Consider the following 72,089-nt stretch of genomic DNA (forward strand, 5'->3'; position numbering starts at 1 on the left):
ATTGCATCAGTTATTCAAAGCTGTCCCATTGTGACGATGCACCATAAATCTGATACTGAAAATCTCCAGTAAATTGAGATTTTTACCTTGATATCTGCTTCCAATATTGTATTCCATTGTGAATCAGCTTCATTTCTATCACAAATATTTGCTTACAATTCTCGATCAGTCCGGGACCTGTGCTTTAGTGCCCAATAGCCAAAAGGATAAATTGGACTTTTATTACAGAATCCCTACCTCTATGCACCATTGAGTATCTGAGCATTAGGACCAGCACCTGCCATGAAACAGATCAGGCAATGAGAAAAAAACACAAACAATAGCACAAGCAAATGTACCCTTAAAGCTATAAAATACTGCTGCAAAATAAAGAGACTGGCTCCTGAAATGCCAATTCATGGTATAGCAATCTCATTTTTAGGAAAACTGCAGTGATTACCTAAATATTTTAGATAAATATAGTATCTACCAATTACACAGAGAAATTTTTATTGGTGTAGAAATGCCTGTTACTGTTTTGATATTTCCTAATTGAAGGATTCTGTTGCCAATGAATACTCTTGTTTTAGCAGGGACATTTAATATCCCGGTATTGCTAGACAGAGGAAATATTATTCAGAGCTTCAGTACATAACCTGAGATGGAAACTTCCACATTTTAAGATAACTTTTATAATTTTTCTATACTACTTTATAGTAAAAATAGAAGACTACTTCCTTTGTCAAAAGTCTCTGGGTTTGATCCTAAACCCCTTTACTCAGGCATAACACATAGTAATGAGGAATTCTGCCAGAGTTCAGTTCTGCCTAGTAATTCAGAATTGGGCCCAATGTCAGCCAGCAGACAATACAGTAACTTTTTCTTTATTTAGAAATTTGAGACTTTAAAAAAAATTCTTTAGAATTAGATGAATTGAAATTGCAGTTTTCCTTTCAAGAATCTATGAAAGGCTTTCAGTTTATAGGCACCAAGAGATCCCATAGATGGGCCTTGAAATGAATCATTCTCTGTTGACTGGAGCACTGAGACAGGATGGGAAAGCTGGAATGTTTGCAGTGTGACTTCAAACATGCTTTGGATTCTTAAATGATTTCAAGGAAAGTATTTCTAGTAAAGTATCTTCTAATTAACGGGCTCTTTTTCTAGTATAGATTCCCTCCACTGAGATCAATCTACAGATCCCTCTTGGACAGTTCTGTTGAAGATTTCTTCTTGTGAACCCTGATGGTCAATTCCCTCATAATATGAGTTACCATTGTGAAGAAAAGTCCCCACTGCACGTCCTTGACGAGCATGTCCTACTGCATCACTGAAAACCTTGTTTATTTGTTCTTCAGATGGCATCCACCAATCAGGGTTGGAAGTACAATGCATCCTAATGAACTCTGTAGAAAACAGACAGTGATACGAAACAGCTTATTTTTGTAGCACACAGTGTTACTGCCCAACTAGCAAGAGTTCACTGCAAGTAATAAGTAGAGCATTAGAGTGACTATTTAAACAGGAATAAAATCTTATGGGAAATGTCATGATAATGCCAATTGAACCCATTTTATTTCTAGGCACACTTATTTCACTATAAGTAATGTGTGTGCAGCTACAGAGAAATTTCTCTTTGCTGAACCCTCCCTCCCCCCAATACATTAAGAGAATTTTTTATGATAGTGTGCAATGCATGTAAAGGTTGGTATGAAATCGGAAATGTATTTTATTTGAAGCCTGTAATCCATACACACTTTTAATGTATTTGTGCTTACATTCATGGGTCTTTATGATCTTCCTCTGCTGCCTACTTTAACATCTGCAGATTTCAGCCAGGGAATGCTGTTATCATGAATTGCAAGCTATCTGATATTTTAGAAAATAGGGACATACGATTTTTGGCATAGCTACTCCAGTAACATGCCTTCAAAAGTGGAACATATTTCTGTTTTACATTCTGCTTCCTATAAATCTGTGCAACCAATACTGTCCTTTGCTGTTTAATTATCCTTGCATGCAGCTTCATAAACTGGGATGTTGATCAAGATAATGGTTACTATGTGTAGAAACAGTGCTACAGTTTAGGCATGCTGGGCTTTTTTTAAAAAACTTAAAGATGGTTCTGGAGAACTCTCCAATTCATCAAGCACTCTCCTTAGCACTCACAGGTCCTCCATTGTGCTGGCAGTAAAGCTGGTTAGAAATGGCTCTCTGAAATCAAGTAGTTCTTACTTCCTGCCATTACCCCAGGGTTCAGTCCAACACTGGGCAATGACAAGGATCACTCCTTACACACATACATTACCTTGCTTTTAAATGGGTAGGGGCTAGAGAGGCTCATTTGGATCCCAAGCATTGCTGACTGTTGCATTGCCAGGCCAACTCAAGACATACTAATTTATAAACTGCTCTGGAGAGATCTAACAGGCACAATAGACCCCAGACATTTTGACTTCCTGTGCAAGATTCTAAATTATTTATGGAATTGCCATTTTTCCATAGAGCACTAATGGATACACACATCTATTTTACATGTCTAGTGCCTCAAAACAAATTATGTTCCAGAATTTGGTCTTGCCCATTGGCCTTTAAGTATACATGAGAACCTTTAAAGCCAGCAGATATGAAGGTGGCACCACCAATGCCTTATCTCCCTGGTCCTATCTCTGTTCAAAACCTGACTTAGCAATTAAGGAAGTGTATAGTGATGGTAGAGTTGGTATTACATTTCTGCTCATGTATAATTTACCAATTGAAATTTAAGAAATCTTATTAAAGCCTGATGCACTTCTTTTCAACTTTTAAGTCCTTAGCTTCCAGGGAACTTGACACCCTAAGTGCAGCGCGCTCTTGCACTGAAATGCATTGTCCCCACTTCCTTTAAGCTCTGATAATTCATTTTATGTTGCTTAACATCTGGTGAATCTTTTGTGTAGCAGAAAACACTGTGCCTTAGTCTGAGTTTATGCAAAGTAATGCTTTAAATAAGTTATGCAATTATGTAAGTATATCACAATTAAAAGTCTGCTCTGCCAGGCAATGTTAATTACTTCTCTAAATGGATAGAAGTTCAGTCTCAAATGTAACCATTTCTGCTTCTGGTGTTTCCCTTTTATTTTATTTTTTTCATTGCTTAGTAAGAACTTTATAGGTTTTGTGTTGTCAGTTGCTTCTGAATGATTTTTGCACATGTAGTGCTATGAAAGATGGGTTCTATTAAAAGAATGAAATAGATACTATATTTGTGGAGACACCAAGACTAATTCCAAGGGTTCTTCAAACCAAGCTAGTTAAAATGTTTTATGTGACCCATTATAAAGACTGACAACGAGCCTTAAAATCTCAGAAAATCAAAATAGGAATTGCCAGTTCAGCTTGTTCAGTGTGTTTGCAAGAAACCCTGTAGTGAACAATTATGAAATACCCCTTCACAAGAGGAAGTTTCCAGTCCTGTTTTGAAGGCTAATAAGCTCCTGGCTTAAATGGTATATTGAGGCATTCAGTTCCCTGGTTAATTATGAATTGTGAATGTTTCCCTATTCTTACTGTATAAGAGGATAAATAGGATTATTTGCTTTACCTTCTCTACACCATCTTATGATGAAGCCTCTTATTTGACCCCTCTCTAAATTAAACAATTCCAGTCTCCTCAATTTCCCCTTAAATGGAAGTTTTTCCATATGTCTAACTACTTTTGTCGTCTGTCTTAGAAACCTCTCTATTTATGCTGCAGTAAGCTGAAAGCTTATACTGAGCCAGAGCCAATGTGGTGAAATGAGATCACATATGGTGGACACTGAGCGAAAAGATGCAGTACCTCTGAGACATGTTACTTTTACTGGATCCAGAGGACGTCTTTCAGGACCTGTCTCTCCTGACTGCACTGACCTTTTCCTTTTCCCAAGGCCGCATGAGTACTTAAGCTCATCGGTTGTGAAAACAAATCTGATGAGATATCGAAGTAGCCGCCTTCCATCTTTCTTTGAAGAATTAACAGCCTCATCCCACTGTTTACTAGTGATGTAGACAGGATAGTTGTTCAGCAACTGTTTGCTTCCCTGGAAAAATTAAATATTTCTATTATTTATTTTACAAGGCAGATAAGTAAAGATAATGTTAGTTGCAAAGAAAAATGCTTTCAACTAGCTGAGATGCTGACAATGAACTTCCTACAGAAGTGAATAATTACTCATAATGAAAATGGGGACTTTTAAAATTCCATTTGCATTTTCTATAACAAGACCCAGTGAGGTCTGAGGAATGCTTTTTCAGTGTGTGGTTATTTATATCTTGAACTTTAACAGGTAAGCTAAAAACTGCAGAGATCCAATGATTGGGGATACATTTAAATATAACCTTTCCTTCTTAATCTATTCAAATGTGCAAAAATGTCTTTGAAGAGTGTGATCAAACGGGTCTCTTTAAGGCAGCTGGCAGTTCACTACTTCAGAAGTGACTTTTTACAGTCTATTTTTATAATAAATGTATTACTTTTTGTTGAACACACCTAAAACCTGACAGCAGTTGTGTTACTGTGAAAAAATATAAAGAAAATAAAGCCGAACTGTAAAAAACCTAAAAGCTTCATTATTATTAATGAATGCCACATTAATTCAAATTATAGCTTTATACGAATGCCACTATGTCAAATGGAAACATATCTTACTTTTAGCCTTCATAATTTATATGTACTTTAAAATTCCAATACTAAATAGATGCAGAGGGACTAATTATGTTAATTTCTGTAACCCATACAACATGTATAAGCCAACTTTGGTCAACTGCACCTAAACAAATTTACTTTAATTCTTGTTGCCTGTAAAATTCTACAGCATAGGACAAATTAATTAACCCAAGATCTCAGTTTTAATGGACTCGTTCAGAGGTAATTAAAGTATTTAAAAAACAGTTTCCTAGAGACTCGTTCACTTTTACAGCTGCATACATTTATTGCAACTTATAAATCTAGCACTGTTTCACCAAATTAGGCCTCCTTTGTAAAAGCACTATTACATTAAATACTTTCAATGGGAGTTCAATAAGAAAATGTGTTAAGTGAAATGCTACTCTTTTGAATTAGTGGCATCTGGGGCACTCTACTGTGTTACTTGTGGTCCCTCTCTCCTAATGTAACACTATTTATTCACTAACATGTAGTGCACAATGTGAATTTTTTAAAATACAGTATAAAATTCTTTCCTCTCGCCCCAGCATCACCCACATGTTTATAAAGCCTATTGGGAGATGACTTTGGGATTTGTGCATCAGACACCCATTACTTTTGATTTTTTATAAGCGTAGTAAATCTGTGAAATTCAGCAAAAGCTCAGTGGGGTCATATTATATGGCTAATCTGCAAAAATCAAAGGTTGGATTCAGTGTGCAAAGGTAATTGGAAACTAACCTTGGCACTTTATTCATCCTAATGGTACCTGTGATGGGGTAGACCAGGCCCAGAGACTCCCTGCTGGCAGTAGGGAGGAGGAATGGACTGAGCCCCTGTGCTGGTTCTGTATAACCAGATCACCCTTACTCTGAGGTGATCCTCTATGGGCCAGTTCCACCACTGAGTGACCACGGGAATATGTGACCCTCAGTTTTGATCAGTAACTTGCTCATAATCCTGTATGTATCAAGCTTGTTATCCTCTGTTTCTAGGCTATTGGCATTTAATTGTTAAACTATTAGATATATACAAATTCTGATTAAGCTGGGAGGAAAACAAACCAATACTGGGTGTTTGTACTAGCATAACATACAAACTCCAAGAATGACCTTTGACACCAAGTAGCACCAATTAGGACTATCATCTTGTCATCACTCTCAAGTAAAGAAAAATCTGGCATGGTTAGTATTTGGATGTGATCCTGCCACCTTTAGTATGGATTAAGCACTTTGCTGAATTGGGGACTCATTAGGCACACACAAGTTATCCTAAAAAGTTAGCAGGGAGTGGAAATCATTGTGCTGATGGAAGTGCAGTCTTTAACTGCAGTGTAAAAATCTCTGATTGCATGTGGTCATCTAAGAGCTCATGACACTTTGAGCAACTGAATTGAACTTAATTCCAGCTATACCTACCCATATCCCCCCACTGAAATTTCAGTGTTTTAGTGTATTTTTCTTCAATATCTGTGAAAGGGGGCTGTAATATTGAGGTGCTCTGTTAAACAATGGCTATATTCTAATTCAGACATAGGTACATCAATTCCTATGTATTTAAAACACTTGGGGCAAAAGGCTCTTGATTAGAGCTGTTGATTAACTGTAGTTAATTCAAGTGATTAAGTAAAAAAAATTAATTGTGAATAAAAAAAATTGTGATAAACACTAGGATCCCAACTGAAATATATTAAATATTGGATTTTTTCTACATTTTCAAATATATTGGCTTCAAGTACAGCACAGAATACAAACTGTACAGTGCTCACTTAATATTGTTTTTATTACAAATATTTGCATGGTAAAAAAACAAACAAAAGTGAGTATTTTTCTAGTCATCTCATACAATACCGTAATGCCATCGCTTTATCGTGAAAGTACAACTTAAATTGTAGATTTGTTACATAACTGTACTCTAAAACAAAACTATATAAAACTTTATAGCCTATAAATCCACTCAGTCTTACTTCTTGTTCAATCAATTGCTTAGATGAACAAATTTCTTTATATATATGGGAGATAATGTTCCTGCTTCTTAATTACAATGTCACCTGAACGTGAGAACAAGTATTTCATGGCACTTTTATAGTTGACATTCCAACGTGTTTACTGGCAGATATGCTAAGCATTTGTATGCCTTTTCATTCTTTGGCAACACTCCAGAAGACATGCTTCCTTGCCAAAAACATTAAAAATTAATGCATTAAAAATTAATGTAAGCTCTAAAGTTTTACAGTGTTTTATTACTGAATGATTTTTTACATAATTCTACATTTGTAAAATCAACTTCAATGATAAAGAGATTGAACTAGTGTACTTGTAATGGGGGAAATGACGAATATTTCTTTAGGTATTTTTACATTGCAAATATTTGTAAACAAAAATAAAGTGAGCACTGAACATGTTGTATTCTATATTGTAATAGAAATTAAGATATTTGAAAATGTAAATAATTGCCAAATATTTAAATAAATGGTATTGTATTATGAAGAACATTATTAATCATTATTTTTTTAATTACTGTTGATAAATGTAAGATGCATTTTCTGCATCTGACAGTAGTTAAGAACAACCAATCTAAAAAGAAATCCACTCTCAAGAAATATAACAAGTGTATACTGGAGGAATGACTCAAAGTACAAATGAATTCATGTTTATATCTGTACATGATTAAACTTTTAAACTTTTTGTAAGTTTTAATTCAATCAAAATCCTCTCGCATTATAACAAGCTGTCCACAATAGACAGTTACAAAACATTTAGTTTTTACAATGGCTTCAAAACTTCAGTTAAGCAAAAAAAGGAGAGAAGGAAAAGGAAAGCTTGGAATTTTTACTGTGAACGATTGCCGATAAATGCAGCTTTCAATAAAATGAAACCACTTGGCATAAAATATAGTGAGAAGCAAAGTGGGGGCACACACACTTGGGGGCAGATTCTCAGATGATGCAGACTGACTTCAGAGGAGCTATAGCAGTTTGGACCAGCTGAGCAGTGTGCACTTCTTGCAGTGTATCTTTCATGTATAGAGGAGAAAAAGTCTGGATGGCAGAAGTTCAGAATAACTTCCCTCTAAGTTGTGTGGGTGGTAGACAGTAGGGTGGAAGTATTTGAAAATATTTATAGGAAGAAAGGTGTCAACTTCAGTTCTGGACATTTTAAAAAGGCTTATTACCCCTCTCCAAGCATATTCTTTCTAGTTCTGAGTTGAAACATGTTGATAGGGCAATATCAGGAAAAACTGCTCTAGAGTGGATACATAAGACAAACTTATTCTTTGACTAAGTGGAGGTCTTAGTAGCCAAAGCTTTCAATGCAGTACTTTTCAGTAACAAAACACTTGCTTTGAACTATCCCCCATACCTCAAACTCAGAGACAAGCATTTTTTGATAATGTCCATCACTGTGTTTTGAATCCATTAGAAATGCTAGAGAGCAAAGTCTGTAATGTAGGATTGTTTGAGATCTAAAGGAAGTCTTATAACCACCTTGCAATTTCAAACATCTAAAATCTGACTATAATATCTGTCTCTGCCTGAGGAAAGATCAGAAAAACCAAACCATTACAAGTATAGTGTGTATGGGGAAGAGGAGTGAACATCACTGGATGGAACAATTTTGGATCTTCTCCCGGACTCTCTGTTCTGACAACATCAGACCATGCCTGTTGTTGGACCAGAGGGCACTGGTCAGCAGAGGCAGCAGCAGCCACCCTACCAACCTAGTGCTGTGGAACCCTGGCAGTCCTGGGGCTGTGGAGCCCCGCTGGAGCTTTGTGGTGGGAGAAGGGGAGCCCTCAGCTGATGGACCGTGGGAAAGCCTGGAGTCTGTCAATGGAGGAACAGAACTGACCTCCCTCTTTCAGGACTGGTCAGGTCCTGTGGGCCAGGGAGGTCCAGCCTGTAGTGGCACTACTCCATTATTCTTAGTATTATGTAAATCCAATCACTTGTGGCATATGGGAAATGACAGTTTAATGCTAGATTTTATCTATTTTACTAGTAAATATAATCTTCCCGTATCTACTGATTTATTGACCTATACATTTCTTTTTTAATTAAATTTCAAATGTAAGTATATAAGGCTTATGTTCATCATATACTACCTCTGCTGGATGGTCTGTTGGCTGTGGTACCATAAGTTGGTTGTGATGCTGAAGTACAGTCTTCAAATAATCTAAAACAGTCTGGCAGGGAACTGCATGAAACAAAGTGCAATTACTGTATATTAGACATCTAGCACAAAGTAAAACAGTAAGCTCAAGTCAAGCAAGATCTGTTATGAATGCCTATAAGATTTATTTACAATGGAAAATAACCCTCCTTTTGGCTTATGCAGTCATTTCATTCAATATATAGCAGTTGATATATTTTTTTTTGTGTTGACCTATCTGAGGATTATTTTGTTTTCTGCTTACTACATCTCAACGAGTTTTTCCATTTAAAGAATATAATGCTTATAAGTCTGAATTAGGTCAGCATCGATGACAGTGAAAGAGATCTCTGCACTCTGTAAATAGCCTAAAGCACATGCAGGACAAAACATTTCTTAGACTTATATCATACATTGAGTATTAACATGTAAACAGTCTGGAATGTTTCTGGAACTGCAGACTGATCATAGTGCACACATTTAAGAATATGTAAACATTGTATTATCTCTTCTCTTTTGTTCATTCCTTTCCTCCTCCATCAAAACATTCATCCATTTCAGTAGTGTTACCACCATCCTATTCTTTTTTCCTGAGGTGATGAGTTAATTAGATCTGATTCAATTATTGGTTTCTCTTAAGCAGATTCTGCCATATCCTTGATTAAGTCTGGAGCATTTTTTTTTAAATACAGTGCTTTATTCCTGAGTCCGAATCATCGTGGGAGAATTAAACTGATAGCATTATGCTTGACTTTCGTAATAATAAATAACATTTTTATGTATCAGTTTTGTAGGAGTTGTTCTTATATGTGGCAAAATACTTAGAGGTCTTGGTAGCTTTATCTAACAGTCCAGGACAAGATTTTTAAAAGTTGCTAGTGTTTTAGTACTCTATTTTTGGTTGTCCAAGCTGAGATACCTAGAAGAGACCTGATTTTTCAGAGTGCGTGCTCAGCATATTATGAAAATTAGATGCTTTCAAAGCATTGTAAGCCAGAAACCCCAGAACTGAAGCTCTCATGTCATTGTTCATTCCTGAAAATCTTGGCCCCAATTTATGATGTCCCTATGGGCTCTGACCTTCTGAAAAAAAGACACACTTACTTTGCGCTGGGTTTTAGACCTCAGCACACTTATTCAAGCTTCAGTTTCTTAGCATCCTCATATCATCTTATAAAGTCATATGAGATAAGTAGGTTTTTAAGTGAGCTGCTTTCAGCTCAGTTTCTCTGGTGATCTCCCTGCTCACTGGTAGCACACCAGGGTATTACCCCAGAAGAGAGTGTAGTGACTACAGATCAATATTGTAGAAGAAACTGAACAAGAAAAGGTGGATAACTTTATATATGAAGACATTTCTATTTGTCCATTCTTGCTAGTTACCAAGATGTTTGTAAGAAATTAGAGTAACTATGGACACCTAGCTGACATGGAAATAATTTTATGAAGTGTCTTCAACTTTGGTAATATGCTGAATGCTCCCACCATAGCTAGCCTCCAAAGGGCTGATGAGAATACTAATGTAACAAATGTTCCAAATGCCCTTCCCAGTCTGGCTATCAGACTGTAGCATATTGATAAGCTGAGAGAAAACTGTTACAAAAATTGTAGTTGATCTTTAAATGCGCTGTAAATATTCCACTCATCATCTCAGACCTGAACATAGAAGTCTGGTGGTAAGCTGAGAGAATTATGAGGCACTGGATATCTGGAAGAGAAAGTGGCAGAGAAAGTTTATTTTTGTGTATAGGAAGGTTAATTGCAGGGAAGAGAAAAGGATATATAGAGTGACTATTTTTAAAAAGGTAACTGGGATGCTTTAAAGGATAAGATTATGTTTCTGGGAATCTCTCTTCACATTGTTTGTCAATTCCCAACATGACCTATTCTACTTGACAAAGGAAAATGAGATTCAGATTCACTATCTGACTGGGATGAGACACTTAGGGTACGTCACACAGTAGTGCATACCTCAAAATAAGCTACACAATTTAAGCTATGCAAATTGTGTAGCTTATTTTGAAATAGCTTATTTCAAAATTTGTCACTGTCTACACATCACTTATTTCAAAATAAACCAATATTCTGCTGACTTTCTTAATCCTTGTACAACGAAGTTGACAGGAAGTTGGAGTAAGAAGCCTGTTATTTTGAATGTATTTCTAAATAACGGGCTTCTTGTGTAGACAGCACATAATGTTATTTTGGAATAACGTCCATTATTCCAAAATAACGCTGCTGTGTAGGCATACCCCTACGCTACAGAAATTGGAGATGTGTGTGTTAGGGATATTGTTTGGGTTTGATGTGCACTGTGGTATTTTATTTGATCTACTTGAGGCTTCCAAGTTCAATGTGGGGATCTTTTGGAACATATTTGTTGTCTGATGTTTATTTTAGGAGAGTAAAGAGGGGAAGAAGAGAGATGGTATGACGCATTTGCATTCTTCCCATTGAGTTCCCACACATGTTTAATGGCTGCTAAAGTAGCTGAAAGGATTCTGAATTGATGCCATAACTTTGGTAAGGAAAAAGGGAGGACTCATGTTCTTTAATCCCTATAGGAGGGCAAGACAAGAGAGAACCTTTTTAGACAATGGCAAAAATGGATTACATTTATCATCCCACTGGTCTTAGTATATATGTAAGGCTTACGGACAGCCAATAAACCTGTTTGGACTGTGGTGTTATCAGTAGGCTGATAACATGCAGCTCTAAATCTATTTAATCAAATTCAGATAATGATATGCTGGTGCTTTCCCATTACCTGCCAGAAATCTGAAGGAAAACTGGCTGAAGCTCATGTTTATAAATAAACAAACTCTTCATTTTTCATAAAGGTAGAAATGCTTTCAGTCCCAAATTGGATGTTAACATTATTAAAAGAACTGTATCTTTTGCTGCTATTGTGGGACAAACATCCTTTTATCTCTCCAATATCTGAACTGCCAAATGGGGTTCACAAAGTCAAACTTCCCTGATTAAACTTAAAAAAACAAATAATAGTCTAGTAGCACTTTAAACATTAACAAAACATGTAGATGATATAATGAGCTTTTGTGGGCACAGTCCACTTCTTCAGTTATGCTGGTTCAGAAAGTACATGTTAAGCTTTCAAAAGCACAAATAGGGCAGTGGAAACACCAATGCTCAAAGCTTTCATTTGGCATCCATAGTTCAATTTTAAGTTATCTGGGCATTCTTTTATTACTCAAAGAGTATGACTTTAAGAATGAACACTCTCTTTGCTAAAACAGTGAACGTAAAGAATCACTTAAATTAGACTAATTAGTTTCTGGGAGTTAAAGTCATAACCTAGAGCTCTGACCTCCCTTAAAAACAATCCACTATGAATAATAGCCAATGGAAGAGAAGCCCCCATAGAAGCAACAGTTGGTTGCCATGATTTAATATCTGCAGTAAACTTGTGGGCTGGGATGAATTTATGTCACCATCTTGATTTAATGAACAATGTCAATGTTTTGGAGAAAGTCATATAAAGGTGGCAGGAGAACCCGAAGGAAAAAGCTCTCAGGTAAATACCAAACTTTTTCCTGGCTATGGCCCAGAGCTAGTAAAAGAGCAGAAGGATTTCTGAAGAAACTAAATGTAAATTGAGAAAACTGGGTGTTAACATGTATTTTAGAATATTCAGCAAAATTCACAGAATGACTGAGAAGCAGACAAGCTTTGTGGAAACAGGACATGCATATGGTGATGTTGGAACATCACTGTTCATTGATCAAAGTAATAAGATTTTGCAGTTATTCTAAGGAACTAGCTGTATTAAAGTCTGCCTTTTGGCAAAGACTTGTTCAGTAGTGTAATACTCATTGCCAATTAAATGTTTTTGTTACTTTCTACTTCTCATTTTCCTCTGCCATTTTCACAAGATATATGGCACTATTGTAATTTTATGACTCAGATCTTATGATACTCTCTTTAAATACCACAAACACAATATCTACAATATCTTCATTGGGTCTTACTCCTAAAAGAGATGAAGAGACTTCTATATTCCATCTTTGGAAGAGAATGTATTTTGCAAGTGTCTGGTATCCTGTTTGCTGGACCTTGAATCATAGAATCATAGAATACTAGGACTGGAAGGGACCTCGAGAGGTCATCGAGTCCAGTCTCCTACCCTCATGGCAGGACCAAATACTGTCTAGACCATCCCTGGTAGACATTTATCCAACCTACTCTTAAATATCTCCAGAGACAGGGATTCCACAACCTCCCTGGGCAATTTATTCCAGTGTTTGACTACCCTGACAGTTAGGAACTTTTTCCTAATGTCCAACCTAAACCTCCCTTGCTGCAGTTTAAGCCCATTAGCTTCTGCTTCTATCCTCAGAGTCCAAGATGAACAAATGAGAGAGCCTTCATTTTAGGGAATGTCTGAATTGAGAATTGAATGTCAAAAAAACCAATGTCGAATGAACAATGTCTATAAAACCCCTACTTAGAAAGTACACAGTAGTACAGATTTTTGGTGATGTAAGCGGAGTTGCTTCTCAGCCTGATATAGTTGTACAGGTATCCTCAATAACTTGCATTGTATTATTTTTGTCAAACTTTTATTTCAGTAACAACTTGCACTCTCAGAATAATGTTCATCTTGGAGCCTAGTTTCAAAGAGGCATAGTGTAGGTAGGAAAGAACTGATGCAGTGAGGAGAAGCTGAAAGATGGCTGGAGTTGCATGTATCAGCTTATGAAGAAAAGTGATGGAGTGCAGTAAAGCTGGAGAAGAGGTGATGAGAGAAGTCAGAGGTTAAAGCAGTATTGGGGAAATAAGGCTGTATATCTGCCAGGAATTCATGGTTTGCATGTTTGTTTTAAAAACTACTGACAATTTGGTATTTTTGCAATTTGATGGATGAATGAATAAGAAAACAGTACACATTTCACTGAGAAAAGCACTTAGAAAGTTAACACAGAGCAGGAGAATCCACATGAGCAGAAGTGGGGCATAGATGATCAGACTAGTTGCCCTATATTGACAGTCAAAATCTCTACACTATCAGAGACACACAGGAAAACAACTGGCAAAGCATCCCCTCACTTGAAACCTCCATATCCTACTGTTACTTTCTAGGTGGCTCCTGTCACCTGAAACCCCCTTGCTCATGTTGTCATTCTTGTCCTTCCTTATTTTTTCTCCCTACTGACTGGTTTTCTCCTCCTCTCAACCTTTACATCTCAGGTTAGATGCTGTGGGAGAGGCTTTTCAGGGCAGGGACAGTCTCAGTAAGCCCCTTTACACATATTTATCGCTAATGAATGATAATAAACCTTGAGCTGCAAAAGATGACTAGGTAGAGAGGAGCAGTAACTACTATAAGTTTAACTACAAGATTAGGAGTTGCCCCCACAGAAACTAAATTTGAGGTACAGTTCTCCAAAGGGACTTCATTCTAGCAAGACTGATCCAGAATATTTTACAAATTTTGCTCTAATTTCCATGGTTTGCAATAAAAATTCTCCCACATCAACTTTCCATAAATTTACCACGCAATGTGAAGCATGGAAAAAGTAAGGATAATAAGGTCCAGAGCAGCAGAAGTGACTGTAGCATGTAAAAGAACAGGTGTGTATGGTGTAAAAATTTGTGTATTTGGGATAGAATGTTTTGGTACAATAAACTAGCACTATGAAGTCGCAAAGCAAAGATATGAGAGCAGCTATTGCATGCAAATTCAAAGGTTATTCTGGTACACTGTTCCTTGCAAAACACTCATTAATTTAATTCAAGTTTTGCTTTGTAAGATGACTTCACACTTTGAAGCTGAAAAGCTGATCAGATGAGGAGACATCAGATTAAAATGTCCAAAGCACCAACATAAACTCAGACAGTGGTTCAAAGGGAATATCAAGGCTTTAAAAAAAAAATCAATTGGTTTTTTTTTCATATTTTCTGTGGCTGACCAATCTACCCTGCTCACCATCTGGGTACTGCACGCATCATCTTATCTTTTTAGCCCCCACCTCTGTCAATTTCTTCTTCCACTCCCCCCACGAAGAAATAACTGAAGTACTTTCTGTGGCTGGGCAAAGGAGATGGCTATCCCTGTGTTACCTCCTGACAACTCTCTTCCCATTCATTGCCCGGTAACACTCTTTCACACAGGTATGTGCATGTATGCACACTGAGGCTGTGTCTAGACTACATGCCTCTGTCGTCAGAGGCATGTAGATTAGACATACAGGCAAAGTCAAATGAAGCCACGATTTAAATGATCACGGCTTCATTTAAATTTACATGGCTGCCGCGCTGAGCCGACAAACAGCTGATCAGCTGTTTGTCCGCTCAGCGCGCTAGTCTGGACGCTCCCCTGCCGACATCAAAGCCCTTTGTCGGCAGCCCCGGTAAACCTCGTGGGATGAGGTTTACCGGGGCTGCCGACAAAGGGCTTTGATGTCGACAGGGGAGCGTCCAGACTAGCGCGCTGAGCGGACAAACAGCTGATCAGCTGTTTGTCGGCTCAGCGCGGCAGCCATGTAAATTTAAATGAAGCCACGATCATTTAAATCGCGGCTTCATTTGACTTTGCCAAAACAACAAATCTACATGGCTCTGTCGACGGAGCCATGTAGTTTAGACGTACCCTGAATGATTTGCCTAAGCTCATGCAGCAAGATAGGAAGAGAACCCTGATGTCCTGACTCCCAGACCTCTTCTTTAATCACTTAGCAGTGCCATCTCCCTTTTGGTCATACTGATAATGGAAGCAGCATGTTGATTATTATTAAAGCAGTGAGGCATTCACAATTTGTGAAGCTCTATGTAAGAACTGAATCTGGAGCACTTAATATATATTGTGCCCCAGATCCAGGTTGTACATGAATTCCAAGGACAGAAGGGACCATTGTGATAATTTAGTCTGACCTCCTGCATAACATAATTTTCTCCCTGAAGGGAGAAAATCATTCTGATACAGTTGTAAAAGATAAGGAACAGACTGTTGAATTTGTGGAGAGTCACATTTCACTTTGAGGGCAGACCATATATTTCCCATTTAACCTCCTTTAAAATTTTTGTATTTATTGTATTGATCTTTCTTTGGAGCTAAAAGCAGCAGTCAAGTTCCATACATCAATGAAGGTGAAAAGTACTAAGTTAATAAACCACTCTTTCAGTAATCTGATAGGACATATTGTTTCCTAACAGCAGCTCTTCGCTTGTATTACTCCTAACAAGTGCCCATGGTACACAGACTACCTACAACAGATGAAATACCAAAGAAAAAGTTTGGAGCACTGCTGGGAGCAAAGGGCTTTTATGGTATGACACTGTCACAAAGAACTACTGAATCTTGTGATGAAGTTTCTTTGGTTCTCTCATAAAACCTGCAAAGTCTTGGTGAGCAGAAGTGTTTTGGATAATGAATCAAGAGTGGTCTGATCAGATACAGAGGAGAATATCTCAAGCTGTGAGTGTGCTAATTAGTCTGTGGATAATATCACACTGATTCTCTGACTAGATAGTTAACCCCCATGCTGGCAGGACCTCATTGGAGTGAGTCAGAATGTGGGACAACAGATAAGAGATCCTTTTCTAGTTGATTTTTAAAACAGATTTACTCCTTGGCAATTTGGAGAGCTTTGGGCAACAATGTGGACTCAAGTAGTCCTTGGCAGCAAAGCAACTGTGGCAGTACCTCGAGTCCATAGATTTCCCTGACTCCTATCATTTTGATTTTAGGCCTTTGTAAGATGTTATGCAGACAGTGCTGGTTTCATTGTTGATCTCCTGCTGATTATATGGTAATGATCTATCCATGCACATTTATTCTAGATTTTTTGTATTCTTTAATAGAGCATAGATAAGGTGTTTCTGATGTGCCTACTATCCCTGGTAGGGCTATAAAAGAACTGCACTTGAATGACCCTTACTTTTTAAAATAAAAAGGCCAAGCCAGATGATTCTGGCAACTTGGCCTGATATCAATATAGGACAAAATAATGGAAAATTAAAAGGGATTTAATTAATTAAGAACTAAGGATAGGAATTATAATTAAAGCCAGTTAACATGGTTTTATGGAAAACAGGTCTTGTCAAAACAAACCTGATTTCAATCATTGATAAAATTACAAGTTTGGTTGTTAAAAGGTAACATTGTCAATGTAGTATACTTGAGCATTTGTAGAGAATTTGACTTAGTACCATACAATACTCCAGTTAAAAATAGGCTTTATAAAATATCAGTGCACAAAAGAAATGGATTAAGAACTGGTAAGTGAAAGATCTCAAAAAGTAGCTGTCAATGGTGAATATCATTGAAGAGCATTTTCTAGTGACTTCTGCAGGACTCAATACGAGACCTGACATTATTCAACATTTTCTTCAATGATTTGGAAGTACATATAAAACAATGGTTGATGTGAGCCACAAATGTTTTTGTGATTTGCCAAATATTTGTGTGAATGGGGCTGTCACACACTCATCTGGATCACAGAATAAATTGGTCCCATTCAAACAAAAATGTGCTTTAATACAGTCAAATTCAAAGTTATAGATCTAGGTACAAGGAATGCAGGTCACAACTGCAGAATGGGGGGCTACATCTTGGAAAGCAACGACTCTCTAGAACTTAGGGGTCATAGAAGATGAGCAACTCAACATGAGCTTCCAGTGTAATACTGTGGCAAAAAGGGTGAATGCAATTCTTGGCTATATAGACAAGAATGTAGGGAGCTTATTTTATCTATGTATACACCTGGTGTGACTGATACTGGAGTAGTACATCCAGTCCTGGTGTCCACATTTTATAAAGGATGTTGAAAAAGCGGAAGGATGCAGATGAGAACCACAGAAATACTTTGAGGGCTGAAGAAACTGCCTTTCAGTGAAAGATTTAAAGTATCCACCTGGTTATCTTATCAAAAAGAAGACTGAGTGATTATAGGATATAAATACCTTCAGGGGGAGAAAATACTGGGTACTAAAGGGCTCTTTAATGAAGAAGGGCATAGCAAGAGCTAATTTCTGGCTACTGAAGCCACACACATTCAAATAAATTAGGCACACATTTTTAACAGTGAAGGTGATTAAGCACTGGAACAAACTATCAAGGGAAGTGATAGATTCTGTCTCTTGACATCATCAGATCAGGACTAGATGCCTTCCTGTAAGATATGCTTTATCAAAACCAAGAAATGATTAGGCTCAACATAGGGGTAGCTGGATGAAATGTAATAGCCTCTGTAATATACAGGTCAAACTAGATGAACTGATGGTCTTCTTGTCTTATGCTCTATGAATCTATGATCTGAGAGGTGGCATTGTGAGCTCTGCAGTGAGGATTCTTTCATTTTGGTTACCCCAGGGTTAAATTTTGTCACCCCTCCTGTCCCGAAATGCATACAAAGCTGTTAGTGTGAGTTGCAGTGCCTTTGGAATGTACTACATTTTTGTTTCATTCAACCTGGACAGTGTGGCTGATCAGATTTGCTAGTAACTAGTTGTAATGCTAAACCAGTGAGGATTAAGCAACCAGTAGGCTGAGTGACCTCTAAAGCAAACCTGAAATGATAAATGGCCATTCCTTGAAGATAGTTATCAGTCATGTTAAGTAAACTTTAATATGTATGCATGTATTGATAAGAGAATCAAAGGGTAGACACTAAGTATATTTTGTCTGTGATTACGTATATATAATTCGAAGTTTAACAGTGTGATCTAATTAGCTTATGCATGCAAAAATTCTGTTCCTGTCTCTCAATACTTCATTACTGTATTATGTTGATTCAGAGATCAAATGCGGATATTATCATTTAGGCAAAACTTGCGATGTTATAATATTATTGTCCTCATTTCTCTTTGTACCTTATAATTCTACACAGTAAACCTCTAGTGAACCGTCTGAATGGTTAATTGCCTTATGCTAAAGAATACAAATAGTTACCAGTGTATGCTCAGGAAAGAGATTAGCTTCAAAGCAACAATATGTATTATCTAAAGGAAGCTCTACTACAACCATCACTTTGTGAAGAGGCCTATATGCTCACCTTCAAGTATAAAAGACACTTTGGGCCTAATCTTCCCCTCCTCCCCCCAAATTCTCAGATCTGCTTAAATGTTGATAGGGGAAGTCTACATTTCAAAATGAAGGTCTCCAGGTTAGTCTGGATCCATCCTGGAATTATTATGGAAGAATTTGAACATGTTCTACACATGGACTGCCTATTGAAATATAACCTTTTAAACTGACTCTCAAAGGACTTTTTACAAATCAGCAACCTCACCATCTCTGCTATGAAACTGACCCAAGAACTTTACTCATACTGGTATGTATATTGCCTTTTTAACTCCCTTCTCTTTTTGTATTAATAAATCTTAGATTAGGTTAATAAGGATTGGCTGTAAACATGTATTTGGGTGAGATCTAAAATATTCATTGACGTGGCAGGCAATGTGTCTGGTCCTTTACGATTAGCACAATTTTAAGAATGGTGAATACAGTTTTTAGTAATCTCTCATTATATTAGACAAGGCTGTCTTGATAGAAGCCAAAGGTTGGACTGCTTAAAGGGGACAATATTTGACATTTTGGTAACCAGTGTGGTATTATAGAAAATATTTTATTACTGGCTTGGTGAATCTAATTACAGAATAGCCCACCAGTTTTTGTAATTGTTTGCCCTATTCCTTGCAGTTTGCATTGAGTACGCATTCTCAGTATAGCCTTTCTAGGTCAAATGGTCAAACTAGCTGAGAGCTCACTGATGGAGGATCAGGACAGATAAGAAAGACACAATGCTGGCAACTGAACGAAGAACTAGAGAAACAGTGAAAGCTATGTAAGCTGCTTTGATCACGTTTGTTCAGATTTGTAACTTGGGGTCTTCCAAATCATCATCTGGATGGTCAAACAACAGCTGTGGCCAAGTTTTTTTCCATTTGTAGTTAGCTAGCAAGTTGTGATTTTTTTTCCCTTCTCATATGCAGCCATCCATGCCTTTCTCATGTATATGGTGGATTACTGTTACATACTGCTCTAGATGGGAATACACCTGAAGAACTTTCAAAACCTTCAGCAAACACAGAACATTGCATTCCACTAGTTTGTGTGTGTCCAAAAAAGTGCATGTTGCATGTGTGCTTTAGTCTTCACTAGCTTCCAGTTTGTTTCTGGTATTACTCAAGGTGTTTTTATCTTTATTTAAGGTCTAAAGGATTTGGATTCAAGATACTTTAGAAACATCCTTTGTTCTTATGAAATACCACAACTCAAACACCTCAGCTGATCTCAAGTGCCAATAGCCTCCAGGTTTAAAAAAGAGTGGAGAGTGTTTTCAGTGAAGAATTTTCTATTGTGGAACATACATTGGCCTCCTTCTCCTTGTTGTATTCTGATAAAGTTCAACTTTCAGGACATATTACAGAGAGACTCTTTTTTTCCAAGCTCTTCCTGGAGATGGGTGTGAAGAGTGGGAGGAATGTTTTAGTTTTGATGGTTTGGGTATGTTTTAAGAGGATAAAGTTCAATTTAAATTTTCCATCCACTTTGTTAAAAATATTGGCACATGTGAACTTTGAATAGATGCTTTTTAAAAAAAGAGGAAATAAATAGGTTTGCATATTATAACTGCCATTTAAATAACAGCAGAGGCAAGCAATATGAAAGCATGTATTTTAAAGTACCATGACAACCTACTTGAAATGACTTAGATGCCCCCAAACTAAGCAAATTCTGAATTATAATTGCATTTTATCCTGAATGCATGTGTGACTATATTGCAGTTCATATGGAAATTTATCAACAAATAATGCAGTATATAGTGTACAATACCAAATTAAGCGTAATAGTTGACATAACCGTAGGAGTTAGGGTTGGAGCCTTAACACTGGGTTCCTCTGTTTTGACAAGTGATAATTAAACTCCTAACATACCATTTAAAAGCTTATTTTAATATTATAATCTTTGCTACAGTATATTACATAAAGTAAATTTGATATTAATAAATAAAATATTACATGGCCTGGGAATATTTACCTGGAATGCTTTCCAGTTTTCTCCGGAGTTCCTCATTTTCTTGTTGTAGTGAAATTACCTCCTGCTCTAGCTCTTGACATCGGGGACAGTATCCCTCCTCTTCCTCTTCCTCCTCGGGAAGTGTAGATGATGATGGATGACCATGGGACTCAGAGGTTGCTGGGGATGTCCATCCACCTAAAGTGTGCACTGGAGAGGTTGACAGTGGATCCACATCTGCCAAATGGCCAAAATCATTTACTGATGAAGTGTTCTGAGATGCAAAGCTCCCAGAAAGCAAATAGTTTTGAAGGGAATCAGTAAAAACCCTCAGAAAGGCTGAGGTTTGCTGTTTCTTTTGCATATACTGCATCTCTATATCTAAATTGTCTGATGACTGACTATGGACCATTTTCCCCAGCTGACACTGCTCTTGTCTTTCATTATAACTTGTATTTTCCTGCTTTACACAGGAAATCATGGACTGAGAGTGATTGTTGTCCAGTAGTTTTCCACCACAATTTAAAAGACTAAGAACCCGGCTGCATTGTTGGGCAAAGGCATCCAGAATCATACGACTCTCTGAAACAGAAAAAAAAGAAAAGAAAAAAAAGAGAAGATGAATCACAACAAACTAAAGCAGAAAGGATATGTCAGATGGTACTAGCTAGTCTAACCCCTTCTCCCCCCCCCCCACACACACAACTAGTCTAATGATTTAGAGCATCTTACAATGTTTTTCTGAACATATTAAAATTACATTTTCTGCTCTAATACTTAGGTAATATTGAGATTAAACCCATCATTACTTTGCTTCTATTTTGGGAGTACCTCTATGACCTTGCTATTTAATCAGGACTGCACTAGGATGATAATCCCTATGAACTAAGCAGTGAATAAGACCTGAAAATGGGGAAGAAAACACAAATTTGATATAATTTGTTACAAATATATAGTCAGATAAATGCTTGTCATGTAGCTAAACAGAAACTGTTAAATACAGTTACTTGTTTTCAAGATTTCATGTTATGTTTTTATTTTTGTTCCCTATGCTCCCTTCTTCCCACCAAACCTTCTAAGCATGAGTTTTTCCTTGCTGTGCTTGGTCTTCTCTTAGACATTGCATCTCCTTCGTCCATGCTGGACTCTGAATATTCAGATACCACTGACTCAAGTGTAAGCACATGAATCACGCCTGAATTTAGAGGAAGATATGTTAGCTTCCCTTAAGTTCTGCTCTCTCTCTGTATGTATATGTGGATGGGGCCCAACACCACACAGATGGCATGAAGAAAACAGCAGACAGCCCCCTCCACACACTCATGCGTTCAAAAAATGGTGCTTCTCTTGGCTACATAAGACTGTGTCTATTGGTGGAAAAATCTACTTGCTCCTAGTGAGATTAAAACAACTCTCCCCGAAGAGCATTTGAATCAACATGAGTTAAGTTGCTCTCCACCATTCTTGCCCCTTTACACCAAGTGAAAGGGCCAAACCAGCATAAAGGTCTCTAAAATTCCTGGATCCAGCTCGGGGAGAAATCTCTCAGCAGAGGAATTGAGAATGACAGTCACATGCTGTCTTCTGAGACCCACAAACTCCTGTATAGGCCAGAGGCAGGGTTAGACTAAAACATATAGTAACTTTTTCCTACCACCCTTTCTTTGTTTAAAAATGCAGGAAAACCTCCAATCCCCAGTAGTTAATAAAACTAACACTTAGTAGTTGCCCTCTTTTCAAATAATAGAAGGTGCCACGCATTCAGCCTCGTATAGGGTTGGCAGATGGTTTAACCAAAAATACGGACCCCCCAAAAAAAGAACACTGGGGAAAAAATTCTGTTGGGGGGAGGGAGAGGAGTCAAAAGTTGTTGAGGAAAAAAAAGGACCCCGAGAGTTAAGCCAAAAAAAACAAAAAACAAAACAAAACAAAACAAAACAAAACAAAAAAAAACCCAGCATAAAACAGCATGGCCCCTTTAAGAAAAGTCTTTAGGCTTTTTGCTGGTGGCCATCTTGTTTTCTTGATCAGAGCCAGAAGGCAACTTTCCTGCAGAACCAGCTAAGTGTGTGTGGGGGGGAAGGTTAGAGGGGCTGTGGGCTGGGCCTGGTTGCTGAGTGTGTATAGGGTTGCCAGGTGTCCGGTATTTTCACCTCCTGGCAGGGGAAAAAGTCTGAAAATATCAGACATTTTAGGTGTCTGGTATTTTCTGAATTTTTTTTTTTTACCAGACAGGAGGCAAAAATACTGGATTGTCTGGGTCAATACCGGACACCTGGCAACCCTTGTCTCGTACCCAGTAGCAAAATACATTGAAGTATATAGGTATTGTATGTAATCACATTCCATTTTATTTACTCTCTCTACTAAACTCTCACTTATGTAAGTACTGCTATCTTTAACCTTTAGAATGATGAACTAGAAACAATATGGTATAGCCTACCAGCTACAATGTAAACATAAATACTTAGAGCAAATCCAGAGATGGAAACAGTGATACTGGAGCTTTCTAAATGGAACATTCTGATTGACATACAAATCAAAATATTTAAGCACTAACAGTCTCAAGATGTGGTATCTTTCCCTCATTTCTTCGCCTTCTACACTTCCGTTAGTTTAAAAAAAATCAAAGGATAATATTGATTGGAATTTTGCAGTCCTAATACACAGCAGTTTTAATCCCATAATCCAATTCCAGACCTGAAGTTGCATTTACTGTTTGCATTTTAATCACCGTGATCCCAATTGGCAAAGCAGTTACTCATTCTTTATATATCCTTGTTGCAAAAGGACAAAAAATGAATGAAACAACTGAAATGGGATTAAGCACTGTACAAATACTTTTCTTATGATAGGAAATATATATATTTGATATTTTACATTTAAATATTGGAGAATACTGTATTGAACATTAAATCAGTAAAGATCAAATCTATAGGATACTAAAAACTAAATATTTACCATACTCAATATGACAATCACTCAAAATGTAAAGGAAATAAGAATATAGGCTTCATCTTGTATTTAGTATCAGATCTAATACAAACCTCAGTAACAGCAAATATGGAAAATATTTAAATTTTTCATCCATTTTAATGATAAACATCAAAGTTAACAAAAAAGAATTAAAATACTATAATGAAAAGTATTGTTATTACTTATGATGGAAAAACAAACAGAAGTCTGCCCATTTAGCACATACTACAGAAAAACCACCGACTCATATAGTTACCTACATGCCTCCAGCTTCCATCCAGAACACACCATTCGATCCATCATCTATAGCCAAGCCCTTTGATACAACCGCATCTGCTCTAATCCCACTGACAGAGACCAGAAACTTCAGGATCTCTACCAAGCATTTATAAACCTCAACTACCCACCCGAAGAAATAAAAAAACAAATTGAAAGAGCCAGACCAATACCCAGAAACCATCTACTTCAAGACAGACCCAAGAAAACCAACAATAGAACACCACTTGTCATCACCTATAGCCTCCAACTTAAAACTGTCCAACACATTATCAATAAATTACAACCTATACTGGAACAGAATACTAAACTCCGAGAGGCTCTGGGAGACAGACATATAGTCTCCTATAGACAACCACCTAACCTCAAGATGATTCTTACCAACAACCACAGGACAAACCACACTAATACCAACACCCCGGTACTTTCCCTTGCAACAAACCCCGTTGCCAGCTTTGTCCACATATTCACCCTATTGATACCATTATTGGACCTAACCAATTGAGTTATAAGATCAAGAACACATATTCCTGCTCATCCAGAAATATAATTTGTTATCATGTACTGAAAGTTTCCATCTGCTATGTACATTGGACAAAGGTCTCAGACACTTCGCCAAAGAATCAATGCCCACAAAACAGATATTAGACAGGATCACAAAGAAAAAACAGTTTCTTGCCATTTCAACCAGAAAGGGCATTGTCTCAACAACTTGATGACCTGCATCCTGCTTCAAAGACCTTTTTACACCAGACTTTCATGCTTAAATTCGACACTTTACATCTCGGTCTAAACAAAGACATTAATTATCTTATCCGTTACAAAGATAGCTTCCCCAATTATAACCTCTAATAATATTAGCTCACAGACATTTACCTCCTCCTCCCCTCATCCCCCTTCTGTTCTGAAATTTGATTTGTCCTTTTTATATGTGTTCATTTTTTTGATTGTATCCTTTGGTATATATGGTTGTGCCAATTTTCTTCCACATATTGATCTGAGGAAGTGGGTCTGGCCCACGAAAGCTCATCATCTAATAAACCATCCTGTTAGTCTTTAAAGTGATACATAGTCCTGTTTTTCAATCAGTATTGTAGCTTTTGCAGACTGCAGTTAGAAATAAAAGCACTGCGCAAAGTTTATCATCACTTAGGGTGAAAAGTTTTGTTTTTATATGAATATTGAAGTGATACATTATTCTTAATTGATTTTAATGTTATATATTACCCAAGAAAAGTGTTCTGTTGAAATGACTGCATTGAATTAAAATTGGATAATTAGTTTATAAAGATGGTGTTCAAGTGTTATTTTAGCTCCACCATAAGATTCACTAATCATGTAATTCTATTAGGCCAAATCCCCCAGTCTTTACTTTGAAAAAGTTACCTTCAACTACAGTCAGAGTTTGCCTGAGTATGGACTGAGCTATTGATCGTCAGAGCTCATCTTCTATGATGCCGTTTGTCATGATTATGAGGGTTAGCCAGCAGCCTGGGGATTAAGGGTTAACTACACCTAGCCAGGTGGAGTGACCAGTAGGAATGTAGGTGGGACTTTCAAACTGAGACAAAGGAATTTGTTTTTTTCCTTTCTTTTTCCCCAAATAAACTTTCACTCTGGCCAGCCACTCCAGACTGCTCCAAAGGGTCACTTTCCCGAAATAGGGCAAGGAGAACCCAAAAATCTGCCCAAAAATCTGACTCCAGCCTCTCCTCTGAGGCTCCAGGCAGATATTTAGAGGCCTCACTCACAGACACACAACTATCTCCCTCAGGTAAACACTCAGAGAAACTTTTATCTTGCTCCCAGGACAGACTAGTCATGGACAATTTCCCAGAGCTACCCTCACCCCATTCACAAACCTCATACATGTCCTGAGACTGGATTAAGGTATCAGCCTGATTATACATATTAGCCATGCTATAATCACGCCACTTCCCCCCATGATTGTACACTGAACTCCTGGGAGGATACAGTCTCTGTGGTTCTTCCATTCATCTGGTCTCTGCCTTTATTTCTGCTAGTCTGGCCTGGTGTTCTTGTTCCTTGAGCTCCTTCTCAGCTTCTGTTGCTGCTAGGTTGGCCTGGTGTTCTTGCTCCTCACGCTCAGTTTGTGCTCGCCTCTCCTCTATCCGTAGGATAAGCTCAACCTCTTTCTGAGTTAGAGGTCTACCAACTGCCTTACAGGCAGCTTCCCATAGAGAAGGCAGAGGTGAGGGAGGAGCAGCACTGCTGTACATTGCTCCTGCCCTCTCCTTGGGGTATGAATCTGTCCTAGAGCTGGACATTCTGCCTTAACTACCCTAGTTAACTATCCAGTTGTCCCGAAATCTATAAAAAAACAAAATTATTTGGGATGGTCTGTGTCTGGCTTAAGCTTCTGTCTGCCTCTCTCCGAGGCCCCACAGAAACAAAAGAAAGAAAAAAAAAAAAAGGAAAAACTGCAAAGCTTGTAACTCAAAGAAAAACCTGTGTCCTTTTAAAAATCCTGGGTTCTCAAAATAATCCCACCACTATGCCACCATGTCATGGCTCCTTCCCCACTCTGGCATGATAAATGCAGAAGTGGGGGCCAGCAAGTGTACCCCAAAGCCTTATCTACCAGGCTTTGGTATAAAACTTCCCCCAAAATCTTAAAAACCTAGATTTTGGGAATAAAACTTCTGCTGCCACCACCCAAATATTAATAACGAGAGTAGGGGAAAGATCATTTGGGAAATCTCACCCCTATTATAAAAATCAGGCACACAGTTAACCGATGCCAGGTTAATAAAAAGAAAAGAGAAAACTTTTATTATTACAACAATATTCCTGTTGCAAGCATAAGGATCAGATGGAAACGTAACAAAATATACTCATGGAGGAATTACTCCATAGGCTAGAACTTAGTTAAAAAGAAAAGCCAAACATCTCTTAAGCAGTGCCAAATATCAGATCCCATACCCAACCCTTAAAACAATAAAGCCTAACGAAACTACCTAACCTTTACCCTACTTACAGAAAATGAAGAATGGTGTCTTGGGGAGAGAGAGAGACATGCTTGTCCCTCTCTGTAACTGCAGAGAACTCTCTGAGAGACACAAAAAAAGAAAGGAAAAAACCCAAATTCCTTTGTCTCAGTTTGAAAGTCCCACTTACATTCCTACTGGTCACTCCACCTGGCTAGGTGTAGTTAACCCTTAATCCCCAGGCTGCTGGCTAACCCTCATAATCATGACACTGTTGATAAGCAACTAAGGCAATCCTGATTACAGATGTCACAGCAAAAATCTGCCATCTGTAGGTGTAGTACACTCTTTTCAGGTCCTATGCTTTTCTTGTAATGTCCTCATTACAATGTTTCATTGACTTTCAAAATGTTTGAAAGTCTGTACAATAGTTTGCCATCAAAACAGTCTGTCCTGAGCTATGATTTCCAGGTCACTGGGAGATAAGATTCATGACTTCACATTGGCTTTTAGGATATCTTTATAATGTTTATATGGACAATCAATAGAGCATTTTCAGTGAACAAGCTAACCATAGAAGACCATCTTTGGTATCTGTGTATCAGCCATCCTCATGACATAACCAATCCAGTAATACTGTTCATAAGCATTGCTTCCACACCCATGACACCACACACCTTAAGGACCTCTGTGTTAGGAATTTTGTCCCCACAAGTCACCTTGGCAATTTTCCCAAGGCAGCACATATAGTTTCAAAACATGATGATGATATAAAGTCCATGACTCCGAGCCATATGGTTGGATATTCAGGACAACTGTGTGATAAAATTCATACGGAGGTAACAGTTTAACACCATGATCATTACATAAGTGCTTGGTCAATCTTCTGAAGGTAGCACTGGCCTTGGCTAGTCTAGCAAATATATCGTAATCAGTGTTTATGCTGGAGGGGAGTATGCTTCCAAGGTAGTAAAACTTATTGACAGCCTTAAGGAGGTATATCAGCAGCAGTTATCACTGGAGTGCTGGGATCTTTCCACACAGACTGAGACATAACCTCTGTCTTCTTGAGGCTCTCAGTGAGTCCAAAACAGTGAGCAGAAATAGTAAAATGATCAAAAAGCTTCTGTGTGTCCTCGACTGAGTGAACCAACAATGCACAGTCATCAGCAAACAGGATGTCATAAAAGTTGTAGTGAACATTTTGGTGTGAGCTTGAAGTCTTCAGAAGTTGAAAATGCTACCATCAGTTTGGAACTGAATAGGTATGCCCAAACTGCAATCCTTAAAAACAAACAACAGCAAAATAGAAAAGTAGATACTGAATAGGAGAGGAGTAAGGACACATCCTTGTTTTGTACCATTTGATACTTCAAAAGGTGCTGATGTCACCCAACATACAACCCAACATTCCATCATGAAAAGACCAAACTATACTGATAAATTTTTCAGGACAGCCAATTCTCCCAAGTACCTTCCAAAGCCTGTTTCTGATAACCATGTCAAACACCTTGTTCCAGTCAATGAAAATCATGTAGATATCCTGATGTTGTTCTCTACATTTTTCTTCGATCTGCCTGGCTGTGAACATCATGTTGGCAGTGTCTCAGCCGGCATGCAATCCACACTGTCTTTTAGGAATGATGCCATGTGACATGTAATGACAGCCTGTGGTAGAGGATGAGGGCCTGATTTCACCAGCTATAGATAGGAGTGTAATGGCCTGGTGGTCATCATAGCATGCACAGTCACCTTTTCTCCTGTATATGTGTACAATAAGGACATCTCTGAAGTCCTGGGGGACTTTCTCTTTCTCCCAAATGGTGATAGATAAATAGGTGAGACGGTGCATTAGCTGGTCACCAGCAGCTTTAAAAACCTCTGATGGGATCACATCACTGCCAGGTGCCTTTCCAGATTTCATCTTATTGACATCTTTTTGTATCTCATCAAGAATTGGCAGTATAACCAGCTGTGAATCATTACCTTACTGAGGAATCTCCTCAAGAATGCTGCTGTCAAAGTTGATGTCTGATTTAATACATTGTGAAAATGTTCAACCCAGAGGTGAAAGATTTTAGCATTATCTGTAATCAGAGTGCTGCCATCAGCAGAGCACACTGGCAAAAAGCCAGAAACACCCAGTCCATAGACTGCCTTCAGCCCATCATAGCATGCTTTAAAATTATGTCCATCAGCTGCACCTTGAAGTTTGACTGCTTTACATTTCCACCAGTCCTCTTTCATTTGACACAATTTGACTTAGGCAGAAAGTATATCTCAAATGTTTACTGATTTACTGGAGACTTTCTCTTTATCGTTGATTCAGGCCAGGTGCGTCACGTGCATCTTATCAAGAAGAGCCTGGGCATTTTTGTCCTTGTCATTTAACTAGTCCTTTTGTTTGCATTTTCGGAAACCTAGTATTTTGACAGCAGTTTTACAGTGGTTTCCTTGATGTTAATCTAGTCCTCCTCAACAGTGGATGGCTGCTCTGGACCTTTATTGTTGATAAATATGGAAGCATCAAGACTAAGTTGAAACAATGCTATTGTCTCGGACATTTCAAGTTTACCTACAACCAACTTTTTCCAGCATACAGCAGAATGGCAGATAAAGGCTCAAGGAGACAACACTACATATTGTGTAATGGTCAGACCAGGAGCCCATGTCATTCATTGCATGAGTCAACTTAACATCAGAAAGATCTGTTTTGTAATGAAATAGTCAATCATTTGCCAGTGCTTAGACTGAGGGTACATCCAAGTTGCTTTATATTTGTTTGCCTATTGGAAGAATACGCTTGCAATAGCAAGCTCATGCTGCACACAATTTTGAAGAAGGGTACCATTTGAGTTCTTGCTTCCCATGCCATGTGGTGCAGTCCTGACCTACCCTAGGATTAAAATCACATAATGTGTATAGCTTGGATATTTAACTTTCCTGAGTAAGAATTTGTGAGATCAGGCACATAAAATACTTATAGATCATCATCAGACCAATAAAAGAATGACTGTTCCAAGCTGAACTGTTTAATCTATGCATACAGACCAACAGTGGATAATACCATTTTAGGACAGCTACATTTCCCATGTGTGTATCTCATCTCTACATCTTGTTTTTAGTGGACCCAAGCTATGTGGTTTCTCAACTTGCCCAGTGCATGACCAGTATAAGGGCTTCAGTAAGAATGAGGTGTCTGAAAAATCAACAAGACCAGATAGTAGTTATGCTTAGGTGTCGGAGGAACTAAGATTGATGAGAATTCTTGATGAAAATGGTGGGTGTAATATCTGCTAACTCTACACCAGAAGTTCCCAAACTTAATTGGTTCACATCTGATCTTAAATATTCTTGTGAAGTGTTTACTACTGGGCTGCGTCTAGACTGGCAAGTTTTTCCACAAAAGCAGCTGCTTTTGTGGAAAAACTTGCCAGCTGTCTACACTGGTCAGTGTTCTTGTGGAAATGCTATGCTGCTTCCGTTCGGGCAAAAGCCCTCTTGTGCAAATGCTTTTGCGCAAGAGGGCCAGTGTAGACAACGCGTTATTGTTTTGCGGAAAAAAGCCTCAATCGTGAAAATGGCGATCAGGGCTTTCTTGCACAAAACCGCGTCTAGATTGGCACGGATGCTTTTCCGCAAACAGTGCTTTTGTGGAAAAGCGTCCGTGCCAATCTTGACGCTCTTTTCCGCAAATGCTTTTAACGGAAAAACTTTTCCGTTAAAAGCCTTTGCAGAAAATCATGCCAGTCTAGACGTAGCCCTGGTGGAAACATACCACAATTTAGGAAACTATAGGGCTTTTTTTCAGTGTAGAGTACGGATATTCTTAGGATCAAAATATTGGATTGGGACTCAGATGCAATTTTAGCTCTGACACAGACCTCCTATGGGACCTGAGAAAAGTTGCTTAGGATAAGATTTTCAAACCCACTTGGAATTTGGATGTCCAATTCTCATTAGGTTCCCATTAGTTTCTAATGGTTTGGGGGCTTAATCCCATATTGATTTTGAAATTCCTAGACTCATAGACTTTAAGGTCAGAAGGGACCATTATGATCATCTAGTCTGACCCCCTGCACAGTGCAGGCCACAGAATCTCACCCACCCCTCCCAGAATAATCCTCTCACCTATATCTCAGCTATTGAAGCCTTCAAATACTTTGAAGACCCCAAGATGCAGAGAATCCTCTAGCTGTGATCTGTACCCCATGCTACAGAGGAAGGCGAAAAACCTCCAGGGCCTCTGCCAATCTACTCTGGAGGAAAATTCCTTCCCGACCCCAAATATGGCGATCAGCTAAACCCTGAGCATGTGGGCAAGACTCATCAGCCAGACACCCAAAAAGTTCTCTAGTAATTCCTATCATCCCTCCATTGACCTATTTCTCACTGATAATGAATGGTCAATTAGTTACCAAGATCATGTTATCTCTTCAAACCATCCCCTTCCTAGTCTTAGTGTCTCTGTCCTTCAGTTCTTTTCATAAACAAAATGGGGATAATGCTAAATATTTTTGTCTTTGTTGAGTACTTAGATTGTGAGATTCCTGGGACAGGGATGGTCACTTGCAATGTAAGGACCTAATGGAGTTTGAGGTTTCTAGTAAATACTAAACTATTCTTAGATTCTCAGGTAAGAGCAATGTTACTTTTTCTACCAATATCTCTAGGAGTTAACTGTCTTCTCAGATAGGGACCTTGCCACAGAGCTTTTGTTACCTTTCAGCTGGATTTGAGCAAAATGACCTACAAAGCATCTTTAAAAAATACAGCTAGTAAAAAGTGCAGTAATCTGCTTGCATAATAGTGATGCATAGCTGCATCATCCTGGCTTTTGACTAGCCAGGATGTTCTAGAATCCTAAATTTTGAACACTAGGTTACTGGCAGTACAGTATTTAATGACAACCCTTGACTCTGCAATTCACTTCCTCAATTGGTCCAACAAAATCCTTGTAGTCAATTTCAGGTCGCACTCCAAGGTCTTCCTATTCACTCAGGTCTTTCCGGACTAAGTGGGATTATTATTATATGGTTCTTGTTAGAGTAAGTGTGCCCAAGTATTATTAATATACAGTTTCCCAGCTCAGAAAAAAATAATATGAATGAATTATAACACAAGAGTAATATTTTAAATGGGGAAACAGAGGTATTGCCAGTTTTTTGTGTTTGTTAATGCGTGCATCTTAATCCTGCTCTGAATTTGATTCCCAGCTCCCATAGACATACCTGCAGAAGTTCTGCTCCAACTAGTAAGCTAAAAATAACTGTGTAGACATGGTAGCTTGGGTGGTGTCTTATGCCCAAGTATGTACCTACTTGAATCAGCTAGGTACAAACTTAGACGGCCTGCCTGAGCTGCAGTTTGTGTTACCCTGACTACATGGATCTATTTAGTACACTAACTCAAGTGGAGATAGCATGTATGTATTTACTTGAACTAGGACCCTCATCTCTCGGCTCAAATGAAGACATACCACTTATATGAGGAACTAGTCAGTAATTGAGAGAATGAGTGTTTTTAGTATAACTCCCTACTTCTGATTCTTCATAGCTCTGTGACACTTTCACTTTGCAGGATAGAATTTACCTGACATTTCTCCCCATAGGTAATTATTTTTTGGAAGCATCATGAATCAATTAGAATAAAATTGTTTTCTGAATAGCTATATAGCTGAAAGATTTGGGGGTAAGAAAACTGATATACAGTGAGGAAATAGATCTAGTCAAAGGATTTGAGCGTTTCAGTACTATTGTCTTGAATTTGACTGAGTTGTGCCTAAGACTGGATAAAGGCAATCCAAGGTCCTAGATATATTACAATACAGTGCCCTACCCCTGTGCAGTGGTCTGGTGACTGGGGGTGGAAGGGATCCTCTACTCCCTAGCAGCAAGTCCCTTAGGAGCAGAAGTGGGGCTTTCCCTTCCCTTGGGATCGGAACAGTAGAGGTGACATTGGAGCCCTGTCCTCCCTTTGGAAGCTGTGGGTGAGCCTTCCCACTACACATCCAGCAGCCAACTTACTTTGTGTATAAGCCAGACCAGACCCACTGCTCTATTCTCCTGATGCACAGGTCAAGTCTAACAGGAAAAAAGTGTGTATTTACATGTCAGCTATCTCATTGTACATACACACTTTTTTTCTACCCTAGGCTTAGCTACGCACAGACCTCTGCTGGGAGTGTCTTGGCAGTAGGTCTTGGACTTAACACTACATTGAGATGTGTGGACCAGCTTGCATCTCTCAAAATGATTGTTTCAGGCTATCTGCAACAGGCAGACATCATCACTACATCAGTTCATGTTTTCAAAATTTTCTTCAGAGTGATGAGAAAGTGATGAGACTTTTTTAAAAAATGAAAGTTGAAATTTTGATATAATTAATCATCATTTCAGGAGGCAGAGTTCTACATATGGGCCTATAATGCATGTGTCTTAATTTGGCTCCGCCTGTGACCTATTCTTGCTTTGCATTGGGTTTTCTTTGATTAGCTCATAAACTATAGAGGCAGTGTTGTGCGTGCTAGTGTAGGTAAGGCTTAAGAAAAGTGGGACATGGGTGAGCCGGCAATAAGCTCAGTTCAATAGCGCTTAACTCTGCAAACAATGTTCTTAAGGTATAAGGGTGGGGTGGGTGGAATTGAAGTGAATGGCAAAATTTAGGAGCAGGCCCTATATACTTGCATGATTCAATAATATAGCAGAAAGTTCACACTTCTGCTTGTCAAAGCATAGGACTTCTGCACAGAATGTTTTGTTGTAAATAAGGCCTTGTACATTTATTTACCAGTATACATATCTTCTAAAGAGTATTCCATGTCTGTAGAGAAATCATAAGTATCATGTTTATTAGTAGTTGTTTGACTGTGTTCCATAAGGCAGTGAAATAATACTGTTAAATTATTTAACATCAATAGTTTTGCATAGGAAAAGGTATGATCTAATGACATGGGTTATGGGGTTTGTTCATCAAAGTAGTCAATTGTCAAACTAATTATATATAAAGGATAAAACTTATTTTGCGGTATGCTAAAATTATTTGTAGAGATTTGATGGAAGAAGCAATGTGTTAAATTGGAGAAAAAACATGCATTAAAACAGCTGTATATTCTAACAACTAATCTATCATGCTGTTTAGTAAAGAAATGTCATCACATTTGTTACAAAGGCAAACATCAACATACCAAAACAGGATCCAATTTTTCTAAATAATTTTTGATACATCATTGATTTATTTAACAGATGAGTTAATATAACCAATGTTATCAAAACCAGATGGTGCTTCCTAATATTCATCCTGTTCAGTCAGACCCTGAATATTTTCTGGACCATCAGTATATAAAATAGGATGCTGCAATTTGTGATGCCAAACAAAAGCAATCATGCCTGCCAAGCACATACTATAACAGGCAGCATTTCAGCTCTGCTAGACAGAAAGTAATTAGAATGCTTTTAATGTCCAAAAGAATGATGCTGATAGGCTGCCACAGATGTGTAGATTTATGAATATTTATATGGTGGTTTATAGCTGACACTTTTATCAGTTGAAGAAGATAAAATATCTGCCTGACTCAGAAGCCTGACAGTCAGGTTAATAAAATCTCATTAAAGAGAATGACCTATGCAATTATATAGGATTTATTGTAATTCATTTTTGATTGTACTCTGCTTAAAGATGCAATTTCCCATTTCCTGATGCCAAATTTAGGTTGCATATCAAGATCTATGTGGGTTTTAACTCCAAACCAGCACTAGAAGAAAGATATGCTTTTAACATCTTAGTATGTTACACCTTTAGAGAAAAATTATTTTGATCTCCTGTTCCTTTGTTCATTCTGTGAAGATAAGGCAAGGAAGCTAGAAGTCTACTTTTCTTTTTCTTAATTACAACTTCTTAATAATCAGTCCATTATCATCTGCTTTCTATGACAAATGGCCTAAGACCATTTTCCTTCCCTGATTTGCAAATTTCACTGAATCAAGCCACTGAGGTCCTAGGCACCTGGAAGATTTCTGCCCTGTCACTTCTCTGTACATTGTTATGTGCAGTCCAGAAGTAGAAATCGGAGGCTGTACTTTTCTGAGGCATCAAGATTAGCTTTCAAGAAAGCCCTAACAGAAAAAGCATCAGCAATCTGCGATGCAGCTTTTTATGAAAGGGCTTCCTTCTGAAAACTAACCCCTGCATGGCAAAAGGTTGAGGCGGGGTGTGAAAGGTTTGCTGCGACGTCTGAACTCAACCAGGGCAATAGGGAACCGCCCTTGCTTTATAGCAGAGAGCTCTCCTTTCGGGCAGGTTTCATAGGTGCGAGATACCAAGATTAACTTGCCAAGGGCGGGGTCGCGTGCAGGAACTTTAGTTGTGCAGCGTGAGATCATTTTGCCTGTAAAAGTCACTGAGGGGGGCGGAGAGAGAGCGCTCCTCGCACCGCGTCTCCCCTCACCCAGTGCTGAGCGCACGTTCCCCCCTGCCCGCTGGGGAGCAGCCTGCGAAAGGGGGGGAGGCGCTGGGGTTGGAGAAGACGAGCAGGGGAGCAGCATCCCCCAGGTGTAGGAGGCTAAAGCCTCCTTCTGCAGCGTCTCTCCTCCCCCTCCCCCGCGCCCTCTTAGCAAGTGCTGGAAAGGGGCGCCCGCCCCCGGTCTCGGGTGACTGTCCGCGTTGGGGGGAGCCCCTTCCGCTCAGGCGCCCGCCCCGCCTGCCCCTCGCGAAGTGCGGCGCGAAGTTGCCGGGAAGAGTTGGTACCTGCGCTCAGCTCCAGGCTGCTGCTGATGCCGCCCTCGCCGCTGCCGCCGCCGCCCCCCGGCTGGCCCTGGCCGTAGCGGGCCGAGGAGGAGGAGGCTGCCTGGGGCCCCAGCGGCGGGGCGGGAGTCCGCGGGTGGCTCTGCGCGGCGGCGGCGGCGGCGGCTCTGGCGGGCCCGCTGGGGTAGTGGTGCGGCTCGCTGCTGCTGGAGGCGGCGGGCGGGAAGGGCTGCCCCGCCGGCCGCAGGTGGGGCAGCTCCACCATGGTGGGTCTCTCGTAGCGCTTGGGCAGGGCTGGCCGCCTGCTGGGGAAGGTCTTGAGGACGCTGTAGGGGCTGCGCTGCCGATAGAGCCGGGGGAGGCTGGGCCCCTCCTCCGCCGCCTGCATCTCCTCCTCCATCATCATCAGCATCCCGCCGCTGCGGCGGCGGCTCCCGGCCCCTTCCCGCCGGGCTGCGTCTGCCGCCGCCGCCGCCGCCGCCGCCCGTCTCTGTGGCACGGCGGAGCCCGGTGCGCTGGGGGGCCGGGGTGATTGACAGGCGGCCGCGCCAATGCCTGGAGGGAGACGGGAGGCAAAGAGCAAGGCTTTCGGGGAGCCGCCGCTAATGATAACGGGGCAGGGGGGCGGGACTTGGCGCGGCCGCCCCTTGCCCCTGTCCCTGCCCAGCCGCGGGGCCCCAGCTGCGCCCAGGCAGGTGGGCGAGGGCCGCGCTCGCCAGGCGCCTCCGCTGCGCCGGACCCCGGCCCTGCGCGGGGGGCTGCAGCGCCTCTGGCTGCGCGGCGAGCTGCAGGGCGGGAAGGAGAAGCGCCCTGGGTCGCCCCCCCGGGAAGGGGCGGGGGTGTCAGCGCTGCCGCTCGCCCCGCCACGGGCGCCCCTGCCGTGTAAACGGAACTTTGAGGCGAGCCGAGGGGGGCCCGCCAAGTTTGGCGGGGCGCGACAGCGGTTGCGCCTGTGGCTGCCGCTCGCCGCCCCTCCGCTCCCTTCCCCTCTCGGCGCGCTACTGGCGGCGTGTGGCTCAGGTTTGCACGCACAGGCACCTCGCAGGCTACCTCAGTGTCTAATTGCCATTCACCCCCCATCCCCGGGTGCCTCGCGCAGCCCGCGATGGCAGCAGCCTCTGTGCCCATGTATTAGAGATGAAATAAATAATGCCATAAATAAAAGTATTTGCGAGTTCAGGGACTGTCAGAGCTGATTAGGGCACAGAGGACATTTTCTTTCTTATTATGCAAAAGCATCGCATGGCGAAAGGAAAGCGGTTTCACTGTAACTCATGCATGTCAGATTTCTGGGAACCCGAGAGATTAATCACATTTAACATTATTTGCAGTATCTCTCTGGCTCTGCTTTTTGGCGAACTGCTCACAGGAGCTGGACAGGTGGATCACTGCCATCTCCACTCTGCCCCAAACCGTTAGAGGGACAGTTAAGAAAGAATGAAATACTGGTGAAAGACAGGAAGAGAATGAGATGCCGTAGACAGACACTTCTGAGAAATGGTGGGGATCTGGGTGAGAAGAGAGACAGCTGAAATCGAATGATATGTTAGCGAAAAATGAACGATAACAAACCGCTCGTTCCTTCTTGCGGGGCAATTTCATTGTTTGCATTAACAGTTCCTTTCAGCCTTCAGTCCCAGTCCTCTCCCGCTTCTGCTGTTATAATTTATCAGCATTACAAAAAAATCTCTGGTTTTTCAGAGTAAATACAAAACACCTTACTTAGATTTAAGGGAGGGATCCGTATCCTGTCATCACATGAAGTTTGTTGCTGTTTATTGTGGTCATGGCTCTCCCATTTCAGTCTTATTTATTTAAATCGTACTCAATGAAATGGAAAAGTAATCCTCCTTACTGAAGTACTTAAAGTCGAAAATCTTCAGCCAATCTCATCTTTAAAAGTAGAAAAAACTTCTTAAAACTGGACTTTGACTAGAGATGATAGATTTTTGGACTAGCAGAATCACTCCACTCTTTGTGGCAGCCTGAAATGTCTAAATAAGGCTGCAGTTAACAGTTGTTTCTGTTTTATTGCATTAAAGTCGATCCTATTTTGTTATTGTCTGATAGACTGGGATGTTTGACCAAGTGTTTTTCTTAAACATTTTTATATTTTTAATCTTTTTCCTATAATAGAAATGAAGCAACAGATACTGATACTGATCTTCCACAGGAAAATGAAATGTTTTGATATCAAATGTCACCATTTCAGTGCTGAAGCACTTTGAAGGAGGGCATGAATGTGATTATTTGATAGAAAATGTATAAACTCCATAGTTAGTATCCTCTCTTCTTCCCTTTGCCTTGTTGTTCTGCCTAGTATAAAATACAGCCATGTTTTAAACACACTTCTTGGAAGTTGACAGTTGACATTTAGGGCCTGATCCAACTGTAATTGATGTAAGTGAGCCTTCTATTGGCTGTAATGGGTGATAGCTCCAGCCCCCTTGATATGCTGAGCCACCGACTCTCAAGAAAAATGTTGATTCATTGGAGAGGCTTCAAAGAGGAGCTGGATGTTTTTCTAGAAGATGTTCTCTAGGGATTTTTTGGGGAAGTTCTATGGCCTGGATTATACATTAGGTCAGATCATATTATCACAATAGCTCCTTCTGACTTGAGAATGTAGGAATCCTGCCAACCTCCCTTCCAACACCACCAGAAGGGTTTCTGAGTCACCATTGTCTTCTTGGAAGCCCAGCCATGGTCTTTTCTCTTTATACAGCTCCCTTTCCATCTCTGGAGTGTCTAACATTAAAGGAATTTATCAATATTGAATGGGCATTTTCATGTTCCTCTTCCCACCCTCATGGTTTTCCTGCATAGAGCCAAAAGCCATAGTGGGTCCCTAGCAGGCTGTGGGGGAGGGCAGCTCCATGCTCCTGGAAGAGCTGGGACCGGGGGAGAGGCAGCCATCACCATAGCTTGGAGTGTGCCATGTCACCCCTCCACCCAGCCCTTAGAGCTGTCCAGAGTGCACCATGTAGGGTGTGTCTAGACTACATTCCTCTTTCAACAGAGGAAATTAGACAGTTCGACATTGCAAATGAAGCCGGGATTTGAATTTCCCATGCTTCATTTGCATATTCATGTCATGGTGCTCTTTCGAAAAAGCGCTATTTCAAAAGTGAAACCACAGTCTAGACCCGGTTCTTTCGAAAACAGAAGCCTTTTTCAAAAGATCCTGTAAACTAGCTCTGGCTAGTGGTGATTTAAAGGACCTGAGGCTCTGGGCACTGCTACAGAGGCAGTGGCCAGGATCCCCAGGCTCTGTAGAATTGCTGGGCCCTGGAGCAGTTGCACCATTTCCTGTCCCCCGTCTGCAGGCCTGGCTGTGTGAAATTATGGATGTCACGAGTGGGCTAGTGTTGCCTACTGGCACATATCAGTCAATGACTCTCAAGTCTGAGTTTTTTAATTCAGTTTTTCTCCCAAAGAAGAGCTTGTTTAGTTTACAGGTTTATTATTAATTATTATTATGTTTACAGACATTTTTTCTAGTTGATTAGTGTTGGTTTAAATGTGCTAGACTGAGAGCCTTCGGGAATGAAGTGTTTGGTTTCTTTAGGTCAGAACAGATATAGCACTAGTAACTGCAGTTCAAGTTTCTCCACACTTATGAACATGCCTCAGCTCTGATCTGGAAAGAGCACCTCTGGATGGAAGAATTTTCATTCATCTTCATTGCCCATTCCAGTCTCAGTTTTACTGTTAAAATTAAAAAAGAGGGGTGACAATTAGTGCCAGTTGTGATTCTATTTATATCATTTTATAAATTAATACTAATTTTCACCCACGTAAGACCATTACAATAGTTAAAATATACAATAAATGAACTCAAAAGCTAGGTTTAAATAAATAAAGGTAGCCAAGAGAGATAAAGGAATAGTAGTGTTATGTGCTATATTAATCCATCTTTGGGTTTTCTATTGTGCCCATCATGGTCAGATCAAAATGCTTCCTTTGTATATTAGAAATGCATACTAAGGTCCTTCATTGTCTTCACGGAGCCTTCTGTTTTCTCTCTTCCCACATAGGATATTCTTCTTAGGGTATACATCTGTATGTTTTGTCATTATTTTATCCCTTTCCCTCTGGCTATGGTGCAAAAGAGAAGAGAAGGATGAATGCAGGACCTTACGTGTGGTTTATTAGTATAACCTCACAAAGCTCCTTCCACAGCCAAAGCCAGTGGAGTGACCTTCAGCTGTCATGATCTTTGCCCAGAACTTTATGACTTGCCTGGGTCCAGAGGAACATAGTTAGTACGTCATATAGAAGATATAATCACTGATATAGCTGCACTGATCCTTCTTTGAAGTTCAGGATCAAAGATTTGAATTGACAATAGAAGCAGACTCGGAATCACTGGTGGGATCAAAGTACAATGGTGATTTGCTTGTACCAATCTATTGATGATGTGGGTTGCTACATTTTGTGTAGGCTACTGCTGGAGCTCACTATTGCTCCATCAGCTTTAATTTGAGTGGTCTCATGTTAAGCATCATGGACTCCTACACTTTAAGGTCAGAAGGGACCATCATGGCCATTTACTGTGACCTCCTACATACCACAGGCCTCAAAACCTCACCCCTCCACTCCCTAGCCTCTGGTTGGGTTACTGAAGTCTTCAAATCATGATTTAAGATTTTAAATTACATAGAATTTACAATTTACACTAGTTTAAACCTGCAAGTAACCCATGCCGCATTCTGCAGAGAAAGGTGAAAATCTGCAGAGTCTATGCCATTCTGACCTGGGGGAAAATTCCTTCCCAATCCCAAATAATTAGATCCCGAGCCAGACCCAGCTTCCAGGCATCTGGGAAAGAAGTCTCTGCAGTAACTCAGAGCCCTCCCCATCTAGTGTTCCATCACCAGCCATTGGAGATAATGGCATCTGATGATCATATAGTCTTTGGACTATTAGTTGATATTTATGTTAGCTATCTGCATCACAGCCCCCTTTTCCAAGACAAGACACAATATGGCTACATTTGAGGACGCGCTTCTTGCTCTGATGCTCTTACAACATAAGGAATGACGAGTGCTCTTCAAAAGGAACAAAACTGATGCAACAAACTCATTTTACATAAGCTTCCAAGCAGCCTTAACACTATAATAACTTTCCATCATTGTCATTTGGAGCAGACCCAGAAGTGAAAGGTTATGTATTCTATTACCAAACCACTGAAACATGTTTTCCACTGTTTGCTAACTATAAGGATTCAGAATACTGTAGGTTACAAGAGTGGTATTTTGAATGCAGGTATGTGGAGGCCCTCATTACAGCAGCTTTTAATTAAGAAAAAGAGAAAAGATGGAAAGAAAGAGACACCAGGAAAAATATGACAACACTGCAGTATATACTTTCCTCCTCAAAAATACTGCAAGGAGCATATTTGTTAGTAGAAAGAAAAATATCCACATTAGATACAGACTATCAATGATCAACTACGCCTCTTTTAAAGGTGTTTAAAGGCACAACACTCAAAAAGGCAAGTGAGATTCATCTCCATCTTCTGAAGCCAGGGATAAATCTTTCTCCTTTACTCATGGGTGTCATTTTAATGCTAAGCAAGATTTGGCTCCCAAATGCCAATGCTACTTCAGACATTTGGAGCCCCCGATGAACACTGAGATTGGCAACTCTCCCTTTTAATATAAACCATTCTGCAAGCAGAGTAGCCACAATTCGCTTCCCTAAATATTTAATCACAGTTAGTTAATATAAGTTCAACTCAGCTGCTCCTGTTTTTGCATAGAGAAACAAAATAGTATAGATAAAAAGGAAAAGGTGATTGGGGGATTGATAGGTAAATGTTATTTGAAGTGTGGGCATTCAAAACAAAAGGCCTGTGTTTATGAAAATGAGCCTAACAAGGAAATGAGATTGACATAACAATTCTCTGTTTTTGTTGTTCCCTGAGGTTAGAGATTATGCAGTGCATGGTTCTGTTTTTAGCCTCTTTGGTTATTCAAACTGTGAGAGACTATACTGTGCATATTTGTCAAGGTTACACTCTGATCAGATGACTCAGGAGCTTTTTGAGGGAGAACATGAACCACAGTTCTCATTTAAACCTTGTTCCATGTTCTGTGTCAGAGACCCATCAGCCAAACTGAGGCCTTGTGTACACTGAAAGATAACGTCCAATTTCAGGTCAATTTTCTAGCACCTGATTTTGTAAAGTCAATGGTGTATGTCCCCAGTGTGCACAATAGTTCAACATAGTGCATTCCCAGTGGCTACCATTGACTTTGACAGCAATGGGTAGCTATCCCATAGTTCCTGCCACCTCTTTGCATCCTGGGTTATGCTCCCAGTGTCCAATGGGATGAAAATAGTTTAGTGGGTAGTTGTGGGTACATGTCATCAATATCCTATAATGCGCTCAACTCCCCTCCTACCCTCTTGAAAGCAATGGCAAACAATCTTTTTGTGCCCTTTTCCCCCTGGTTTTCCATGCACATGTCATAGTAGGCTAAGCATGGAACCCCATTCAGAAACAAAGTACTATGGCAACTATATTAGCCATCTTGTACCATATGCTTGAGTATGTCTAGAGTGTATCCAGGGTCTTCTGGAATGAGGAAGAATCTCAGGGGGCTGTGAACATACTCTTCTGTGAAGCACTTGAGGTAAGTGATTGGCAGATGCTAGTAGTATTCAATACGCTTGTTACAGTGAAACGCTGGTTCTGGTACCATGAGACAAGCACAGACTGATGGGACTGTATAGTGATGCAGCTTTGGGAAGATCAGCAATGGCTGCAAAACTTTTGCATGCATAAGGCAACTTCCATGGCAGTTTGCGAATTGCTTTTCTCCACCCTGAAGTGCAACAATATCAAAATGAGACCTACTTTGACTGTTGAGAAGTGAGTGAGAATAGCCCTGAAGAAGCTTACAATGCCAGACACTTACCAGTCAAAAACAACAAATGGTCTGGTAGCACTTAATAGACTAACAAAACATGTAGATGGGATCATGAGCTTTCGTGGGCACAGCCCACTTCGTTTTGGGAGTGGGGGAATCTACAATTGTGGCTGCTATGATCCAAGTAGACAAACAATCAATACTATCCTTTTAGAACTCTAGTCTCTTCAGAAAGTTGTAAGATGGAACTTTCCTCCCAGACCAGAAAATTAACTTTGGAGGTATTGACATGCCAATAGTGATTCTTGGAGACCCAGCCTACCCCTTGCTCCTGTGGCTCATGAAGCTGTACACACGCAGCCTGGACTGCTGTTTGGTGTAGTTCAATGACAAGCTGAGTAAGTGCAGATGGTGGGAGAATGTGCTTTTGGACATTTAAAGGAAAGGTTGTGAAGTTTACTGACTAGGTTAGACCTCAACAAAAGCAACATTCCCATTGTTGAGGCTTCCTGCTGTATGCTCCATAATACCTGTGAGAGTAAAGGGGAAAGTTTTAAATCAGTCTGCTTAGACATTAATTATGAGCAGTGCTTGACGAACGAGCAGTGCTTGAAAACCGCTCACCAGCCCCACACTGCACATGTGCAAGACCTACATTGCACATGTGTGCGCCGCAAATGAACAGGGCGCCTGGCTGAAAACTACTCACCACGGGCGAGTAGATTAAATACTTGGTCGAGCCCTGATTATGAGCAAGCAGACACCATGGCGATAAGGGGAGCACAGAGAGGGGCACTTCAAATCAGAAAGGCTTTGAAAAACAGTGTTGTGAATGGACAGTCAGTGATATGACCATCTTGTGCATTGCCCCTTCATTAAGTGTGCTTGTCTATAAACCCTGTTAACTCTCTGATCGACATAAGTAATTCATCGATTGTTGTTGAGAAATCATGCATTTTTTAATTTAGGGAAAACAGGGACAGAAAAGGATTCAGGCAGAAGCTTTGAGTGGGTGGCGGGAGAGAAGGGAAAGTTGTATATTACAATCCCCCCGTGCAGCAATCAATCAGGTGTGAGGACAGTCTTTTGTCCCAGGACATATCCCTAGTAGGCTTGACCAGTAGTAGTAGTTATATAGCAGAGGTGAACAAAAGAGCCTCCATGGGCCACATTCAGCCAGCCAAGTGGGTTGATTCAGCCTGCAGAGGCCCTGCTGTTCCCCCACCCCCAGACCAATTAGGGCCTGGTGCAGGAGAAGCGCACAAAGTTTCCCCCATCCTGCCAGGAGTCCATGGCACTTAGAATCATCATGCACTCCTGGCAGGGTGGTAGAAGACTTCATGCGCTGCCCTGTCCCCAAGTCCTGATTGGCTGGGGGTGGAGGGAGCATGTGAAGATTCCTCTGCCCAGCTCCCACCCTGCAAGGAGCACGTGGTGCTTAGAAGCACCAGGTGCTCCTGGCAGGACAGGAGGATACTTCATGCACTCCCCTGCCCCCAAGCCCTGATTGGCCTGGAGGCAGAAGGGGGAGTGCACAGTCTCCTTCCACTGCCTGGGCACCTAGAAGGAACCTTAGGGGTGGGGAGCAGACTTCACGTGCTACCCTATCCCCAGTCCAATCATGGTCTGTGGGTGGGGAAACAGGGAAGTATTCTGGCCCTGCCCCTTCTGCTTGAGGCCCTGCCATTTCTGGTGTGGCCTGGGGCTGTTTCAAAAATTTCTGAAGTGGCCTGTAGCAAAAAATTATTGTCCACCCCTGTTATATAGGCTTTATTGTATAGCTTTGTTTTATATAGTTATATAGATTTTGTTACATAAGCTTTGTTTTATACCAGCTGCTAGGTATTAAAATATATTCTAGGCATTATAAGTTAGTAAGAAATTTTTTATAGGCATGGGCAGTCAGTGACTACACCTGCAGTGCTTCCCTTCTTCTGGGGCCCTGCCCCTTATGGGAAGCCAAGCCACCTCCCTGATCCCCCACCACCTTGGGGCAGTGCCCTGCATGTGTGTTTCCCACCACCATGAGAAATTCTGTGAATGAGATACACCAGCTGCAGTCACTCATAGGACATTGATCAAAGTCACCGATGACGCATGGCAATGGAAGCAGCCTTGAGATAAAACAATTAGATGACTCTAGCATGACACTGCAAAAACAATCTTTTAAAGTTGGAACTTACAACTTTAAAGTGCGGTGTGTAGTCAGGACGCTTTGGGTTAGCTCTCAGAAGACAACTTCAGAGCACTGGACCTCGGTCGACAGAACCCATTTCCTTCCTTGTGCCCAGTCTAATTGGCCACTAGGCTGACAGTACCAATAAGACTTGGTAACTTTGTATGTGTGTATGTGTGCGTGAATGAACGTTTCTATTCTGTATTTGCAATAATTGGTGTTTTGCCTCGACCCCCCAGAAAAAGGTCCCGTGTGCTTCTTATAAGCATAACACTTGGGGGTTGAGTGTGAGGCTGCCCTTCACTGTCCCTCTCCCTGCATTCTAGGATGCCTGGGAGAGGAAGCAATGGAATTTGGTGAAGAGGGAATGTGGTTCCGTAGGGGCCGGAGTGCTGCCTGTGCATCTGGATGTCTTGTGAGTCCACCTTGCACATCATAGTTTCTGCCATGACCTTCAAGACGTTCTCCTGTATCTTCACATTCTCTGCATGCTCTTCTGTCCTCACGCTCTGCTTGCACCTTCTGCAGCAACATTTTTCTTCAGTCACTTAATCGCACGCTGTCCAAGTGGGCAAATTGCAGGGCTTGCTACTGTTCCTGCTGTAACAAAAAGTGAAGGGCAGACTTCACAGGAGATAAACTGTGGTGCATAAAACCTAATCTCTTAGCATAAAGGAAGGTCTGTCCAAAGACAATAGGCATATGTTATGTAAAAGGCTACAATTATGCTTTAAAGTGATGTCTATGTGGCAGATATACTACAGAGATCTTAAGGAGACAGCTGACTCAGTTTGGTGGAAGATATGGTAAGGGATAGGTTGGAGTTAGCTGTTTTGCTTTTGCAAATACTGCTGGCTTGGCATGGTAAGGTGTCCTACTATGGAGGATGGAATAAAGCAAGCCCCCAAGAAACCTTGTGAGAAAGATTAAAGAGTTCCTATGTGACAGCTTCATGGAGATGTGCAGGGAGCCATCTCCAGAGATGTTAACAAGCTGTTCCGGAGCCAGCACAAATCACACCCAATTGCCTTAACCCACCTGTAGCATGTCAAAAATGCCCTCCCCACTTTCAGAGCCTACCAGTGAGATAAACTAGGAGGGGGTTGTCTCCAAAGTTGGTTCTGGCAATTGGTGATATTAGATACTCCACTAACCTGCTGACCATTCTCCTCCTTTACACTGTCCTTCATACTGCTGCCCAAGGCTGCCAGAGGAGTCTTTTGGGAGGAATCCACATCCTGACTTAGGAAATTGGTTGGGTCCCCCACTAGAATCCCATGCAGCTACTCATTCAAGTGATGTCACATTTGTGGCCAGACCATCTGTTTGCCTCCTTTGTCTTCTGGTACGCTTGCCTGAACTTCTTAATTTCATGTGTAACTGGTGGACAACCCTAGTGTATTCTTTCTCCGCCATGTCTTTCCGGAACTTGGCATAGAGATCAGCATTATTTTTGCTGCTTCATAGTTCTGCCTGAACAGATTCTTCTCCCCACACAGCAATGAGGTCCAGGATCTCCTGTACATTTCATGATGGTCCTCATTTGTAACCCTGGGCATTTATGGTCAGGTGTGCTGCCTGCCTGCTCTGAGGTCTCTCACCATGCTAGCTACACAGGAAATGAAATTCAAATTTTCCCAAGGCTTTTCCTGTGCACCTGGAGAACAGCAGAGTTGAATGTCCAGTGTAGGACACCTCTCAGTAGCTAAGAACATTGACTTTCCCAACGCTGCACCTGTACTACCCTAAAATCAACTATGCAAGGTTGAATTTAATGTTACTCCTTGAGAAAAGCAGGAATACCAGAATTGAGTTTAACAACCCTTAAAATTGACAGATCAGTTTGGTGGTATGAACTCATTGTTTAGAAAATCAGCCTAATACAGTTAAATTCGACCTAACTCCCAGTTAAGTTGAGTTTTTGCGGCAGAAAATATGCTTATGAGGGACTCATTAGCATAAGTCATGACATCATTAGCATATTTTCTGCTGTTTCTTTTTGTGCAAGGGGATTTTGCACAAGCTTAATTCGACTTTATCCCTGCTGTGTAGATGTACTCTTTGAGACCTCAGTCTTGAGTCTTTCTTTCCTTGTAAACGTTTAAGCAGATGAGAGAGAAAAAGGATCAGGGGCAGGGCTTCCTTTATAGGTAAAGCAAGGGAGGTGTTGATCCACCATGAGGGCTTTGATGAAAGCAAGTGGACAGTTTGATCTATATTCAATGGCATCTTTCTCAGACAATACATTCAAGCCATCAAAATTACTAAAACAATTCACAATAGTTTACTATGCAGAATTACAAGGTTGAAAGAGAAATGAGGACAATAATAACACCACAAGTTCCAGCTAAATGATAATATCCTCTTTTGATCTCTGAATCAACATAATATGGTAATGAAGAATTATGAGACAGGAACAGAATTTTAGCATGTACAAGCTAATTAGATCACATTGTTAAACTGCTTACAAGATATAGGTAAACACAGACAAATACTTAGTACATACCCTTTGATTCTCTATCTGAACATGCATACATATTAAGGATTCTAGTCTATTACCAAGACAGTTTCCCCAATTATCACCTGTAATACCATTAACTCACAAACATCCCACTCTCCCTACCTTTAATATCAGCAATTCACAGACACTTACCTTCCTTCCTCCCCCTTCCCACCCCCCCGCATCCCCCTTCTGTTCTGCAATGTGATTTGTCCTTTTCATATTTGTTCATTTTTTTAATTGTATCCTTTGGTATATATGGTTGTGACTACTTTCTTCCACTATTTGATCTGAGGAAGTGGGTCTGGCCCACGAAAGCTCATCATCTAATAAACCATCTTGTTAGTCTTTAAAGTGCTACATTGTCCTGCATTTTGCTTCAACTACCCCAGACTAACATGGCTACATTTCTATCACTAGTCTACTTAAATGACTGATAACTATCTGGGAATAATGGCCCTGTTTACCATTTCAATACTCTTCTAATATGTCCTTAAGAGTCGCTTCTGGGTCACTCTGCTGGCTGGTTGCTTAACTCTTATTGGCTCAATATTACAGAGACCTATTGGAATAATTTTTAATGACTGATTGGCTTCAGCATATTATATTTGTTTCTAATTAGTCTAAGATTGCTGAGCGGATGGAAGACATGATAAACATGTGTGTGCTTTAACATAACTGTAACTAACTGACTTCTTAGGTTGAATAAATAAAAAGTGATAGTTGAGGAGAAGTATATAGATTTAAAAAGATCATAGTGTCTAAAAAGAAAAGCACAGTGTTCTCTAAGGCCTGGAAAATGGATAAATGAATTATTTAAAAATAGTCAAAAGGAGATATAGGAAAAAGTAATGATTTTGACATCAGATGAGAGGAAAATATTAATATTTTACAGAATCAAAATGTGAACACCTGGAAAAGCTCATTTTAATTAAAGACAGCTAACATAACATAGGTTGAAACATGAGAAAATGTCATCTCATGCTCAACCCTTGGAATTTTGATGGTTTGTATAAGGAAAAATAACAGAGATAGAAGTAGGAATCTATACTCAGATGTTCAGCAAACATTTAAAAAGTATCACCATCGGTTTAAGTGGCTCTGTGAGTTAATACTCTAGCTTTATCTGCAGAAGCTTAGGTTTGCCTGTTGATTAAGCCACAGGTTTGGTCATGACAATCAAAGTTATTACTTTCATTAACACAGATGAATAAAAGGGGTTCAGTTCTGGAACATGGAAAAATGGTCATGTGAATTAAAACCTGCTAAAGAGTAGAGTACAAAAAGTCTAGGACATATAGCTGTTTTGATATTTTTCAGTGACATGTTACATTACAACTTAGACCCTCTACATAACAGTACACATGCAGAAATGGTCAGGTTTTTGTCAAGTAGTTGCAACTAGTTTGCAGAGTTTAAAGGCCAGGAAGAAGGGAGAGAAAAATTTGCTTCCTTCAACTCATTTAGTTAGATGAGGAATATGAATTGTTCTTCTAATTCTGAAGATAGATGATAATCTACTCTGAAATAAGAAAATGAAACCTCAATAATAATTAACAATGAAAGGAAAGAACTAGGTCTGATACATATCCAGGGAAGCACCAACACTGAAAGCATAGGAATTATGCCTGCTTCTTTATTGTATCCACATTTTAATCCAAAAAGATCTCTCTTTCAGCCTTAAAGACCAGCTAGAAATTCAAGAATATAAAATCTTGCCTTTGTTTCCCATAGATCACTGTCCCATTTTCCTATCATTGCAATCAACCCTTGAACCATACATTAAATCATGACAATGCCTTATTCTTAGATGTATATTTCACAGAGATGAAATAAAGGACTTCTTATAATCCTTCAAAGTAATATGGGTAATCCTGTGGAGAACAACTCTCATGAGCATAGTAATTACCTTCACATTAGAAAAGAAAAAGCACTAGACAAAAAAACGGTTAAATATCTGTAGACCTTAGTTGTACACTTGGAAGTACAGCACAGAATGAACCAGTCAGGAGAGGTGCTAAAAATCTGTTGCACACATGAGAACTGAACAACATAAATGAAAAACATAAACTGACAATACAAAAATGTGAACCTGCATAGGAATCGGACATGAAGACTACTCTGGTTCCAAATGCAGAACAAATGCTGTTAACCTGAAAAAATTGACACCTTGCAAAGAGAGGCCTATAAATATGTCCATCACAAGTTTCACAAGTTTAAAAAAAGTTGTAAATGATATTTGTTCATTGATGAGTACATAGTCTTGCAAAAGAGACTGGGCCCTCTGTACAGGGGAAAGAAAATGTATCTGGGGAAATGCACTATTATGCTGAAACAACACTATTATAATTATGCACTATGACATTTATTAGAATTTTACTGATTAATAAAATAAAAAGCAGACTCAGAACATTATGTAATAAGTCTTTTTGGATGCCTCAGCATTCTAACACTATCAAACATTTAGGGTTCATTCTTGTGGTTACTATACTATCATTAAAATCTCTTGATATCTCTGGAATTATCTTGATTACTTTGCTAATATCACCTGTTTCTTTGCTAGAAGGCAGTTGGTTTAAGCTTTAAAATGGAGGGACTGTTCATCAAAGTCAATGAAGCTATGACAATTTCTTTGCTCTAGAGCAGCGGTTCTCAAACTTTTTGGGCTCTGGAGCCCTTTACATGCGTAAAAATTTATGCAGAGCCCCAGCAGTCCACTGATTGTATGTGTTGTACCTATTGATGTTTCCAGTTCGTCAACCTTGCAAGAGCCCCCAGAGATGTCTCGTGGAGCCCTGGGGCTCCGCGAAGCACAGTTTGAGAAACACTGCTCTAGAGTATCTTTAATTTTAAAAGAAAACTATGTATTATTTTTCACCATTAAGATGACACAAGGAATCTGCTATCCACGGTCCACTATCTGCAACCCTTACTCAAAGCAAAAGATATCAGAATCTGGATGACTTGTATTGGTGTAAGTTAGGTGTAACATTTAAAGCTGATCAAAATTTTTCTAGCAAAACATTTTTTGAACAAATGTTTTTTCAAGTAACCCTAACCCTCCCCATAACATTAATTTTCATAAAAAAAGTGTTTAAGACTAATTTTCTTTTTTTAAATTAAAACTTCAAAATTCTGACAAAAAATTGGGTTTTCATCACATTTTTGTGGGATAAAAAAGTCATTTTTAATTGTATCCTTTGGTATATATGTTTGTGACTATTTTCTTCCACTACTTGATCTGAGGAAGTGGGTCTGGCCCATGAAAGCTCATCATCTAATAAACCATCTTGTTAGTCTTTAAAGTGCTACATAGTCCTGTATTTTGCTTCAGCTACACCAGACTAACACGGCTACATTTCTATTACTATTTTTGAACAGATCTACTAATAATGATTTCATTAGAATTATTCCTAATTTATACTCATATAACAAAGATCAGAATTTTCTCTAGGATCTTTCAGATGGTGATGCGGAGTTATGAGGAGATATTTTATGTTAAAAGTCACTTAGGAAAGTTAGATGTCAGCAAGTCACCAGGTCCTGATGAAATGCATCCCAGGATACTCAAGGAGCTGATAGAGGAGGTATCTGAGCCTTTAGCTATGATCTTTGAAAAATCATGGCAGACAGGGGAGATTCCAGAAGACTGGAAAAGGGCAAATATTGTGCCCATCTATAAAAAGGGGAATAAGAACAACCCAGGAAACTACAGACCGGTCAGTTTAACGTCTGTCCCAGGGAAGATAATGGAGCAGGTAATTAAGGAAATCCTATGCAAACACTTGGAAGGTAATAAAGTGATAGGGAATAGCCAGCATGGGTTTGTGAAGAACAAGTCATGCCAAACTAATCTGATAGCTTTCTTTGATAAGATAACGAGCCTTGTGGATAAGGGAGAAGCGGTGGATGTCATATACCTAGACTTTAGTAAGGCATTTGATACGGTCTCGCATGATATTCTTATTGATAAACTAGGCAAATATAACTTAGATAGGGCCACGATAAGGTGGGTGCATAATTGGCTGGATAACCGTAGTCAGAGAGTTGTTGTTAACGGTTCTAAATCCTGCTGGAAAGGGATAACAAGTGGAGTTCCTCAAGGGTCTGTTTTGGGACCCGTACCTTTCAATATCTTCATCAATGATGTAGATATTGGGATAGAGAGTACGCTTATTAAGTTTGCGGATGATACCAAACTGGGTGGGGTTGCGACTTCTTTGGAGGATAGGGACATAATTCAAAATGACCTTAGCAAGTTAGAGAAATGGTCAGAGGTAAACAGGATGAGGTTTAATAAAGAGAAATGCAAAGTGCTCCACTTAGGAAGGAACAATCAGTTCCATACATACAAGATGGGAAGCGACTGTCTAGGAAGGAGCATGGCAGAAAGGGATCTAGGGGTCATAGTGGACCACAAGTTGAATATGAGTCAACAGTGTGATGCTGTTGCCAAAAAAGCAAATATGATTCTAGGTTGTATCAACAGGTGTGTTGTAAGCAAAACTCGTGAAGTCATTCTGCCGCTCTACTCTGCACTAGTTAGGCCTCAGCTGGAGTACTGTGTCCAGTTCTGGGCTCCACATTTCAAGAAAGATGTGGAGAAATTGGAAAGGGTACAGAGAAGAGCGACAAGAATGATTAAAGGTTTAGAGAACATGACCTATGAAGCCAGGCTTCATGAACTGGGCTTGTTTAGTTTGGAAAAAAGAAGATTAAGGGGGGACATGATAGCGGTTTTCAAATATCTAAAAGGGTGTCACAAGGAGGAAGGAGAAAATTTGTTCCTCTTGGTTTCTGAGGACAGGACAAGGAGTAATGGGCTTAAAGTGCAGCAGGGGAGGTTTAGATTGGACATTAGGAAAAAATTCCTAACTGTCAGGGTGGTCAAATATTGGAATAAATTGCCAAGGGAGGTGGTGGAATCTCCCTCTCTGGAGATATTTAAGAACAGGTTAGATAGACATCTGTCAGGGATGGTGTAGATGGAGCTTGGTCCTGCCTTGAGGGTGGGGGGCTGGACTCGATGACCTCTTGAGGTCCCTTCCAGTTCTATTATTCTATGATTCTATGATTCTATGATTATTGTTTGAATCCCTTCCCCCAGTTTGAGAACCTCTAATAGACAAGATGGTAAAAGTCAGTAAAACTGTAAGAAGAACAAGTAGATATATATGGCTAATATGTGCTTATATATATTAAACCAGGCGTGGGGAACCTAAACTCTAGGGATTGGATGTGGCTCCCGAGACTCAGGGCTTTCCCCTAACATTGGGGAGCCTCTGCTGGTGCTCCACCTCGCCTTTCTTCCATCTCGCCACTCCACTGCGGGGCTGGAGCTACTAGCCTGGGCCCCCGTAGGTTCCGGTGTGCAAGGGGAATACAGGGAGTGTCTTTCTCTTTCCACATCAGTGAGGGTTTGTTTGGTGTGGTTTTGTTTTTGTTTTTTTGCTTTTTAATTGTGTGAGGCCCCCATCTGATTTTTCTGTGGGTCAGCGCCCCCCCCCCGACCTAAAAAGGTTTCCTCCACCCCTGTATTAAACAGTTCAAATACTATTTCACAAATTTATTTGCTTAATTTTGCCATTTTGCATTGAATAGTTTATTCATTAGATCAATTTTTCTAGTAGTCAGACGGGCTACGTCTAGACGATATGGCTCCGTCGATGGAGCCATGTAAAATGGTTTATTCAGCATAGTCAAAGAAGCGGGGATTTAAATAATCCCCGCTTCATTAAAATAAAAATGGCCACTGTGCTGTGCTGACGATCAGCTGATCCAGCATAGCACGGCAGTCTAGACGCGGCATGGTCAACAAAGGAAGCCTTTGTCGATCGCTCCGGTATGCCTCATTATTTAAATCCCCGCTTCTTTGACAATGCCGAATAAACTATTTTATATGGCTCCGTCGACGGAGCCATGTAGTCTAGATGTAGCCACAGATCTCTAGCAGGTGTAATACTTTTAGCTAGCTAGACTGTTTGATTCTTTTTTCCATTTTATTGTCAAATACTTTGTTAGAGGAATACATTTTTGGACGATTGTATCAGCTATTGTGTATTGGATAGACAGTGGTGCCAATTGTTGCCATCTACAACCGTAGCCAGCTACTGACATGAGTGGATGCTGACTTCTGTTCTGAGTCAGGTATTTTATAATCCTGAAGCATGTCAGGTGTCTTTGACCAGGAAATAAAGACCAGTTTCTTACCAGCAGTCTGTTGTGTCTCACCTTAACAACAGTACCCATATGATATATTTGCATTCACTCTTTAATTATTTATTGATTTACTTAGAATAATAAAGAGAAGCACTTACCTGATATGCTAGCACTTCTGAATCTCTTTGCAACACTCAGCCCTTCTCTGTCAGGAGCACAACTAACACTTCAAACCTCTAAGCAACTGCAAAACAATCCCTACTTTACACTAGGCTGCAGTGCAAAGCGAGGAATAGTCACTTTGACACAAGACAGTGCTAAGGTAAATGATCTAATAGCTCCTCATAGCTAGAAAAGGGATTTGAGAATATATCCCTGGAAAATGGAGATTCCAGCTGTTCTATTTGCTAATTGTCAATGATGATTATCGCTGTTTATTTATTGTTAGTCATATTATCATAGTTCCTAGGAGTCCTACTTATGGACCAGGACCTCATTGTGCCAGGTACTGTACTAATACAGAGCAAAAAGACAGTCCCCTCCCTAATGAACCTACAATTTAATCATAAGACAAGAGACAACAGATGGATACAGACAGACAGATGGGGCTGAGGCACAAGGAATCAATGAGACAATATTGGTCAGTATAACAGTGGCGGTTTCAGCACATCAGTCATGTAACTGTTGTCAAACGTTTTTGTAGGGATCATGACAAATGAGCATTTTGAGGAGGCTTTTGCACGAGGTTAAGAATTTAGAGGTTTTTAAAAAATATTTTGGGGGAGTGCCTCCAAATGTGAGGAGCAGCATGAAAAAAAATATGATGATGCTTGTTTGAAATGTAACAAGAGGTACTTTCTTTACCTGGTATATGGTCCTGAGCTATCAGACCTTTTAAAACTGACATTGTTATGTTTGGAAAAGTTATTTAAGCCATTTTTAGAAATAATGTCTCAGCTGTTGAGGGCCTGAAAGCTTGAATTTGCAGTAATCAAGTCTGCCTGGATTTATAAGCAGAGGATTGCAAAATCAGTTTTAAAATGTTTAAATATATTTCTTTATAGCTTCTCTGAAAAATATAGAACATACAGAGAATATACAATGAGGAGATGTTGTATAAAAGTTTTACTGGATCTCCTATGGGATGACTTGTGTAACCTCTCTTGTGCCTTCACCATTAAAGAGTAAGGCAGTTCATGCTATACTAAAACCTTTGTACCAATTTATTCCATATTTAAATATAAATCTTATCTATCTATCTAAATAGACTATATGACATTGTATATACAAATTATATTAAGAAAACATTAAAATTAGATAGTTAAGAATTTAAAAGTCAGGAAATTACAAAATTAAGCCTATAAATGCAACATTAACTCTTCCCCCTCATGCATATACCTAATGATAAAGCCTATAATTACATTATCAAATATAATTTCTCAGATTACACAGTCTAATATATAGTGTTTTTATATAGTTTGGTAAGATTCATCTTGCAAGGTGTACAATGAATAGCAGGATTAATATAACTATATATGCACATTGTTTATACAAACAACTTTCATGGACTCTGTCCTATGTACCCTGTAGAAGAAAATCATGAACATTACTAATAGCCAATATTTTCTGTACACTGATTCCACACTATAATAATAAAACATTTCAGGATTCTTCCCACTTCTACCCTACCTTCCTCCACTCCATGTAGCCATAGAAAAATAAATGTGTTTATGTCCCCTTGGAATCTGCTTCTACCCACCAAATTGAGATCTCATACAGAAAACATTTACTTACAAAAGTAATCTTTATGCACATAAATAATTCCAGTGATACTGAACTCAAAATAATTTGCAGGATTACTCCCGTCATCTCTGAAAATTGCTCCACATAGAGAAATGTTTGTGCCTTGACAGAATCCTAGTGCAGGATTGGGACCTAAATTTATAAACAAAATTTAGAAAGATGGTGTATTATTTGGGAAACAGCATGTGATTAAGTAGTTAGGGTTGTATCATACAACATACATGCAAGGGAGCAAAGTTAAAGGACATGTAACCTTAATGCCATGAGAAAAATTAATGTTCTTTTGGTATAGCTTTTGCAGGGAATTTTTCACATAGATATTTTGTGTACAGTGGATATATAAAATATGTGGTGGTGATAACCATGAAAGGAATTTCAATTCTAATACATTTCATCTGCTTGCACATATTTTACTGTGTCACTTGTACTCTGCCAGCTAATTCATTTTAGGTGGGATAATTTTATCTTAACTTCAAAGAATTTCCACAAAATAAACTAAAATTGTCAAAGAAATGTTGTTTCTTTCCCCAAAATCTGGAATATGCTTTTCAGATTACAGTAACCCAAAGTCTAGGACAGACAGTGTCCAGTACTGTTTCAGAGACAGTTTTAAGGTCTGATATTTTATTATTCATCATGGCTAGAAACCAGTATTTTAAACTAAGTGGTCCTTTGGCACCTTAGAGACTAAAAAAAAATATATAGAACATGAGTATTCATGGGTAAAACACATTTCATCAGATGAATTGGAGTGGAAATAACACGGTTATCCTACAGAGTGTTTTTTACTGTTAGACATCCAAAAATCTCCTCCTAATGACATAAAGATTTGTTGAAAGCTTTGACCGACAGCAGGGTTATGGACTTTTATAATTTAGATGTTATATACAAAAAGATACTTTAGCTAAACTAGTATAGTATAAAATGTCATATAGTATAAAATGTCATACTGATCATTTTGTCTGGCTTTGAGGCCTGTACAGTGGGACTCTTGGTAGCAATGAGGTTTAGTGTTATAGATAGCAGGATACAAAAATAGCACTAATATTTTATTTTAATTTTTTTAAAAATATGTAATGCATGCAGAATATGTGAAGGGCTGAATAAATGGATTTTATAAATGTTTCATTGGCGCTCCTTTGGATGTCCTACGTAACACTCTTGTGACTTCACCACCAGGAGAACTGTGGCCAAATCAAACTCACAAAATCTTTACATCTGTCCAATATCTAAAGATCACAATTGAATGAAGCACTTTGTCAAAGTCTATCTGATTTTTATCACCTGAAGATTAATGCTACATTATTTTTGCACATTTGGGAAGAAGAGTCTCTTTCCAGTACCTGATGTTTGCAACCTCCAAATGTTACTTGTCCATATGTGAGGTTTCCAGTGATGTTTAATAAAGGAAGAGAAGGGAAAATGAAAGAGGAGGGATAACTTTGTGATTAGGAGACATTACTTGGAATTACGAGACCAGGGCTCAGTTTTTACACAGACATATGGTGCCACATTGTGAAAATTTAAAACACTTGCTCTCTGATGTGACAGTGTTTGACACCCACTTTACACTGGTGTAAAGGACTAGACAATGTGTAAATTAGGCTCAATGAGTCCGAGTTCCCCACCAGTGAAGTGAGGATAATAATTCCTTTCTCCCACTCTGTGCCTGTCTAGTTTGTTTAGATTGTGCAAGCTCTCTTGGACAAGGGTTATAGATTACTAAGTGCAATAAGGACATAAACTTGATGATCTCCTGAGGTCTCTTCCAACCCTATGATTCTATGTTTATAAAAGACTATCATGTGGGCGGGGAGAGGTTCCTTCAAATACTCTCTCCAGCTAAAAGAAAAGGGAACAAAGCATGTTGTGAATATGAAAGCTGTATTTAGTACTTTACATTTCAAATTCTTTATCCATTTTCCTTTTTTTCTTTATCTTTAAAAAGTTTTAAAAGATGCTTGATGGTGTGTTTGCCATGGTGCTAAGCAGGCTGAGGTCTCTGTATACCAATTTCCATATCTTGGTTTAACACTGTTTAATATTGGATAGTGACTGTGTTATATGAACAGCTTTTGGCCCCTATTTTCCATCTAAGTTAATACAACGGTACTACTGTGATACTAATAGTAATACTAATTATTATTAATAAATTAAGGATTAATTATTCAGATCATCTGTTTTTCATTAGCTTACAAAGTCATTTTCAGACATGCTAGGTGATACAAGATACATGCTCTCCTCATTTATACAGTACACACAAATATTATTTATATATATAAATAAATTCTAGTACTTTTTACTTAAAGTATTTATTATGTTTCATATTTTACTGATACAAGGGTATGTATTGAATATTATCAGAGCTATAAATATAACTGGAAATGTTGGAAATCTGCTGCCAGTCACTGTGGACTTATATTGAAATTAAGAAGATCTAATATTAACTAGCAGGTACTCCAAGATTCCAAACTGTGATCCACTAATGCATTCATCAGTGAAATTCTGAATGAAATGCCATGGTCTGCTTGTAATTTCTATAAGTAAAATGCAAGTTTAAAACACTCAATTCTATCTTGTCTTCTAATGGTCTAGTAGCACTTTATAGTCTATCAAAACATGAGCTTTAGTGAGCACAGACCATGAAAGAAGTGAGCTGTGCCCACGAAAGCTCATCATACCATCTACATGTTTTGATAGTCTATAAAGTGCTACCAGACTATTTGCTTGCTGTTTTTATCCATAACAGACTAACTCGGCTACCCCCTGAAGCTCCTTGTATTCTAATGCCCTTTTCATATTGCAGCCTCTTGTGTACTGGGTACTGCAATCCATACCTAGCTAATTATCCAAACAACCTCTTTACTGAATTAAGTAGCGTATAGGAAGTCAATATATCTTCAATCTATCTGTACTAAGAAAAATAGTATCTAACTCTTGGATCAAAGAAGAAAAGAAGTTCCCAATCCAAGGGACCCAAAACTGTATTCCAAGAAGATGAATGAAGTCTATTTTTATTTGGATTATCTGTCTATTATTTTACTGCATTTCAGTGTCCTATAAAGGAAAGAGAGACCCCCCAAAATCTTGAGCCTATATCTATCATACTAGAAAGTTTGCATTGCTAGATCTCAGAAATTGAACTAGTATTTAAGGAGGCAGAAGCTCACCGAGATACATTTGTACAAACTGATAAAAACCATTAAACATTTACAAGCAATTTCCCCCCATAACATTACATTTTATAGGAAAAAATCAGTTGTAAGACCTGATTGTAAGAATCCTAACAGCAGGAGTTTGCATGAGCTGAAGACTACAAAATCTGCAATTTCATGCAGCAAAGAGTTCTTATTAATTTATAATTTCTATAGCATCAGATGTATACATTTAGCAAATATAAGAAGACACAGTTCTTGCATTACAACAGAACCTTAGGTGAGATGATTACAGGAAAAGTTGAGATGAGACACAGAGCCTTGAGAATTGTGGGCTAGCACTCATTTATAGATTAGGATTTTTATTTGAAATAAGAAGAGATTGAGAGAGGATAGTTATAGTAATTCAGTTGAAGAAGAAAGGAATAATTGCCACATCAAAAACGAGAGAACATGGGCCAAACACTAATGCTACTTCAAAGAAAAAAAGGATGTTCTCATAAAAAGTGTTAATATGATATTCAAAGAAAGAACCAGAAAAAGGACAACGTTCATACACTGATGGCAGCAGTCAGAGTTATGGGACCGTTGTCAAAACTGATACTCAGAAAAGATTTAATACTTCCTAGAAAGAAGGCAACCCCCATAAATTCTTTCTTAGAAATATTCACCTTTAGAATATGATCTGACATCCAGTTATGGTCTGCAGTAAGAAAGAAATACTTCAGTTACTGAGCACTTACATACAGCATTTTCTGTTGTTTGATACATTTCACAGGTTGTATTTCCCTTAATCGGGACTGCCTGGTCCAGCAACATCCATGGTCCGGCATGGACCATGGCTGTTCCTGGACCACAGAGCCCAGGAACAGGGAGCTCTGGCGGCAGGGCAGGAGCACTTTAGGGGACACAGGCGACTCAGCCGGGAGCCCCGTGTGTATGTGTTTGGGTTGGGGGAGGATGGACGCCATGGTGGGGAATTCTGGCCCCAGCTGTGGTCCCTGGCCCCGGTGGATGCGGAGCTCTAGATTGGCAGTGGCCATAGAGCTCCAACCCCAGCAGCAGTCAGGGAGCTCTAGCCCCGGCCCTGACCATAGAGCTCCAACCCCAGCAGCAGAGCCTTGTGTCTGTGGAGCTCTGCCAGGTTGCAGAGCTCTGCCCCTGGCACTCTAGCCCTGGCAGTAGCATGACCAGAGGCATCTAGAGAGCCCTGGGGGTGCCTTCACCAACAGTGGGGGCAGGCTGGAGCCTTAGTCTGGTGAGAGCAAGGGCCAGGAGGGGAAGAACCTTTCCTGGTCCAGCAAATCCCCTTGTTCGGGACCAGTGAGGTCCCAAAGGTGCTGGACCAGTGAGGTCCAACCTGTACAAACATTAATTATTCTTAACATCACACATGCAAGTCAGGCATCATCCCCCTTTTAGAGTTTCGGTAACCAGGTTTGGTTCTTTAAAGGATTTGAAACTACGGAAAGAGGAATACTTCTTTTTAGGGTTAAACAAAGATTTTCATTTTCTATTTACTTTATAATTAATTTTTCATTTAAATCAACTCACTATCTTTGATTCTTTTAAGACAGCGTAACATACAAATAAAAAATATAAAAAAGTACAAATAAAATGAGAACAATAACTCCTCCTACAGCTATACCCTCCAAAGTTACCTTTGAACAATTTGTGGAGTTATCCGACATACCTATATAATACTTACATTAATAATACACTAAGACGAACAGCAGCATTGTTTAGATTCAGGAGATATTCTTTTCTATGTTTTTCCTTTCGGATTTTTTGTTGCAACTTATGACCCGTGTTCCTCTTTCGGAGCTTACAAGCAGCAGCGAGATTCAGCACCAGGGAGGGAGCCCTGGTTGATCAGACCTGGCTTTTTCAGATTTGCAACCTGTCTGCTCTTGATCTGTTTCGTTCAACCTTATATACCGTGTTTTGGTAATTTTCCTTTCACCTGGCTATGCTGACAGTTTTTGTTGTTTCATGCTGCCTTATTTGGAGTTGTTGTTTAACTTTCTTTCGTCTGCTTTTATTTCCTTAAAACTAGGTTATCAATACTCTGTTGCTTTCTTTAGCTTTTTGTCTGCTTATACTTCCCTAAAAGTGGGATTATTGTTGGTTATCCAATCAAATTTTGTTTTTTTTTTGCTTACGTCTCCTGTATCTTAACAATGCTGCCTTGCTTTTACACTTTCAACTAAACTGATGCTCATTTGACACACTCTGGGTAGGCCTTAACATATCTTTTTCACATAGAGATGGGGAAAAGGTGGCAAATGCATTAATTGCTTGCTTTTCAAAAGTCCTGAGTATCATGCAGTGCCCTTTGACTGCAGTGGGCTCTGAGGGTGCTTAGCACTTCTGAAAAATCAGGATGTATGTGATTTGTGCAAAAGCATCTAGCAAAGCAGTGGCGGAGGCAGGATTACAATTGGATCAGCTGATACGGTACTCACACCTTCAGACCATGCTGCCTTCCAATAGCAGTGAGACAGTCTCAGCATCAATAACAGAAATAGAAAGAGAAGCTGATTATCATCAGCATAGTAATGATACCTCAAGCTACAATGACAGCTAATTGAAACAACAGGGGTATTATAAATACTTAAAAGATAGATCTTAAAATATACAGAACCCTGCACAGATAAATGGCAAGTGAAACTAATACATTTGCAATTATCTGCAATATAATATTTGACCCAAGATTCCTGACAGTTCCATAATACCCATTTCCTGCTCTTAATGTGATAGCGCCTCACCCTAAAAAGAGCACAAATAATAATTGGTAATGCATACTTATAGTAATTTAAACTGTAAATCCCAGGGTGAAGATGGTCAATTCCACAAAGTTAAGACAAGTTACATCCAGTTATGGATCTAACAGCAGGTAGGTCCAAATGCCAGTGACCCAAAGCCAATGAGGCATTAACTATCAAATAAATAAATACTATTTATAACTATTGTTGGCCAGTAATGTAAATTTTATATTGGTCTAAAAATTAAGAGGCTGTTAACTGGTGGATTCTTCATGATTATATTAATATCTCTAGATATTAAGGCACCCTTTGTTATAAGCTCTCCAGAGAAAATGGAAACCATCTCCAGTATCATATACCTGGGCTAACTTCTAAGGGGACTCCTTTTTCAGTTATTGCTACTATATGAGGGTATGTCTACACTACCCCGCTAGTTCGAACTAGCGGGGTAATGTAGGCATACCGCACTTGCAAATGAAGCCCGGGATTTGAATTTCCCGGGCTTCATTTGCATAAGCTGGCCGGCGCCATTTTTAAATGCCGGCTTGTTCGAACCCCGTGCCGCGCGGCTACACGCGGCACAGGCTAGATAGTGTAGCTAGAGCCTCGGCGTACAGATAGTGCGGAATGGCTTGCTAGTTCGAACTATCTAGCCCGTGCCGCGTGTAGCCGCGCGGCACGGGGTTCAAACAAGCCGGCGTTTAAAAATGGCGCCGGCCGGCTTATGCAAATGAAGCCCAGGAAATTCAAATCCCGGGCTTCATTTGCAAGTGCGGTATGCCTACATTACCACCCTAGTTCGAACTAGGGTGGTAGTGTAGACATACCCTGAGCGAATGCTTTATTTTTTGCAATAGGCTTATGGTTTATTAAGGATGCTTTACCTATAAATGATTATGTATTTTCTACATTAGGCTGCCTTCACTTTTAGAATGTTGATAATATTTATATTAATATTCTTTGCATTATATGTGTTGTGGGCATATATTTCATGCATTCACGATACTTAACAGGAAGTGTTGAAAATATCATAAAATCATATTGTATTGATATGCATTGCTACTAAGGACATTTAAGTACTTGGCAACTGGATGGCAAATGAAGGTCACAATGATTAAATGCAAGATAGAACTGTAAGCAAAGTGATAAAAACAAGCAAATGCATGAAGTATCTTTCTGTCAGGGGTTATCCTCATTTGTCATGTAAATATTGCCTGAATTAATGTATTTACTGAAACCAAAGTTTGAAAATTGTACATCTAATACTTCTCCATTTGTACAGCTCTTTCATCTAACATTATATTATCTTTGGAGGAATCAAAGAAACTGGAGAAGTCATAAAAATAGTCTCCCTTAACCACTTGTTGATTTGTTAACCTTATTTTATTACTTGCTTAAAGTAGCATCCATTATATTTTAGGTGCTTAGATTTCATGGAGTCTTAGAATCTCTGAGTGTCAGTTCACTGCATTGCGAAAGAAGCTGTAACATCTGCTGAGTATGGTTTTGAGCAGAGAATGAAGAACTGAACTCTTAGGGTGAATTCAAAAAGCGAAATAGGTGTCTAATTGCCACTTTAGATCCTTAAATACAAAAAACAGATTCTCAAAGCCCTGCTCAGCTGCTAACTAACCCTGTAGACATCTACATTCCCAACTTTCTACCAGCAAAGTCCCCTATATCAGTGTTGCTCAACCTTTTTGATATCAGAGACCAGCTTGCTGTCACGGAGATCTAGGGGACTGGTGATGCTGTAGGTGGCTAAATTCCTGCTACTGAGCTTATGCACAGTTGTTTTAGGCTGAGCTATGCAGAATCTAAATCACCTCTAAACCCCAGAAGGATTCACAAACCAGGTGTTCCTCTGCCTGTCTTCCCTGAAGGATTTAGTGTGGTAGGTGTGTTCAGAGGTTGCCTTAATGCACTTCTACTGGATCAGGCCCCACACAAAGCATTGCTAGAGAAGGCACTGCCACTATTCAATGTGTTTTTTATCCAGTAGCCAGTCAGGGCACTCACCTGGTATATGGGACACCCAGGTTCAAATTCTAAATCTGCCTGAGAGTGAGCAATAGCTTTAACTCAGGTCTCCCCCCCTACCTGGTGAATGCCCTAACCACTGGGATATACAGCTTTTCTCTGGCCCTAGGAGCATGTAAGTTTTTGTACAGAATGGTACAGTTTCAACAGGCGATTGAGAGAGGCCCACAGTGCCTAGCTCAGTGGTTACAGCACTCATATGGGAGATGGGTTCATGCTATTGTTCCTACCAGGCAGAGGGAGTGTTTGAACCTTGGGTCTGTCACTTCCTCCATGCATGTGCTAACCACTGGTCTATAGGGTCAAAGGAGGAGACTCAGAGGTTTTATTTTAGAGAGAGAGAGACAAAGACAGAGACAGAGATATAGATTTTATTAGGTGATATACGTGCAGGTCATCTCAATGTGGGATCCATTCTGAAGAGGAAGGTGAAAAAAACTTAAATTACCTATTAATCTCTCTCTCTCTCTCTCTCTCTCTCTCTGTATCTCTCAAAACAAACAAACAAACAAACAAACAAACAAACAAACAAACAAACAAACAGAAAAAAGAAAAAACCCCAACTTCTGAGTCTCTTCCTTTGACCAAGTGAATGTTCCAGATAGAGAATTCCATAGCTTGGGGGCAAAGTCTGAGAAAGCCCTGTAGACAAGCCATTCTTATTCAGGAAGGGTTGCAGCTGGCGGACCAGCCAAAACTTCCCAAAAGCACTCCAGGCCACTAAGGAAATCTGATTTTTCAAATGTTAAAAAAAGGTACAGGAGGACTTCCGCACTGCATACCTGTTCTTTCAGGAGAAGTATGACCCTATCCAGAACAGATAACACATCACATTCCCGGGCAGATGGCTTCCTGATCCACAGGACCTTGGTCTTAATAGGATTCAGTTTCAGCCTATTCAACCTCATCTAGTCCATCACTGCCTTCAAACACTGGTTCAGATTGATTGCTGCTACACTTGGATCCGATATCACAGAGAAATAGAGTTGGGTGTCATCTGCATATTGATGGCAACGTCCTCTAAATCTCCTCACGACCCCTCCCAGAAGTTTCATGTAGATGTTAAACAGCATAGGGGACAAGATGGAACCTTGCGGGACCCTGTAGCACAGTAGCCACAGGGTCAAGCAGCAGCCCCCTAGCTCCACCTTCTGAAAACATCCCAGCAGGTCAGACCTGAACCACTGCAAAACAATGCCTGTGATACCTAACTCCACTAAGTGATCCAGAAGGATACCATAGTTGATGGTATCGAAAGCCACTGAGAGGTCCAAGAGAATCAACAGGGATGGACTCCTCCATCTATCTCCTGGCGTAAGTTGTCTACAAGGGTGACCAAGGCAGTTTCCATTCCAAAACTAGCCTGAAGCCAGACTGAAATGGATCCAGATAATCTGTTACTTCCAAGAAAGCCTGGAGTTGCAACGCCACCAACCGCTCGAGTACCTTGTCCAACAAGGGAATATTAGCAACTGGGCAACAGTTATTCACATCACGTGGGTCCAGGGAAGACTTCTTAAGGAACCGTTTTATCACCACCTCTTTCAAGGCGGTGGAAACCATCCCAGATCTAAAAGACACTTTAATAATCCCCTGGACGCAACCAGTCATCCCTTCCCAGCTTGATTTAATAAGCCATGAAGGGCAGAGGTTGTGCTCCTCCAAGCACCTTGTCAATATGCTCAGCCTGCAACAGCTGAAACTGATCCAAAGGAAAATGACTGGGCGGAGTGCTCAACACATTCTGTATCTCACTTACATGACAGCCAGAGTCCAAATCAGACCGGATGTGAATAATTTTATCTGCAAAGTCCTTTGCAAACAAGTCATAGTGGATTGCTGAGGGCTCCTGCACTTCATCAGGAGAGCCAGGCTGTAAGAGGGCTCACACCATTTGAAACAATTCCATTGGATGGCACTGTGCAGATGCAACGTGGGTGGAGAAGTAATGTTTCTTCACAGTCTGCACTGCCACAGAATAGGCTCTCCATTCGGCTCTAACCTGCAATCGCTCAGACTCAGTTCAAGTTCTCCTTTAGTGGTGCTCTAGCCATCACATAGACCATTTTGCTGCCTGCATCTCTCCAGAAAACCAGGGAGCAAATTTAGTTCAACTAGTCCGAAAAGAGTGATTAGGCACAATCATGTTAACCATCTGGGCTACTGTTCATCTCCTTGCATTGTATGGGAGCTTGGGCACTGAATCAGGGTTGTGAATTCCACTAGGCGCCTAAAAATTAGGTGCTGCAATGCTGAGCGAAAGTCCCCTTCATAAATCCTATCCCAAATATTGTCTGCTCTGATATATTGTTGTACTATAAAGGTAGTGCTCATTGCTAGCTGTTGCCTGCAGTAAAAATGTCTGAGCCACCTCTGTGCTGGTGGCTTAAAACTGCTTTGTCACACAATTTTGCTCAGAAAAAGTTTTTGTAATATGGTGGTAAAGATAGTGGAGTTGTGCCCACACTATCTATTGGTGGCATTAACTCTAGCAAGGGTACCAGCCTTTCTAATGCAGACAGGGCCTAAGCAATGAAGGTGTCAGAGGCCTAAACAGAACTAAACACCTATCTGAAGTAGAATAGAGAAAAGTGAAATAAACATCTAATCCTGACTACTCACAATGAGTTGCTTGAATAATGCTACAGACCAAGAATCATTTGCAGAAATTATTTGGCCAATGATTTCAAATGGATACATTTGAGAAAATTGTTACCTTGCAAACAGAAAAAGATAAACGAATTGAATATGTTTCTTATGAACTATTTGCCTAGCATTAATAGAGATAGGAGTGATCTGTATACCATGACTCATTCCAACACGAGGCTGAGATAATTAGGAGGTGGAATCATTATTTTTCATTGCACACCCCAAATTCCCAGTGAATTCTATGCAAGATTAGATCATTAATAAGAGACAGGATTTCATTCCCATAGTTCTCACTTTCCACCCAGCCAGATTCAGGAACTGATTGCATCTCATAGATAAGATGGGAATTTCTGAGACGCCTGTTGGCTGTATTATATATGTGTAATGATAACAGAATTAATATTAATCTGATATTTCCATCTCTGTAATTTGCTCCTATGTTTGCATATTGTTGTATTGCCAATTAGACCCTCTTACATGTGAATTTTAAATATAAAATTAGAGAGCAAATGATTTCTCAAACCCTAGTTTGCTGATTAGCAAAAAAGCAAAATTGCTGTCGGAAATGATTCAAGATGCTTCAAAGTTTTGTAGTGCTATCATTGTATGATCAGCAAAAATCATTGCTGAAATCGAGGGAAGACACAAAAGAGGAGATATCATTGAAGAGTAGCGTCCCATTGAAAAAAAGTTGCCATTTGAAAATTTGCTCACTGATCTGCAAAAAGGTGTCAGAAGCAGAGAGAGATAGTAAATATATATATATAGATGATTTGTGCCCCATGCTTCATTCAATCAGGCAATCAAGATAATTAGAAAGTATGGGAAAGATTGATTAATGGTCAAGACAGACACTTAGCTGACCTTTTCTTTATTAGTACAGCAGTGCATTTAACTACTCTCCATTTAGTGGCATTTAAAATAGAGAAGGGAGCTGTTATGATAAGTGTGTAACTAAGAATGGATAACTGGAGGATCCCTCCCTTCCTGATAGTTGTGACTCCCAGTTTATATCACTACACCATGTGATATAGCTGTGAATACATGGGTTTGAGAATTCTCCTTCAATAATGTCAGATGGGTTGCCAGATTGGGGGATCAGAAAGGATATTGCTCCAGGTCAGACTGAAGATAATTTAAGTTTTTATCACCTTCCTCTGCAGAATGGCTCCCCCATTGGATGACCTGCACATATGTCACCTAATAAAATCTCTGCCATTGAATGGGCCTTGAGCATTGGTGACCCCTTGGTCTCATCCGTTTTCTACCTGTAGCACACACCAGTTTAGTCCTGAGGACTGAAATGCTTTAAAGTGTATTGGAAATAATTGGGTTCAAGAGAGGGATACCTACATGAAATGTAATGCCTGTGATATGCAGGAAGTCAGTCTAGATGAACCAGTGGTCCCTTTTTGTGTAAACTGGCTTATCTTCATAGACTGACTTCAAACTGCACCAATGTACAACAGCTGTGGAGCTCAGCCAGTTATCTTATTTTATTGAATAACCGATGTGTGCTTTAATTTACGGTTCCAAATTTAGCCCCAGTTCTGCAATTGGCTCTGCATGTACAGAACCCTGTGCCAGCACAGATACCTGCCCGCAAAGATGCCTTTTGAAGGCCATGAGGCTCCATTGAGGTGCAGGGGTTCCTGGTAATTTGCAGCATTGGCATTTTATTGAATTCCAGCTGGGAGTTATTCTAGAGTTTCTGTGGAATACCCCCTCCCCCCAGGGATAGGAAATAATTTTTAATGGGTGGACCACTCCAAGAATTTGGTAAGTGGCCAAAGGCTGCACTCTTTCATGATATTAATGGAGGTGGTGTAGGGTCTGGGATGAAGTTTGGGTGCAGAAGGAAGTTTGGGGTAGGGGATTGGGGTGCAGGGTTCAGAAGGGGGTATGGGTGCAGGAGAGGATTCTGACCTGAAGTAGGAGTGCAGGAATGGGTGCAGGGTCTGGTAGGGGGCTGTGACCTGAGGCAAGGATGCAGGAGCCTAGATGGTGACCTAGAGCAGGAGTAGGGATGAAGAAGGTTTGAGTTGTGACCTAGGGCAGGAGGGGGCAGGATCTGGGAAGGAGTATGGGTGCAAGAGTGGGGGTGCAGAGGATTTGGGTTGTGACCTGGGGCAAGGATGCAGAAGGGAGGGGCTAGGGTGCCAGGTACAGGCTGTGGGCAGAAGGTGCTTACTTAACAGCTCCCAGCCAGCAGCCCACTGGGTCTCTCAGGCAAGCTCTCCACCCCTGCATGCAGGTTAAAGTGGCTGCTTGCAGGGGCCATGTACTCTGTGTGACAGGTGCTCTTATGGGGGACCCATCTGTGTGCTGCTTGTATCACACGATGGTCCAGTCAGCTCCCATTGGCTGGTTTCTGGCCAATGGCATCTGCAAAACTGTGTTGGGGGCAGAAGCAATGTGCAAAGCCTCCCCCACAGGGAGCACATAGCCCCTGCAGCTGGCACTTCTGAGGCTCCCGCTGGGCTGTAGGCTGGATCCAGTGGGTTGGTGGGCCGGATTTGGCCCACAGGCCATATTTTGCTTATCCCTACTATAACCAGAAGTCCAGGTCTGTTCTTTCAGACTATTGGCTGCGGCCTCCTTGGGCTTCTTTCTAGCAGGGCCTTTCTTAGGACTTCTCCTTCACAGCTTCTCTAGGTCACCCTTCTCTCAGGGCCCTCCTCTGGAGTCCCCGTTAAGAATCTCAAATTCAAGTATAAATTCAAATCAGTATCCAAATCCTGCCCTTTTATCAGGGTTTACAACTGGAGCCTGTGCCACTCCCAATGGCTTATCATTCTTGGCTGCTTGCCAGCCTTGTCCACTCAAGCAAGGATCTCATGGTTAACCTTCCCACTGGACTGCCCGTACACCGTATCCCTATTCCCAGAGAGTGACTTCAGATTCTCTCTCTCTCTCTCTACGTGTTACACGCTGACTATCAGCTACCATAGGTTTTGCCTAATCAAAAGCTATATCCTCTCATCCTGTTTTGTATCCATAAAAATGTAGTAATATCTCTTTTAATACTACTCCACTTTCCCAGGACTCTCACCAATCCTTTTCAGATTCTATTCTTTCACTTTAAGACATCTCAGTTCTTCATTAAAAGTCTCTCTTTCTTTATTCTCCATGCATTGCCATAACAGATGCTCAAAGGTTTCTTCAACTTAACATGCACAAAGACAGGCTGTGTGAAACATGCATAGGAGATACAAATTACCATACAGGCCACAGTGACTTGTTATCATTCTGACTTTGCTTCTTCTCTCTTAGCTGTGAAGCACAATATTATCTTTATCATATGCAGGCCATATTTCATAGACCCATAATCCCCTTTTTTCCTCCTTGGTCTATATTACTAGCCATTCCTTCTTAAGTACTCTCAAATGGATTGAGGTCCTGTCCATTCAGAGTGATCATTATATAAACCTAATTTTAAAGCCATTTTCTGCTGCTTCATCTTTCATTTTATTGCAGATATCCCAACATAGACTAGGATCCTTGCTATTGCTATACCTCATTGGACTATCTGTGTACTTAAGAACAATATTTCATTGATTGAGTTAGGCCCACTTTCTGAGGTTTATTTTCTGGTTGCCATTATACCTGATACAGTGTCTGAAAGGATAGCCACTGTAGTTGGGTGAACATCCCTTACTAAGTTCAGTGCTAACTGTATGCCCACCAATTCAGCCATCTTTATGGACCTCAGAATTGGATGGTATAGGTTGTACCTTCCTGGTCCGGCACCCTTGGGACCTGACCAGTCCCAAACCAGGGAATCAGCCGGACCAGGGAAGGTCAATGCCAGCCCCTCTGCTGCCACTGCTGATAGCTGCTTAGGTCTATGATGCTCCTGGTCCCCAGTTGTGGGGCTCTGTAGCCACTCTGCCTGTTTCCTTGGGCATCCCCAATTCCAGCTTCTCTCCTTCCCTCCCTCTTTGAGCTTGCATTCCTCTAGAAGCTCTTGGAGGGTGGGGGAGGAGTTGCTAAGTGAGGGACCGACTTTTCCCTGTGAGTGCTCCAGCCCAGGAGCACCCAGGGAAATGCTGGACCTCCAATGGTGCCAGATTATAGGAGACTGGCCCATTGAAGTCAAACCTTATCAAAGACTTCTTAATCCAAATTCAGGGGTACAAAAGGCTGTTCCCACTCTTCCTGTGTCATCATCTTTAGATCCATCAGTATAGATTTGGCAATACAGACCACATTTGCAATGTAGAAATTCATAACTATGTCCTATGAATAAAGGTTTTAATCCCTTCCAGTCTTTCCTTTTCATTCACATCTTTTATCTGCTTTTTGACCCTGTTAGCATATCTGAGTTTGTGGTGTCCAGTTGTAGCTTGTCTACTTAATTCCCAACAGTCTTTGTACATTTGTTTAATATTCTTCATTATTTCCATTAACCTTAGCCAAAAAAGATTAAATCTAACAGTTTCATCCTTACATTTACAGGCACTTCCCTTGCAGGTACCTGTATCGCACACAGCAGTGGGCTAATACTTACACTGCATTGATTCACAGACCCTTGGTTGGGCTCATCTCCAGTTTTTAAATGTTGATTTAGAAGCTGAATTGAAGATGTGGCATCCATAATCTGCAAATGGTCTTATTAGCGCTCCATAATTCATTAACACATCCTCTTATCTAACCCCATTTGTTTCCACTAATACTTTTAAGGAGATAAATTCTATATTTGTGTTTAGTCTTGATATTACCCATATCAGCCTTTCTCAATGACTAATTTGTAGAGCGATGCTGATCCTGGAGATCTCCGTGACACAGTTATCAAAAAGATTCAGAAACACTGATCTATATGACCCTTCCAAGGTTGTTTATCAAATACATTAGAATAGAATATTTTGAACAACCTGAATTTTCTCTGCATAGAGATGTTGGTTCTATAGTTCACCAGTCTTCCTTCCTATGAAGATCATTCCCTTTGTTTCAGCACATGAGAAATTGTCAAGTATCTCTCAATTCTGAAATTTCTGTAAGCTGGACCTTCCTGGTCCGGCACCCTCAGGATCTGAGCAGTCCTGAACTAAGGAGTTTGCCAGACCAGGGAGGTCATTGCTTCCCCTGCTGGCCACTGGGCTCTGTTCTGGGCCATCGGCTTGCCCCTGCATCGCCAGCCCCAGCCAGTGGGTTCCAGTCCAGTCTTGCACAGCTCCCTAGCTGCCGCTGGCCCTGGGGACAAGATTCCTCAGCCATTGCTGGCCCTGCTGCTGCCTGCCTGGCAAGTGCTCCCCAGTTGCTAGACTCCCAGTCATGAAACTCTTTGGTCATGTAACAGCCGTAGTTTGGCATCAGTGTTACCCAACCAGAGAGTCCTGGATTTTAGAGATTCAACCTGTATTGGTTCTTTCCAAAGCTCTCTTAAGTCTTTTCTGTTTGGTCCATATATCTCAGTCATTTGCAAATGCAATTATGCCTATTCCTGCCCAGACACTCTCTGGGATATCATCCATCATGATATTAAACAAGGTAGGGCTGATAACACTGCCCTGTGCAGTGCCATTAGTAAGTTTATAAATATTCAACAAAGCCATTCCCACTCTGACTTGTATGGTTCTATCACTTAAGAAGTTGCTTATCCACAAGAACTTACCATCTTCCTCTTATTCTGATTGTGGCTAGTTTATACAGCAAGCCTTCTCTCCATAGCACTTCATATACTTTTTAAGTGTCCAAAGAGACAGCTATCATAAACTCTCTTTTCCTCATAGACTCATAGACTTTAAGGTCAGAAGGGACCATTATGATAATCTAGTTTGACCCCCTGCACAATGCAGGCCACAGAATCTCACCCACCCCCTCCTAGAATAATCCTCTCACTTTATATCTCAGATATTGAAGCCTTCAAATAGTTTGAAGACCCCAAGATGCAGAGAATCCTCCAGCTGTGATCTGTACCCCATGCTACAGAGGAAGGCGAAAAACCTCCAGGGCCTCTGCCAATCTACCCTGGAGGAAAATTCCTTCCCGACCCCAAATATGACGATCAGCTAAACCCTGAGCATGAGGGCAAGACTGACCAGCCAGACACCCAGAAAGTTCTCTATAGTTCTCACGCTGTTATGTATTTCCTTTTCCAGTTTTACAGTATGATCAGTTGTGCACTGTCTTTTGAACCACTTTGTACAGTTTGTAATTTCATATTTTGCCCAATACTTTCTCCAAATTTTACTTTGCCTTTTTAATAAGCTTGTGTGCCATCACTTTATAACTTTTATAGTTCAT

At 40.2% G+C, this 72,089-nt stretch overlaps 1 protein-coding gene across 2 annotated transcripts; it reads right to left on the minus strand.

Moving 5' to 3' along the window:
* Positions 1-340: 340 nt before the first annotated feature.
* On the minus strand, positions 341-36,651 carry BEND4 (BEN domain containing 4). 2 transcript variants are annotated; one of them, XM_075930513.2, is made up of 5 exons: positions 35,722-36,651; positions 20,798-21,358; positions 8,750-8,841; positions 3,800-4,040; positions 341-1,385 (listed from the first exon to the last, which is right to left on the minus strand). In XM_075930513.2, exons 1-5 carry the CDS (start codon positions 36,128-36,130, stop codon positions 1,168-1,170), a joined length of 1,521 nt encoding a protein of 506 aa, XP_075786628.1. In that variant the 5' UTR covers positions 36,131-36,651; the 3' UTR covers positions 341-1,167. The 2 variants fall into 2 exon arrangements, with proteins under 2 accessions (XP_075786628.1, XP_075786627.1); XM_075930512.2 differs by having other exon boundaries at positions 1,248-1,385; positions 3,871-4,040; positions 35,722-36,650.
* Between the last annotated feature and the right edge of the window lie 35,438 nt (positions 36,652-72,089).

This window comes from Pelodiscus sinensis, chromosome 4, assembly GCF_052426305.1.
Source record: "Pelodiscus sinensis isolate ZL-2025 chromosome 4, ASM5242630v1, whole genome shotgun sequence".
Taxonomy (NCBI): Eukaryota; Metazoa; Chordata; order Testudines; family Trionychidae; genus Pelodiscus; species Pelodiscus sinensis.

Excerpts from the sequence above, each read along its gene's own strand:
- BEND4 (XM_075930513.2), bottom strand. The coding sequence starts at position 36,130 with ATGCTGATGATGATGGAGGAGGAGATGCAGGCGGCGGAGGAGGGGCCC. Across the intron at positions 8,842-20,797 it reads AAAACTGGAAAGCATTCCAG|TTCCCTGCCAGACTGTTTTA; the intron begins GTAAATATTCCC and ends TGTTTCATGCAG. Across the intron at positions 1,386-3,799 it reads AAAAGTAACATGTCTCAGAG|AGTTCATTAGGATGCATTGT; the intron begins GTACTGCATCTT and ends TGTTTTCTACAG.